At 37.0% G+C, this 72,089-nt stretch overlaps 3 protein-coding genes across 3 annotated transcripts; 2 read left to right on the top strand and 1 right to left on the bottom strand.

The window, feature by feature from the left end:
• Positions 1-11,040: 11,040 nt before the first annotated feature.
• On the bottom strand, positions 11,041-13,498 carry LOC136234675 (pentatricopeptide repeat-containing protein At5g40410, mitochondrial). The gene has a single exon (XM_066024141.1). It carries the CDS (start codon positions 13,416-13,418, stop codon positions 11,568-11,570), a length of 1,851 nt encoding a protein of 616 aa, XP_065880213.1. The 5' UTR covers positions 13,419-13,498; the 3' UTR covers positions 11,041-11,567.
• Positions 13,499-27,161: 13,663 nt separating this feature from the next.
• On the top strand, positions 27,162-30,114 carry LOC136200833 (high mobility group B protein 9-like). The gene is made up of 6 exons (XM_065991308.1): positions 27,162-27,415; positions 27,491-27,569; positions 27,647-27,809; positions 28,869-28,961; positions 29,359-29,717; positions 29,898-30,114. The coding sequence occupies exons 1-6, from the start codon at positions 27,273-27,275 to the stop codon at positions 29,994-29,996; spliced, it is 936 nt and encodes a 311-aa protein (XP_065847380.1). The 5' UTR covers positions 27,162-27,272; the 3' UTR covers positions 29,997-30,114.
• An 11,778-nt stretch (positions 30,115-41,892) lies between these two features.
• LOC136200448 (high mobility group B protein 9-like) lies at positions 41,893-43,766 on the top strand. Its single transcript, XM_065990825.1, has 4 exons — positions 41,893-42,053; positions 42,387-42,465; positions 42,536-42,696; positions 43,553-43,766. Exons 1-4 carry the CDS (start codon positions 41,893-41,895, stop codon positions 43,764-43,766), a joined length of 615 nt encoding a protein of 204 aa, XP_065846897.1.
• Positions 43,767-72,089: the final 28,323 nt, after the last annotated feature.

Below are 72,089 nucleotides of genomic sequence, written 5' to 3'. Positions count from 1 at the left end.
CTTCTCTGTTTGTGCAGATGGCGAAGCCCGATATTGGAGGATACTGGTCCGCCAAATTGGGGGCCCAAGGTTCTTTTGAGAATGAATCCCTTCTGAATGATCTGGATGAGGCCTTGGGTCAGGTGGGAGAGGTACAAAGGAACTATAACCAAATCCCTGGGCCAACTCATGTCCAGAAGGGGAAATCAGAGCTTCTTTCGGTGAGTTCAAAAAGAATGTAGATAATGATAATTCCTTCACCTCTTTTTCGCCCTTGGACTAAATCATTTTGTCTTTTATAGCTGTATGCCCGTCTGCGTACTTTGGAAAATGGACTCCTTCAGAACGTGGCGGACAGGGCAACCATTGAAAGGTTAGAAAAAGAGATAGCGAATGCCAATTCCACCATTGCCTCTGCAAACGCGGATCTTGCTTCCGCCACAGCGGCTTTAGTTCTTCAGGATGAAGAGATTAAAAGTTTAAGGGCAACGATGGCTTCTGATGCCAAAAGCCATGAGGATGCTCTCGGAGAAGCTGAATACACGGCGGGTGTACAGGCGTTTTACTATGGCGAGATGCTTATGGCGTACTTCTCCCTGGCCTATCCCGAAGTTGACTTCACAGATCCTCTGCTCGCCGTCCCCGAACCAGAAGATGTGGCGAGGTTCAACAAAATGCCAGATGTCAGGGAATACCTTCGCAATTATGTACGGAAATGGATGAAAGGACCCCCGCAGGAGACCAAACCTTCTACCACAGTTGTGGCGGACAATTCTGAAGAGATGCCGCCCAAGGTAGGTACAGAGCCCATTCTTGATTCTGTCCTTCCACCGGGTCCTACTTCTTCGAAGGATAAGGAGGTATCTCCTGGTGGCGGATCTGTGACTGTGGAGAACAAGGATCCTCAAGCAAGCATCATAGGCGAAGGAAGCAAAAAAGAGGATGCCCCTATTATTATTTTGTTTCTGTTTAAAGATCTTTTTGTAAAAAATCTTCTAAGTACAATCTGGTTAATCCTTTACGCTGTTATCTATTTATTTTACTCTTACATTTACGTAGAGAAGTACTTTGAACATAAGCATGTTTAAGATTTATGTTTGGAGTAGGTGGCCAGCCATATTCCATGGTATGAACCTTTGTGAAGGTTTGAAGCTGTTTTATTCCTTCTTGGAGGAAGTAAAGCTGCCCAGGGGTTCAATTTGCTACCTATCTTTGAGGTGAAATGATCCGCCCGTAGGACTTGTGAATCCCTCTCTGGGAGGGATAAGAGAGTGTAAAGACCTTGCGTCCAAGGATCGTTTTAACTCAATCGGTGATCAGGATCTGCCAAGTGGCGGATCTACATTGAATGTGGAGAGCGTTGGATGCCCCCCTTCTTTTTAAGACTGGAATATTGATATTGCAGCAGTAAACTATAAAAAGAACATAGATGATAAAACCAACAATGTTTATTAATGGGAGAAACACCTTATTACAGCAAATAGGTCTTTATAAATGAGCCTCGTTAAAACCTTTAACAAGAAAAACCACATGGGAAAAAGCTTGTTAAAGGAAAAAGAGTGCTCAAGACCATGAACATACTTCATTTTTTAACAAAGTATTTGCGGAGGTTTTGGAGATTCCACGTGCGTGGTAGTGTATTGCCCTCCATATCTTGTATTTTGAATGTGGCCGGTCCAACCTTGTCTACTATCTGGTATGGACCCGTCCAGTTGAGCCCCAACTTGCCCTTGCCTTCTCGAGATTGGACTTTATCAGTTTTGCGAAGCACGAGATCTCCTATCTTTAGATCTATAAGCTTGGCATTTTTATCATGGTAAGCCGCGATCCGCTGTTTGTATGCTGCCATGCGTACATAGGATTGGTTCCTGCGATCCTCAACCTGATCCAAACGCTCCCTTAGTCATTTGTTGTTGTCCTCTTCACAATAAAAGGCTACCCGATCACTGGGGACTTGTATCTCAACTGGGATCACGGCCTCCACTCCATGAGAAAGGGCGAATGGTGTTTCCCCAGTAGCTGTTCTTGGGGTGGTACGATAAGCCCATAAAACACTTGTAAGCTGATCCGCCCACTTCTTGTCATGCTCTCCCAACCTCTTCTTTATCCCCTTAACAATTGTCCGATTGGTAACTTCGGTCATTCCATTGGACTGAGGATAATAAACGGAGGCGAATCTGTTCAGGATGCCCAACCCCTCACAAAAAGCCTTGAATTTGTCACAGTTAAACTGTGTTCCGTTGTCAGTGATGATGGTATGTGGAATGCCATATCTTCCCACGATGTTGTCCTTGACAAACTCCACCATCTGTTCTGCTGTAATAGAGGAAACAGCCTCGGCTTCTACCCATTTGGTGAAATGGTCTACTGCCACTATTACGTACCTCTTTTGCCGGCGAGTTGGGGGAAATGGGCCAACGATGTCTATTCCCAAGAGGGCGAATGGACGTCCCTCAATGATTGGCTTTTGGATATGTTTGATAGTATGTGACTCATTTGCGTGAATCTGACAATTGTGACAAGATTCTACCAAACTCTGGGCATCTAATTCAGCTGTGGGCCAGTAGAAACCTGCTAACCTGGATTTCTTCAAGATCGTGGCGAAAGCTTCATGTGACCCACAGGATCCCTCGTGTAGCTCCTTGAGGATCTGCTGCCCTTCTTCTGGTAGAATGCATTTCAGCCAAGGATGACTAAAGGATTTTCTGTAAAGACCATCATTGATCAAGGAGAAATAGGCTGATCTCCTAACTATCCTTCGTGCCTCTTCCTTGTCTTCAGGTAATGATCCATTCAGCAGATATTGGCGGATGACCGATCTCCAATCACCCTCCACCGTTGTGAGTAGGGACACTTCTTCAGAGGCAAATGCTGGAGCCATTTTTACTTCAAAGGGACAATCCGGGTCCGCCCATTTTTCCTCACAGGAAGCCATTTTGGCCAATTGATCAGCCTCTGTATTGGATTCCCTTGGTATGTGAATCAATTCCCACTTCGTTTCTTTAACTTCAAGGTGATCCAGCAACTTTTTGACTTCTGCTACATATTTGGCCAGAACCTCGTCTTTCACCTCGTAATTCTTGATTACTTGGTTGACCATCAGTTTTGAATCGCTATATATCACGATCCGCTCTGGGGTGATTTCTTGAAGTAGACGTAATCCCAGTATCAGAGCTTCGTACTCAGCAGCATTATTAGTGGCATGGAAATTTAATTTTGCTGCGTATCGCAATCTTATGTAGTGGGGACCTTTGATCACAACTCCCACATCTGCTCCATCCGCCGAGGAAGCTCCATCAGTGTACATCGACCATTCTTCTAACGGAGGCTTAGGATGAGATATCCCTTCGTCAGTGAATTCATTCACGAAGTCCGCCAGGACCTGACTTTTCAAAGATGATCTGCTTTCATATCTTACATCAAATTCGCCCAGGCAAATCGCCCATTCCATCAACCTTCCTGAAGTGTCCGGCTTCTGCAATACCTTTCTCATTGGTATATTGGTTCGAACTATTACAGTATGCGCCTGAAAATATGGCCTAAGGCGAACTGCCGTGGTTACAACAGCCAGTGCCATTTTATCCAGCTTTGAATATCCGGTTTCAGCGTCTTTCAAAACTTTACTCACGTAATAAATTGGGAATTGTTGGCCATCTTCTTCTCGTATCATGACTGTGCATACGGCTTTATCCGTGACCGATACGTACATGTAAAGATCCTCCCCTTTCAAAGGTCGGCTCATCATGGGTGGCTCTGTGAGGAACCGTTTGATTCCTTCAAAGGCATTTTGACAATCCTCATTCCAGTCGAATGCTTTTTGTTTCTTGATGACTTCGAAAAAAGGCTGACATCTACGAGCTGAGCAAGAGATAAACCTGCCCAAGGATATGATACGTCCGTTGAGGCGTTGTACTTCTCTGATATTCTGGGGCGCTTGCATTTTTAGGACTGCTTTGACCTTGTCAGGATTTGGGCTGACTCCTTTTTCGCTGATCATGAATCCTAAAAACTTCCCATATGTTGCCCCGAAAGTGCATTTCTCTGGATTCAACTTGATGTTGTGGTGCCGAAGTATGCCCAATACCTCCTTTATATCTTCTGCATGCCTTTCTACAGTTGTGCTTTTAATGATCATATCGTCTACATAGACAGAATAATTACCGCTCTTATTGTCCGCAAATATCTTGTTCATCATCCTCTGATAGGTAGCACCTGCGTTCTTAAGCCCAAAGGGCATGACTTTAAAACAATAAGTAGCTTGATGTGTCACGAACGAGGTCTTAATTCTATCTGAGGGCTCCATGGGGATTTGATGATAGCTTGACTTCACGTCAGTAAAGGAGTACATTGCGTGACCGGCAGTTCCATCTACAAGCATGTCTATGCATGGCAAAGGATAATTATCCTTGGGGCAAGCTTTATTGAGATCTGTAAAGTCAATACACATGCGGTAAGATCCGCCAGCTTTCTTGACTAGCACGACGTTCGCCAACCACTGTGTGTAGAGTACCTCCTCAATGGCATCCGCCTTCTGAAGCTTGGCGATCTCTTCCTCTATCACCTTTTGCCTTTCCGGACCATGGTTTCTCCGCTTCTGAGCCACAGGAACTGCATCTTTATCGATGTTGAGCTTATGGGTGATCACATCTGGGCTAATTCCTGGGAGAACTTCGTCCTTCCATGCAAAGACATCTTCAGCTTCACAAAGTACTTTGGTGATTGCATCTCTGATCTTGCCCCGTAGCCCCTTAGCTATTCGTACCTGCTTCTCCTCTGCCATAAAGTACATTTCGGTTTCGCCTAAGGCCATTGTGACACGCTCCTCTTCATCTTCTTCCTTAGATTGAGGGCGAATCATTAAGGATGCCGAATATGTTTCTTGGGCCACCTTTTGACAACCTTTGACCATCACACCTCCCTTGACCGTGGGAATGTAAAGTGTCAAATGGCGAATAGAGATAAGAGCTGCAACTTCAGAGATAAAAGGTCGTCCGAGGATAATGTTATAAGCTAATTGTCCATCCAAGATCGAGAACTCCAAATCTCCTCTCCAAACTTGATCATTATCAACAAGCTCGCAATCCAAAGTAACTTGGCCTTTCGTCTGAATGGTATGACCTGTCACTCCCAAAATTTCAACCACCGTCAGCTCCACCTGGACGGGATCAATCCGGAGTCTGGCGAATGCTCCTCGGGTAATGACATTACATGAACTTCCCGTATCAATCATTACCCTCTTCATTTCCCAACCTTCGACCATCATGGTGACGACCAGTGCATCCGCATGGGGTGGAATCTCAGGACCTGCGTCTGAGAAAGGGCGATTTAATGATGTCCTATCAAGGGCGGTCGTCTTCGCCTTTTTCGATGATGGCTGATAACCAGGTCCTCCTGCTATGACATTGATGGTACCCTTTCCTTTCTTCTTTGGGTCCTCCTTGGATCTATCCTCTTCTTTTCCTTCAGCTTGGATGAACCGATCCAATTTACCTCTTTCAATGAGTCGTTCAATTTCTCGAGCTAACTCCCAGCAAGCATCCGTATCATGGCCATTTTTCCTATGATACTTACAATAATTTTTAGGATTTTTACCTTTATTGGTGTACTCCCCCCCTTTTGGCTCGGGGTATGAAATGCTCCGCTTGTGCTGGCTGTTCTCAATCCACATAAGAACTTCACTTTTAGAGGCATTGAGAGGTGTGAAGGAGGTGACAAACGTTGATTTATTCCGAGAATCCCTTCGTTTGTTCCGAGAAGAAGAATCCTGACGTTTGTCCTTGTCCCGGTCCCGAGGACGAGATTCGCCTCTGTCCTTTTTTGGTGATGATGGCGAACCTCGGCGAATGTCATCCACTTCTATAAAGTCTTTACAACGCTCCATTAACTCTGCCATGCTGGTGGGCTTTTTACGAATGAGATCCTCTTGCAAACTTTTACAAGTAGTGTTTCTCACAAAACACTCCACAGCTACGGAGATATCTACATCAACGATTTGTATACACAATTGGTTGAAAGTGTCCACATAGTCTCGGAGGGGTTCATTCGCCTTCTACTTTAATTCAAAAAGCTTTCCAGATTTCACCACTGCAGGAATACAACCAGCAAATTTAGCACAAAATTCCCTGCTTAATTGATCAAAGCTGTTTATTGATCCTGGAGGTAGAGATTGAAACCACAAATAAGCTGGACCTCCCAGCGTGGTGATAAACATTTTGCAGAGCACGGGTTCGGTGGCTCGATTGAGCCTGGCCAAGATTCGATACTTTCGAACATGAGCTTCCGGATTATCTTTGCCTGTGTATATTGCAAGGTTAGGAATCTTGAAAGCTCTGTCGGTTTCCTCTGCCTCGATTCAGGCTGCAAAAGGCGAATCCCTATTGGCGAATGGATTGTGCCTAGCATTTTCTTCGTTCATTTGGAGTACTAGGGCCCTCACTCTATCATCAAAATTCTCTGGATCCGCCCTGGGGCGACCCCTTCGTGGCGATCTACTTGGAGAAGAAGAAGAAGAAGAAGAATTTGAATCAGACGATGGATCCGATGGCGAATGTCTTCCTGCATTACCACGTCCGCTCCCTCCTCTTCCTCCACCATCTCCTCCACCACTTCCTCTGCCTGGGGGAGTTGGACCATTTCCTCCTTGCTGGCCTCCATACGAGGTGCGTCCAACAGTTCCTGAAGATGGATGTGGCGGTGGTCCACCTATATGAGATGTTTTTTCTGGCCTTTTACTTCTTCTACGACCAGTAGATGGAGGTGATGTGCCACGGCGTGGGGATCCTGCTTGCTTATTTTTATCCTTTTTATGCTTTTTATGAGTGGGCTCCTTAAATCCGCCAAGAGACGAATTTGTCTGCGGACGCCTAGGTACATTTGGTCCATCAAGATTAAACCTTGGAATCTCCGATCCGCCATGAGGGACCGTATCATTCCTTCGACTTCCCTCGCCAGAAAATAACTCCCTGATAACCGGTCGTCCGCCACCCGATGCCGTAGTAGTTATCATGGAATCAATGTTGTGAGCTTGAAGGAATGAAGAGCTATGGGCACCTGGTCCCAAACCAAAGTTTAATGGAGGTAAAGATGAGACAGCTGACGTAGATACCGTACTCCAACGAGGAGGAAGAGTCATGAACGCCCGGAGGCGGTTCCCAATTTCAAGCCCATATCGTGCCTCGATATCCCGAGCACACATATCGATGAAAGAAGCAGTGTGCATGTTTCCATCGATATTTGTTACAGGAGCAGTTGTGTTAGTGCGATCAGCACTAGATGGTGTAATTATCGGTGATTCAATCCCAGAGGAGGGATTTTGTCCTCCATCGGTCATGATGTTTCAGTGTGAACGAAAAACCCTTTATTTGATCAAGGATTCCACCTTCACCGCACCAATTGATAACAAGGGAGAAACTTCTGATCGGAGCTCGTCCCTGTGGGGGGCGTCGTTGGGTTCGACGGGGGAAACTCCGATGCCAAAGTCAGTAGAGAATATGAAGAATAAACTGTATTGACAAAGCTTAGAGAATATAGAAAAGTCTGAGTACCTTGATAGCCTAGAATGGTAGGCTATATATAGTTGAGAAGTTCGTAACCTCTAGGTAACTAGAAAGTCCCCATTAATGCTCATTTAATGGCGGTTACAAGTTACTCTTAACCTGGCGGGTAAGACAGTTAATGATCCTTTATGGCCGAGTCGGCGGCCAGCCGTTACCAAGGTGAATGGAGAGATTCGCCTTAGAGATCCGCCAGCGGATCTCTTAGAGCTAGTCCAGGGAGATCCGCCAGGTGACTTCCTTTGCTACGTGGCATACTTAAAGGCAGATATCTCTTTTGGTCCTCATGATAATATCTCGATGTTATCAAATAGCATGAACAGTCGCAGACAGTTCAGCAAGGAAGGCAAACGAGCTGGTGATTGGAAAATAAAATGCTCCCAGACACAATCCAGTACTGGAGCGAAAAATTCCTCCGCACTCGGCCCGTCCAGGAGAACCCGAGATAGAAGCATCTGTATTAATCTTTGTCCAATCCCTCGGAGGAGGCTGCCAAACAACCGGGATGATTCGCGGCCCTTTAGCAAGCCTTTTAGGAATTCCGAGCTCTCCCAAAATTTGTGTTTCTACAGTCGAATTCCAAGTAGTACCCCGACCCGTGTGAGAAGACTCTTTCAAGGTAGTCCAAATGCGTCTTAAAACCATTACTGTTTCCGATTTTTCATCTTCAAAAATGCATCTATTCCGAGTAATCCATAACGCCTAAACAGAATTTGCAATTGCAGCGGCCCATAAGTCAGAAATTTGAGAGCTAAAACTCTGAACAATGGCATCACTTATGAGAGTTTTAAATGTTGACACAACAGAGGCAGAAAACCTCACTAACCCACTTAATGCATTGATATTCTGAACTAGTGCATAAAGTAAGCGTCGACACCAAAGTCTTATGTGGCTGCGCAGAATATAATAGTTTTTAAATATAAAAATAGATTTTAGGTATCAAAATGTAAATATGATAAAGTTCAGATATAAAAAATGTAGTATACTTTCAGGACTGATTTGATCACGGGTCAATTTGACCATTCACATCAATTTTAAAATCTGAGTTAATACCCAAAGATTGATTTTGTCTAATGCCAACTTTAAAATAAAGTTGGCCATTAAGGAAAAAAAAATAAATAAAAGAAATAAATAAAAATGAAGTAGAAGAGCCTAGATTCAAAATGAACAAATTCAAACTTGAAAAAAAATCTTTCTGATTCTCGAAGAATAATGAGGCCCGATTCATTCCTAAGCTTGCTTTCTTGCAGCAATATGATCAGTCCGAGAGTTCCGGAGAGAAGATAATTCCTATAAAAATCAAACTATCTGCAAACATAATCTCATTATTAGATATGTACCATACTACAAGTCAAGGTTTTTTTTCAAATAATTTAAAATTCAAATATATTTTTTATTTTTAGTGCCGTTTATTTGTTGAAAAATATTGTATAGAAAATTCGATATTTTGTGTTTAAGAACGTAAATCAACTGAAAATTTAGATTGGTCGACATAAAAATATATGAAAAAAAGTTCTTTTCTTAAATTTTTGGAAATCATATTCCACCATTTTTTAAACACGAGCAACCCACAACTTTTTTTTCATTTTCACATTGTAACTAAACAGCAAAAAAATATATTTTATGTTCCAACAAAAAAAATTCTCTTACTCAATATCTTTCAAAACAAACAATATTTTGAGATATAATCCAAAATTATTTGACACGATAATGACAAGATTTTATACATGCTTATCTTTCTTTTAGGGCTTGATTGGATGAATGGTAGGGAATGGTTAATAAAGGAATGGTAGAGAATGGTAGGGAAGGGGAAAGAAGGGGAAGGAAGGGTAATTTCTAACCCTTCCAAACCCACCAAATTGGAGGGTTCAAAATTTGATGAAATTTCTTAAAAACAAACCTTCAAAACCCCTCCAAACTCTTACCCTTCTAATTTTTTTGTGTTCCAAATATGGGTTTGTAGAAACCCTTACTAACCTTTCCCCCTCCCAAACAAGGGTTTCTATTAACCCTTGCTAACCCTTCCCTTACTAACCTCTCTAAACCCTCCATCCAATCAAGCCCTTAATGTGAACCGATAAGGCACTGGAAAATGCATGTTTTAACTTATTTGATGAGGAAGATGGGCCGTAGGCCTGCGAAACCTGAAAAGCCCACCCCATCACCATCTAGGGAATAAGGCCAATAGCATTCAGACCCATTTGACCAAGTCACAAGGACATGGGGGCACATCGGTCATTGTCCAATTCCTATAAATACTCACTATTATTGGGGTTTGTTCCTTATGTTTTGTCTTGCCTATGAGACAGGGTTGAGGAAGGTGGTTATTGAATTGGATTCCCAATTTGTGTTTAATTATATTTTGGGGGATATTAGAGCATCTCAAATAGAGAGTGTCCAAAAGAGTGCCAGCTGATGTAGCATTAAGTTTGGCAACTTTTAAAGGGTGCCCACTATTGGAGTGATTGTGGGTGCAAAGGAAAGTTGCCAATTTTTGGCAACCTCTTGGCAACCTTGTTTAATTATTTTTTAATATACTCTCCTAGAAATAATAAAATCTAGAACATTTTATTTATAATAAAATAATAATTTGTAGAATTATAGTGGCAACTTTTCAAGCAACCTCTATTGGAGTATTTTTTAAGTAAAAGTTGCCAAAAATGATGTGGATGAAAGAGACAATAAAATACTATATTTTAATAAGTTTTGACACTCTTTTAGGCACCTCTATTGGAGATGCTCTTAGTGTCCATCACTCCTATGCTTGGATTACTGTCCACATGCTTCGAAAAGGAATAGACAATTGATTGAATGACGAATTGAGCATAATCTTTCTTTTTTAAGACTTTCATAAGTGTCGTACCTCTTAAAAATCTCTCATAATCCCAAGTATTCATAATGAGAATATGTGTGATACTTGCCTGTCGAGATAGTTTTTTTTTTCTTTTGTTTTTCTTTTCCATTTTGTGTTTTCCCTTGAAACTAGAAATAAAATGCATAGACCAATTTGAAAATTTTAGTTAGTACGCGGAAGAAATATTGATTTTTCTTAAATAAAATTAATTATTCTTAGTAATTAATTTAAACAACAATATCATAGTGAAAATAGTGAAAAATTGATTGCATAATCGAGTAAGAAATTTTGAATAAGTGATCCAATAATGTGCATAATAGCTTTTTTTTTTACAAAAAGAATAACACAAAAATATGAGGATTCGTTGAAAACAATTATAGAAATTGTATACAGAACTTTGAAAATGAGATGTCTTTTTTCCTATTATTTTTATAATCATATTAATTATTTTGATGATTTAATTTATAAATTTCTATATAGTAATAGGAATTTATTTCTATTTGTGTGACAAACAATTGATACAGATATTAATCTGACTGATCAAAATAACCATAATGTAATGTATTTGTTAGGAATTGGATCAGTAGTTGTTTGATAATAACAAGTTTGATATGCGGAACAAAAAAAGTTAGACAAACAATCACAATAACAAGAGATTTACAACATAATTTGATTAATTTAGACTACATCTACAGGCGAGTAGAAGTACATAATTCATTAATAATCGGCAAGTTGGGATAACAGTAGCGAAATCCCATTCTTTACAAGTTTCTAACTCTCAAATCTCATAAGACCCAAAAGCTCACGAGTATGCTTGTACCAATAGGACAAGCTCCTAAACTCTTAACGCAAATAATTAAGTAAACAATTATTGCTAGAAAAATATTAAGTTTTCAATTCCTATGCTAATTAGGAAAGCTAAACTTAATAGCATCAGTTATTTATGTTCAAATGTTTTGCTTTAAGGAACTTCAAATTAGTCTATGCATATCTGAAAAAACTTAATATCAGAGTTTAAGCATACCAGCAATGTTACTCAGAAACTCTTCTTCAGTAGCGTTTTCGTCTTTCGTGTCCGTGTCCGTGTCCGTTTCCGTTTCCTAACTATATTTTCGTAGAAATAACGTTTCCCAGTATACATTTCCCTTTCAGTGTATATTTCCACTTCCTTTCAACATAGATTACCAGTAATCTCCACAAGAACACAATCCGTTTGCAAAATGGTGAAACCGCTTTGTATCTCGAATTATTATTGTCCGCTTCTCAATCAGTGATATAAGTTTAGCAGTGCTGTGACAATCACCACATATCCTAAGGTTCTTGGTAATAATTAATGGTTCATTAGCATTACTCACCAGAAGTCCATATGCAATGGCTAACTTCTCACTATGCTTATTGATCATATCCTCCTTCGCATCCTCATCGACATCATGCAGAACCAATTCGGTTTTCGCTGTATATCCGGTTTTCTCAATCTTCCCAATAAGTTCTTCCAACTTTTCATATATTCTCTTCGACTCGGGGTGAGATTCATCACCCATCACAAAGCAATGAATTCTGTTTCCGTGTTCAATAAAACTTCGTCCCGGATTTCTTATCAGATTCCTTTCCTTCATTAATGCCCTCACCTTTGAAGCATCCTCCCATTGACCAGCTGCAGAATACATATTAGATAACATGATATAGTTTCTGGAATCTGATGGGTCTAAAGCAAACAACTTCTCCGAAACTTCCTTTCCGAGTTCAACATTACCATAGACCCTGCAAGCGCCGATAAGAGCTCCCCACACACCCGAATTTGGCTCCATAGGCATGGTTTTTATAAGCTTATAAGCATCATCAAGAAGCCCGGAACGACCCAAAAGATCAACCATACATGAATAGTGATCCACCCTTGGCTCAACACCATAAACTTTCGACATATTCTCGAAATAAAATTTCCCCTCCTTCACTTGTCCGGAATGGCTACAAGCACTCAACAAGTGAGTGAATGTGACATTATCAGGCACCACACCTTCTCCAACCATGACTTCAAAAAGTTCTATTGCTTCTTTACCGCAACCATGCGCAGCGTAGCAGGCTATCATTGCAGTCCATGCCACTGCATCTGGATCAATTATCTCTCTAAAGATCTTCAGTGAAGCACTTAATAGACCCAAATCAGAATACAACCTTAACAACGCGGTCGCGACTGCTAAGTTCTCAATAAGACCAGAATTGTTAATATAACCATGAAAAGCCTCTAATAGTTTCCTTACCCCAACAATTTCACATGCTTGTAGCAAGGTAACTAATGTAGCTTGGTCAGAAACAATTCCAAATCTTCTCATCTTTATAAAATATCTCATACCTTCCTCAGCCAGACCTAGTTGAACATGAACTGCAATAATTGAATTCCATGACACTAAATTTTGCTGGGGCATTTCATCAAATATACCTCGAGCTGCATCTAAAGAACCAGACTTTCCATACATATTGATAAGAGCATTAACAACTTTCACCTGTGAAAGGATCCCCAATTTTAGTCCAAATCCATGGATGTACTTCCCCAAATCAAGAGCTCCTGTATCAGTACAAGCTGAAATTACAGGTAAAAATGTAACTTCATTGGGTATCATATCCGTTTCAAATTTCATTCTGGAAAAAGCATTCAGGCATTTCCCCAAATCCCTTGTGCGTGAAAATCCCGAAATCAGAGAATTCCAGGAGACCAAGTCTCTGTTAGGCAATTCGTCGAACAGGTTCTCTGCGTCATCTGTGCAACCAATTCGCGTATAAGCAGACACCAGCTGATCACCAATGAAGCCATGATTATAACTAATAGATTTGATTACTAAACAATGGATCATCCTGCAATAAGTGAATGAAGTGCAAGAGCTTATAGAAATTATTAGAGATGACACAAGGGAGTCTAAATTTGACCATTTGCGTAACTGTGGGGAGGAATGAGGAGTGAAGGCTTTGCAAAAAGTTCTTGTATGCTGAAACTTCCATAAAAGTAAACGCATTGAAGTTTTCTGAGAAATCGCCATTGTTGTCCTCCATTGTTCTATACTTTGAGATCCATACAGAGGGTTAACAGGGCGCGTAACTGCGCAAGTCTCTGCTTTTCAAATCGAGAAACGAAACTAATACAAAATGGGCCCCGAAACTGTGTTTATTTCACAATCTCAATGGGCTGCCCGAGTTCACAGCTTTACCGGGCCTATAACTACTACTGCTAAGTAGTCCTGTTGATGGGCCGGTTGAGGTGGGTTCGGACCGGACCCAGTGGACTTTTATCTAAAAAAACCAGCCCAAGTCCATTCTGCTGTTAATTTAGCGGACTCTGACCGGGCTGGATTCGTGCTCGAAAATAAAATCTCAAACCCAACTCGTATAAGCACGCATAATAATAAAAACTTAAATTTATACTTAAAATAAATATTAATATATAAATTTATTAATTAATATTAATAGGTGGACCGGACTTGGCCGGTCCGTGCTACTTTTTTAAATCCCAAACCCACCCATAAAGGATGAGGCTTTAGCGGGCCTGGATCATACTAGACGTAAAGATAAATTTCCATATCCAAACCCGATCCAGAGAACACGGATCTGAGCGGGTACCCGAGCCCGTAAAGAGGTCTACTGCTATGATTGCTGTCATTAGCCATGACTTCACAACACTCTCTTGGGGTAAAATACATTTATGACTCACTCAATCAAATATAAAATAATACTACAAATATAAATCAAAATTAGGAGGGTTGCCAAAGCCGAAACTACCGTTACTTCAAGTTGGAGACGGCGGTCGGAGACACTCCAAGCTCTAAGCTATGCAATTCAAGATGATGACTTTTGGAAACCAATATGCATATCAATTAGTTCACGTGTCCAGGTATTTAGCTTTTCATCCTTATCTTTAGTTGGAATATGTGATTGGTCACGTAGCCAGGGGCGGTCCTTATATTTTATAGGCACTAGGCGAAATAAAGAATACGAAATACTTAATAATAATAAAATTATATTTAAAAATTTAAAATAGAAATTTTAACTCATTTTAAACCTAAAATATTATATTATTTGGACCCATATAACTATATTTATAATATAAAAAAATTATATATATATAGTAAGGAAAAAGACCCCTCTAACTTTTGGATCTTGAACGGTGCCACTTCTAATCTATACTTAGAACGGATTAAACCTTTGTTTGGGATAATATAAAAAATTGTACTATTAGATCTGGTTAGGAAATATTTTTTTAAAAGGGGTTATTTCCCAACCAAAGTTAAAAATTGGATTTTTTTTGAAATTTTGTAACTCATTACGGCGCCATAGCCTATAGTGCCGTAATGAGCTAGTGCACAGAAATCCCAAGGATTTCTGTCCACTAGTGGGACAGTGGCTTCACGCCACTGCCCCAACAAATATAAAAAAAAATCAATTATTTTTATATAAATAAAAATATAATTTATAAAAGAAATTATTTTTTTATAAAAATAAAATTATATATTACAATATCATTGATTGAATTTTTGTTTTATAAAATTTTAATTTGATTTTGCTTGCACAATTTTATATGTTAGGACTAAATTTGTACTTCGATTAATTTAGTACATTAATAATATAGTAAAATATTTTAGACATTTTCAAAGAAATTGTGATTAATTTATATGTAACAGGTTTAGTTTTTTGAAACTGTCTAAAATATTTTACTATATTATTAATATAGTTACGAAAAAAATGTATGAAACTGCTTCAATTTATCGACAAACTGGTTTAGAACGTCCGATGTGATTAAATAACAGTCAAACAAATCTTTTCAAATTTTCGGTAGCGTATGGTTAAAATTGATCTTCCTTGGAAACGTTAGTGTTAAATTTGCACAATTTCATACGTTAGGGCTAAATTTGCACTTCATTTGAAACGTTAAAATTAAATATTTAGTGCATTAATAACACAATAAAATATTTTAGATAATTTTTTAAAAAAACTGTAATTAATTTATATGTAGCAGATTTAGTTTTTTTGAAATTGTCTAAAATATTTTACTACGTTATTAATATAATTACAAAAAATATATATGAAACTGATTCAATTTATTGACAAACTGGTTTAGAATGTCTGTCGTGGCTAAATAACAGTCAAACAAATCTTTTCAAATTTTCGGTAGTGTATGGTTAAAATTGATATTGCTTGGAAATATTAGTGTCAAATTTGCACAATTTCGTACGTTGGGACTAAATCTGCATTTCGCTTGAAACGTATAGGTTAAATATTTAGTACATTACTAACAAAAAAAAAATTAGTGCATTAATAACACAGTAAAATATTTTAGACAATTTCAAAAAAAAATTGTGATTAATTTATATGTAACAAGTTTATTTTTTTTTTAAACTGTCTAAAATATTTTAAGGTGTTATTAATATAGTTACAATAAAAAAAATATATGAAACTGTTTCAATTTATCAACCGGCTGGTTGAGAAGGTTCGATATAGTTAAATAATAGTTAAACAAATATTTTTAAATTTTCGATAATATATGATTAAAATTGATCTTGACCGAAAATTATACCAATTCAATAATATCATTATTTTTTTTTTGGTAGAAAAGAAAAGGAAAGCAAAGCAAAACAAGCAACTACACCGGGATTAGCCTAGGAAAGCTAACCCCAATCATATCCTCTAAAAGAAGAGGAGAAAGAGCGATAGGGGGAACGGTAAGGGTAGAAACACCTAACACCCTTTCATGGCCTGCCGCCGTCAAGTGATCTGCAACACGGTTCTGCTCTCGGAAAATAATAAATAATAAATAATAAATTTATAATTTATAATTTATATAATTTATATATAATTTTATTTTTATTTTTATAAAATAATAAATTAATTTGTTTTATAAATTTTATTTTTATTTTTTATAAAATAATAAATCAATTTTTTATATATATATTTCTTTGGGGGCAGTGATGTGAAACCACTGCCCCGCTAATTGCCAGGAATCCCTTCGGTTTCCTGGCTACTAGCCCATTACGGCGCCCGTAATGGGTAAAAACTATTAAAAGAAAATTAAAATTGTAATATAGGTTCTTTTAGGGGAATATTTTCCAACCAGATTTAATTGGGTAATTTTTTTTTTTTTTTTTTGTAAAAATTACCTAAATGAAGGATTAATCCGCTTAGAACCGGGAGTGTTCAGTTATTAGGCTATTATTGACATGTATCTCCATTAGATATTGAAATGTATAAGAAATTCATCAGTTATAAGTATTTTTTAAAGTACTATCTAAACTTGATAATTAAAAAAAATCTATAATTAATTATTGTAAGGAAAGAATAAGTATATGAGTAGTCTGAGTTGTTATGCCAAAAGAAAAAAATAAGGACTTGTCTGAGTCTGTTGCTATTTAGTGAATGATGACAAAACGTTACTGGGAGCGGACCAGTCAGTGAAGCTTATATTTGGAAGGCCAAAACAAGTTTCATAAACGGATAAGAGAGACCCACCTATACACACTCAACTCAATTGACCAGCTTTCAAATATTTTTTTATTTTATTTTTTTTATAACCATGACTTCTCAACTGTTGGTTTTATTCTTCTTAAAACAATTCACCATCATCATGAGATTTTGCACCACATGACTTAAATTCAATGGGGGTTTTGGTCTTGGATGACCCCATCCTCCCTAAAAAAAATTCAATTCAAAAGCTTAGGATAGTAAAAGGTTTTATGTTATTGTGCTTAAATTTTTTAAACATAAATACATTTGTTGCTTTTTAACTTGTTAAAAAAAAAAAACTCGATGAACTTACGTGATGTTCATTAGCCCTCTAAACTTGCTAAAAGTGTCATTATTAAGTTCATAAATCCATAAAAACGTCATAAAAATGTATAAGACATAAAATTAATTTCTTTTAAACACTTATAATCACGAATTAGACAATTATTTTTGAAGTTTTGAATTGTTTTTAAAGATTTAGACAAGTTGCAATATATATTATTTTAAACAAGTTTAAGAGACAAATGGATCAATGTAAGCAAGTTCAGGGGCCAATCAAGTTTTTTGGATAAATTTAACGGGCTTTTGATGTATTAACCCTTTGTTTAAATACCTGTATTTTTTGTATTTTTAGTAATGATGCTCCTTATGAGAGCAATACTCCATTGTAGCCATAGAGGACCAATTCCGTGATATGTCAGTAGTGGATGATAAATTTGAATTCCCTCATTAGCGATTTCCGATCACACCAAATTTTGAGAATTGTTTAGTGGGAACATTATTGACGAACCGAAAGTACAACTTTATGGTGATGAAACACAGGCTCGTGGAGATTTGTTAATCGGGGCAAGGGATGACTATTGCGGATTTAGGACAAAAACTACTTCTATTTTGATTTTATCATAGTCACAACCTTCGGTGGGCATTATATGGGGGGTTGTGGATGTTCAATAATCACCTTCTTGTTCTTCACAAGCTCCGAGCAAGAGATATTCCAACGAAAGCACCATTGTGTTGTGCAACGTTCTAAATACAAGTCTATAATTTGCCATTATGATTTTTCACAAAGATAGTAGGTAAGGCCCTAGGGAATTATATTGGTACATCCTTATCGTATGATACTAAGAATACATGGTCTACTGACAGAGCGATTATATGAGGCCTTGATGTGCGTGAGTCGTTAAAGAAGGAACAAAAGGTTCGTCGGCCAGAGGATGATTGGGTTACTTGCACCTTCAAGTATGAGAAGCCGCCATCCTTTTGTTTTATATGCAGACGGATTTGTCATGTTGACTGTAATTGTGTTCATTACTATCAAATGAATGTTACAGAAGTAGTGAGAGGATGGAACTTAAGGGTTCCAACTCGTCGTACCCTTAACCTATATAAGGGGAATATTGATTGAAGGAAGACGACATGGTCTTATTGGATCCACAGACGAGCAAGGCAGGTTGAACGAGCTTGGGAATGCGGAGTCTGTATTGACTTATAATCTGTCAAATAATGTGTCTAACTTAATTTATAATCTTGGAGCCAGCTTACTGGATTTTGGGAAACCCCTAATGCAAGTAACTTCAGGGACCGATAATGTGGCATTTGAGGTTATTGAGGATCGGAAAAGGAGCAGTGGGGAAGATACTATATCTGGTACATATAAGTTAATCACAATATTTTTTTTCAAAGTTGCTCATGTGCTTGCAAGGATGACTTGCTCTTTGTCTGATCGTGGAGAATGGGTAAATGTCCCTCCTCCTTTTATTTGTAACTTGTTATTTGGAGACAATTGATTGAATGAAAGAATTTTCTTTAAATAAATATCAATTATGTCTGCTACATATAAGTTAATCAAAATGCTTAAAATCAGACTTTCTAAATATCAATTATTAACCGTGACTTTAAAATGCTAAAAACTAAATCTGTTATATAAGTTAATCACAATTTTTTTCAAACTGTCTAATATACTTCACTGTGTTATTCATATAGTTATAAAAAATGTATGAAGCTGTTTCAATTTATCGACAAACTTGTTTAGAATGTTCAATGTGACTAAATAATAGTTAAATAAGTCTTTTCAAATTTTCGGTAGCGTGTGGCTAAATGGTATGACTTTAGACACCCCACATGGAAGACAAGGTGGATCTTCCGCTTGGAAATTCAGTTTCATTTGACTTGCTTGGAAACGTCACAATTAAATATTTAGTGCATTACTAACAAAAAAAAAATATTAAAATGCTAAAAACTAAATCTGCTACATATAAGTTTATCACAATTTTTTTATCAGACTGTCTTAAATATTTAGTGTATTATTAATATAATTAAAAAAAACTAACAAAAAATGTAAGAAACTACTTCAATTTATCGATAAATTTGTTTGAAATGTCCGATGCGATAGTTAATAGTCAAACCAATCTTTTCAAATTATCATAGCGCATGACTAAAATTGATCTTACTTGGAAACATTAGGATTGGATTTGTACAATTTCATATGTTATGACTAACAATGACAAAAGATAGAGACCTTATAATATACTTTTCAAAATAAAGTGGCTAAATAATATGTTAACGTAATTTAAAAAAACTGGGTGAAGAGAAAAGTGGAAGAAGAGCGATGGCGAAGGCGATCTAGGGTTTTTGCTTCTCACCACCGCCGCCGCCGCCACCGCTATTTCTCACCACCGTCGCCGCCTTTTCTCACCACCGTCGTTGTCCTCCATATGTGTTAGAAGAGGCGATGCCGATCTGCTAGGTTTCTTTCTTCTCACCACCTCCGTCGGGCTTCTTCTCACCACCGCCGCTGTCCGATGAAGATTTTCCTCTCGTCGTCGCCGATGTTTCGGATCTATTACTGATTTCATGCTCCTGTTGAGAGCCTACTCCTTTTGAGAGTTTTTTCGGCCTTTGGTTAGGTTTCTTCCTCTCGCCGCCGCCGCCGCCGGTGTCGTCTGCTTTGTGTCTAGTCGAGATCGCCGCCGGTGCTGCTGTCTGTTCATGACCGACTATCGGATCTGTAATATTCCGTTCTGTTTTGTTTGGGTATTGAGACTGTTTGTTTGGTGTTTCCGTGATTTGGTGCGTCCATCGTCGTCTTTTAGTTCGTGTATTGGGTGTGGTGATTGCTGTTTATGATATATAATAGACAAGGAAAATAATATTGGATTTTGCAGCAATAATAATTGGGCAAGGAAGAAGGAAGAATAGTATGGAGGGATGCATTTTACAAATGAGATTGAATACAGACCAGAGATTCCATAACTAATAAAATAAAAAATCTTTTATTAACCTAATTGACAATTGAATAAGCTAGTACGTTGGGGATCTTGTTGTGTTTGGTTTTCTTTTCTTTGTTTGATCAGAAAATTCAATTTGCTAAAAGACAATGGAAGATCAGTTTCAGCAATTAAAGATTGTTGAGGATGGGTTCGAGTTTGAAGCGACAGACAACGAAGGAGAAAAGAATGATTATAAGTGGTGCTTGGTTGGATCACTTGTGACGAACAAAAACTTTAATTTTGAAATTTTCAAACATCGAATGGCTAGTATATGGAGGCCCGGGAAGGGTTTAACGATATCTGAGATTGGAGGAAATTTGATTTTGTTTAGGTTTTACCACCCGTATGATCTGAAATGGGTTAGTGAAAATGGTCCATGGACTTTTGATAATCAATTGTTGATGCTGTATACTTTGAAAGAGGGGGAAGATCCATCTGCGAGTCAATTCACACATACAAACTTCTGGATACAGATTCACGGTCTTACACAGAATTTGTTTACTGAGACAGTGGCACGGGCATTGGGAAATTTCATTGGGTCTTATGTATCTATAGACTCAAAAGCAAAATGGATAAATGAATATAGCTATCTTCGTGTGCGAGTTAGCGTGGATATCAGACAACCATTACAAAGGGGAAAAAAGGTAAGAAGGGCAGGAGGTGATTGGTTGAACTGTGTTTTTAAATATGAAAAATTGCCAACTATATGTTTTATATGTGGTCTAATTGGACATTTGGATAGACATTGTGAGATCTTTTTTCGGAGTAAGGAAGAGGACTTAGTAAGGGCTTGGGATGCTTCTATAAAGGCTCCCTTACGCCGTGTTAGTGTGATGGGAGGAGAAATATGGCTGAAGGAAGAAGCTAGGCCCGAAGGAATTAGGGTATATGGCTCAAACAGAGATGCTGGTAGTAGTACAGCGGGACAGCTGAAGGAACCAACTCCTAGACATAATATCCGGCATCTATTAAGGAACTTTGGTGTAAGCTTTTATGATCAGGAGGATATGGAAGTCCCTCTAGTTAATCTCCTGCATTCAGAAATCGGATTAGAAGTAGGAGAGGAAAGGAAAAGACGAAGGGGAGAACTTGTGGCATTTCAACCAAAACCAATTGAGACTATACAAGAGGTAACTATTCAAACCATGGAAGTTGATGATTTATCCCCAAACCAGGGAAACAATAATGATAATAAAGCTTGTGAGCAAGAACAGAGAAACCTGAAAGTACAAGATAAAGCTAAACAGCAAACAGGAAAGGCAGGCCAAATGGTCTGCCCAGAGCAATGAAAATCTTTAGTTGGAACTGCCAAGGTCTGGGCAACACTAGGGCAGTTCCCATTCTGTGTGAGCTCATTAAAGCTCATAGGCCTGATGTTATTTTCTTGTATGAAACTCTGGTTTGTCAATCTCGCATTGAAGTTATCAGGGTACGCATTGGTTTTGAAGGATGTTTTGTTGTTGATAGGATTGGGAGAAGTGGAGGAATATATGCTTTTTGGAGGAAGGCCAGTATGTGCTCCTTAAGGTCATTTTCACCAAATTACATTGATTTGACTGTAAATGACCCTAGGGATGGAGACTAGCGGCTTACTGGTTTTTATGGGTACCCAGAGAGAGCTAGACGAAGGACTTCTTGGGATTTACTAAGGAGCCTTGCTGCCGCCTCTTCTCTCCCATGGTCTATTTTGGGAGATTTTAATGATCTACTTGTTCATAGTGATAAAAAAAGGGATAAATGAGCATCCAGAGTGGTGTTATAAAGGATTTAGAGATACTCTGACTGATTGTGGCCTTACTAATATTCCGTTACAAGGTTATCCGTATACATGGGTACGGCACAGAGGTAAACCAAATGAAGTTCAAGAGAAGTTAGATCGAAGCCTCTGTACAGAAGCGTGGGGAAGACGTTTTCCTGGTAATTTTTGTGTTAATTCTATTGCTCCCACTTCAGATCACTCCCCAATAATTTTGCATACGTCAACCAACTTAGCTATTCCGAGGCGAAAACAGTTCAGATTCGAGCAACGATGGCTAAGGGATGAGGAGATTTGGAATGTGATTAAGGAGGCATGGGGATCAGATAGGCGAACAATACTGAGTTCGCGTTTAACGCATGTGGCAGAAGTGCTTATGAGATGGAGCAGAAGTAGTGATGCCAATTTTCGTCAGAAAATTGAACAATTAAAAGCAAAGTTAATACAACTACGTGATGGGGAGAGGTCCAAGTAATAATGATGAGTATGAGTCAACCCGAGCTGAGTATGTGAGAATTATGGTTCAAGAGGAAGACCACTGGAAACAGAGAGAAAAAGTCTTATGGCTTCAGGAGGGAGATTTGAATACTCGTTTTTACCACTCTTTCGCTAATGGAAGGCGGAAGCAGAACAGTTTAACTGGGCTCAGGAATAATGCAGGAGAATGGGTTGATGATAAAGATGGGATGGGCCAGATTGCAATACAGTATTTTGAATCGGTTTTTTCTGATAGTAACAGTGAATGGAGTGAAGTGGTAGATTTAATGTAGCCACGCATCACTGATCGTGATAATGAGCAATTACTGCGATCACTGACAAAACATGAATTCAAGAAAGCTTTATTTGATATGCATCCTGATAAGTCTCCAAGACCTGATGGATTTAATCCAGGTTTTTATCAAAAATTCTGGGACATAATTGGAGATGATATCTTCATTGCTGGATCAACATGGTTTGATCAAGGTATGTTCCCCTCTGAGCTTAATAATACTATCATTACTCTCATTCCAAAATGTGAGAATCCTGTTATTATGACTGAACTTCGTCCAATAGCACTGTGTAATGTTATACTCAGAATTTTCTCCAAAGTCTTAGCAAATAGATTGAAAATGCTTTTGCCTGGAATTATCTCTGAAAATCAATCTGCTTTTATTAAAGGGAGGTTTATTCATGATAACGTTTTGATTGCTTTTGAACTTATTCATAGCATTAACAATAATGTTGCTAAGAAAGCAGGTAGTGTGGCATTAAAAGTTGATATGAGTAAAGCATATGACAGAGTGGATTGGAATTATCTAAGAGAATTGATGCTAAAGTTGGGTTTTGCAGATAAATGGGTTAATTTGATAATGCATTGTGTATCTTCTGTGCAATATATGGTTAGAATAAATGATAAATTGGTTGGTCCTGTTTGCCCAAAAAGAGGACTCCGCCAAGGTGATCTACTGTCACCGTATTTATTTCTGCTTTGTGTTGAAGGGTTGACGTCATTATTGAAGGCAGCTGAGAATAGGGGGTTACTGCATGGTTGCCGAGTTAAGAGAGGGGCGCCTGCGATTTCACATTTGCTCTTTGCGGATGATGCATTCTTATTTTGTCAAGCTACCATATCTGAAAGTAGAGTCTTAAAAAAATTACTTAGATAATATAAATTAGCTTCGGGGCAAGCTATAAATTTTGAAAAATCTGGAATCATGTTCAGTAGAAATGTGGCAAATGACCTGGCTATGGGAATTTCTAGCATTTTGGGTATTACTAGTCCGTTGAATACAGGAAGATATCTGGGTCTTCCATCGTTGGTGGGTAGAACGAAATGAGCAATCTTTGCACACTTCAGAGACAGGTTATGGCAGCGGCTACAACGCTGGAGAGGAAAAGGAATATTAAAAGCTGGTAAGGCTACACTTATTCGAGCAGTAGGGCAAGCCATCCCAATCTATTTCATGAGTGTATTCCTGCTCCCTATATCGACGGCAGAGGAATTACAGCGAATGCTGAATTCGTTTTGGTGGGGTAATAAAAAGTCAGGTGAGAGAGGACTGAATTGGATGGCATGGGACAAATTGTGTGCTCCAAAATTGTTGGGAGGACTGAGTTTTCAAAATTTTACGGCCTTTAATCTTGCTATGTTGGGAAAACAGGGATGGCGGTTATTTACCAATCCATCTTCGCTTGTTAGTAGAGTTTTCAAAGCTAAATATTATCCAAGAGGGGATTTTATGGGGGCCTCATTGGGGCATTCACCAAGCTTTATATGGCGAAGTATCTGGAGTTCCCAACTAATCATTAAAGAAGGAATCAGATGGAAAATTGGAAACGGTCAATCAATAAATGTATGGACTAAGAGATGGTTGCGTGATGAGGAGGATGGCTATATACGAACCCCTATGGTGGAAGGGTTGGAGTATTTGAAAGTCAATGATTTGTTTATCCATAATTCCAGGGATTGGGATTAAGAGCTGTTGGAGGAAATTTTCGAGCATAGAGATATTACAGAAATTCATAAACTGTCTGTTGATACTTTGACTAGTGAGGATCGGTTAATATGGAAATCCCATTCTTCAGGACGTTACACAGTGAAAAGTGCTTACCGACTGGCTACAACGCTGGAAGCAGGAGAGAGATTTCATGTTCAGGGTGCTTGGAAAAAATTGTGGTATGCTGAAATTTCACACAAGGTCCGACATTTTGGCTGGCAACTAGCACGCAATTGTCTCCCAACACGTGTGAATCTCCAAATACGCGGGTTATAGGTATGTAGTACTTGTGTGATATGTAACGAACCTTGGGAGGATGGATGGCATCTTTTTATTGAATGTACAGGAGCAATAAGAGTGTGGCAGAAGGCGGGACTTCTGGATCGAATTAATGCGGAGGCGGCAGTGGCTGAGAACTTGACAGCATGGTTTCATAATATGATTAGAGCAGCACCGGAACAAATTGTGAAAACATTTTTGATGCACCTCTGGAGCTTATGGCAGGCTAGAAATACCCGTCTTTGGCAGTATGAGATTCGTACAACAGATCAAATAGTGGCTCAAGCTTGCACAGTACTTAATGATTGGTCAGAAGCAAATGCCTTGAGAAATCGGACTGGTACGGGAGAACAGCAGATCGGAAGTACAGTAGCAGGAAATATTTCATCTGCTGGTTGCACGACTTGGCACCCACCATCGAAAGGATTTCTCTCGTGTTGTGTTGATGCTGCATGTTTTAACACTGATGGTCGTGCAGTAATAGGAGCAGCAGTACGAGATGCACATGGGCAGTTTGTAATAGGGAGATGTGCGAGTCTGTTATGTTGTCCGACAACACGAGAATGTGAGGCCGAAGCTCTATTACAAGCTATGCAATGGCTACAAGTTGATGGAATAAGAAATGTGGTTTTCGAATCTGATGCTAAACAAGTAATTGATGCAATAAATTCTACTTCTGTTGATGATTCTGAATTTGGGGATAGAATTATTCAAATACGATCGATTCTAATATCAAATGACTCTTACTCAGTCAAATGGATACGGCGGCAAGCGAATGAGATGACACATGTGTTAGCACAGTCTTCTCGTTTATCTACTTGCCCTTCTGTTTTTAATTTATTACCGAGTTCTGTTTCTGTTTCATTGTTACAATTTTGCCATGATCTGGCTCATTAATGCATTATTTTTTTGGTTCAAAAAAAAATATGTTAACGTAAAAAGGCGGGTACTGAATGAAAGTTTTAATGAATACTTATAATAAAAATAATACATACATAAATATTTTTAATTTATTTAATATATTAATTTTTTTTTATATAAAAAATTATATCTTTTGTGGAATTATTTTTAACCTGAGTTAAAAACAACCTTTAGTGGGAAATAATTTTTAACCCTTCTTAAATGGTCATTTACCGTTAGATCTAAGACCTAATTAAATTTATGTTTTAGGATCCTTTGAATCCCCACGCTAAGATTTTAACCAATTTATATTTAACGGTGAATGATCAAATTCATGTGGTCATGAAAGTGCATGTGAACACTACTAGAGATATTTAACCCCCTTATTATAAAATAGGCCTAATACATTATCAGCTCCCCGAACTTGTTCAAAATAGTAGATTGATTCCCTGAACTTTGCAATTATCTCACTAGCTCCCTAAACTTGCTTATTTCGTATCATCAGCTCTCTAAACTTTGCAAGTGTCTCACCAACTCTCTAAACTTGTTTTTTTTTTGTAACAATTAAATATAAAAACCTATTAAACCTAGATTCTAAAAATACTTCTTCATTTATTCGAGATGTATTTTTTCGCTTCTTCTACCTTTCAACCTATTATAAGAGTTAGTGTTGCAGGTTTGAGAGATTTGAATGGATGAAGGATCAAGATTTAGCATTATGATTTTTGTATTTAGTTGTTATAGAATAAGCAAGTTTGGGGAGTTGGTGAGACACTTGCAGAGTTTAGGAAGCTAATGTACTTTTATGGATAAGTTTAGGGAGCTTGTAATATGAAATAAGCAAGTTTAGGGAGCTGGTGAGACACTTACAAAGTTTAGATAGCTAATCTACTATTTTGGACAATTTCAGGGAGCTGGTGATGTATTAGGCCTATAAAATACTATATATATATATTTATTAAATTATTTTTTTATTTAATAAAATAATCAATAAAATTATTATTATTAATGAAATAAAATTTATTGATTAGTTATTAGTTTTATAAAGAAAAAGTACCTATTATTAGAACACTGGTAAAAATGGTCATCCAATATTTCTATTGGTACCACACTGCAAAATTCACAAATTTTAATAACCCAATTTTGAAGTTAAGACAAACAGAAAATAAAAAGTATCCAGATTTAATTAACTTTATTCAATCTCTCTTTTTTAACCTTCATTCATTGCTGTAAAAAAAAAAACTTTCATTTATTAATTTATATAATATAATATAAGCTACCAATGAATGAGAATCTGATAGTTTCCATAGATAGATAGCTGAATGAACTGGATACCAATACTTATTAAATTAAAACCCCTTCCTCCCTATATCTTCCTACAGATGTACTCTAAAGATACGCTCAGACACATTACCAACTGCATGTCAACCCCCTTCTTCCCCCCTGTCAGCCTTCGAATGACACCACACCCCTCTCCCTCACTTAAAATTAAAGTAGAGTGTAATAATAAACAACCCCTGCCACTGTAAAAAAATAATTAATTACCCTTAAGACTTTTGCTCAGTAACAAATAACTCTGGTTGGCCATTCCACAAAACTCCAAATTTACGTAACCGTTACTCTCCAACCCTCTTTCTTTAATTCTGGCTTTGTTCTTAATTATACCCATCTTAAGCTTTGGAATTATCATTTTCCTCCCCCTCCCTTCATTTTCCGGCCAAAATGTCACCGGCGACGAAGGTTTCTGATGGAGGAGGAGGACAGTACCCTCCTCCTCTTGCTTCTCATGAAAAAGTTGTCTCAGACCCTACTACTTTCTGGGATACTCTTAGGAGATTTCATTCATCCATGGGGACTAAGTTTATGTAAGTAAGAATTTTTCTTCAATTTCTTGGTTTGGGTTTTTTTAAAAATGTTAACTTTGGATGTGGGTTTTGAAGGATTCCGGTGATCGGAGGGCAGGAGCTTGATTTACATGTGTTGTATGTGGAGGCTACAAGGAGGGGTGGTTATGAAAAGGTGAGGTTTTGATGGTGGGATATAGTGAAAAATAAGATTAAGTTTGTGGAGGTAAATGGGAATTTTTTGATGTGCAGGTTGTTGCAGAGAAGAAATGGAGGGAAGTGGGTTCGGTTTTTAATTTTTCTCCGACGACAACAAGTGCTTCTTTTGTGTTGAGAAAACATTACTTTGGGCTTCTTTATCATTATGAACAAGTTCATTTTTTTAATGCCCAAGGTGTTGTTTCTTCTCCATCAGGTATATAAATGTGTTTTTCTTGGTTTCTTTCTTGCATGAGACTTGGCAACTTTTTCTTTTTCTTGGCCTGCTTTCTTCAAATGGGTGATGTTAGATAGATGTCTTGGGTAAATTACATTTCTGCCCCTTAACTTAGTTCTTATTTTTTTTTTGCTTCACTTTGTGTAACAAAAGACCAATTGTGTTATGGAACTTACAGAAGTTCTTTTGGCTCATTGAATTTGCTTAAAATCATCGTCTAATTCCAAGTGGTGGAGCAACAGAATATTTAGATAAATTGAAATACATCGCTTTAAACAAGTTTAGAGAAGCATACCCTAAGTAAATTTAGGAGACCAATAAAGAACTTTAAACAAATTCAAATGACCAATAGCTTAATTTAAGCAAGTTAAGGGACTAGTTAGACATTCTCTAAGTTCAAGGTTAGAGCATCGCAACAGTAAGTAACTTTAAACAAATTTAAATGACCAATAGCTTAATTTAAACAAGTTAAAGGACTAGTTAGACGTTATGTAAGTTCAGGGAACCAATCGTTTTTATTTACTGAGTCGTTTAAGAAATAAAGTTGTTTAGAGTTAAACTTTTTGTTAAACCACCCTTTTCTATTTTACAAACGAAACGACCATTTTTTTCTTAACTAATAACAAAACAATACTTAAACGATCTTGAAATCCAAAGTTCAAAAATTAAAATTACTTACAATATCAGTATCATTAGCTTTGCAACAAAGGGTTATATGCTATTATAGTTATCGTCTTTGATCAACTATAAAATGAGTTGAGGACATAGGATATAAAGCGTAATGTTAGTAAAATGCAGTATTTAGGGGCCATACTGTCGTATTTTGAAGTTCACGAGCTATAATGAAATTAAAAGCAAAACAGAGTCTCTGATGATGTAATTTACCGTACATAAAATTAGAAGGTAAGTTAGGATTTTATTTATATGATATCATAACATTGTATTCAACGTTGGATATATTTGCTTCTCGTTTAATAGAAAGTTAAGCTATATGAATCTTTATATACGTGACATTTTCAAGCGTCTTATAAATTGCAGCTGCATTTTACGGAAGCAAACCCGAGTTAGCGATCGTGGAATATTCTCCCAAAACGATACCGGATTCTCCACATCCTCATGTTGATGTTGAAGGTGAGTTTAAGTTAGATTTCAAAAACTCCCAATTAAGTGGATAAAATGAGTTTCAGTTTCACACCACAAATGTTTTATCTAATTTCATCCCCATAAATCTTAATTCATTTCCTACGTTGTTGTATATATGCTTGCAATTACGATTATACCCAACACATCTGTCAAATTCCCATTATCTTGGGGCATTTTCGTAATTTTAACTTGCTAGTCGACCTCTCCTTATGGTCCCACAGACAGAAAAACACACAATATGTATAATGTTTACTATGTTGTCTCTACATTTTATACTCCATAGTTTACATATCCGACCCTTGTGTCACTATCAAATTGGTATTTTTTTTTATTATAACACGATAACCTGTTTTGAAACCCGAAATTCATATTACAACCTGTGCAGGATCAAAAACATTTAGTGCAGTTGGAACAATTGATGGGAAATTCGACTGCGGTTATTTAGTGTCTGTGCAAGTGGGCTCGGAGGTTTTAAGTGGAGTGCTGTACCATCCGCAGCAGCAAGACTCGGCAGCCCAACATAACAAGGCGATTGTGCCGTATGCCAGGCGTAGAAATCGTCATGGTAGGCGAAGAAGCAGAAGAGCGGGCGATCCTAGCTACCCAAAGCCGAATAGAAGTGGCTATAATTTTTTCTTTGCTGAAAAACATTATAAGCTCAAATCTCTTTACCCTAATAGAGAGAGGGAGTTTACCAAAATTATTGGTCAGTCTTGGAGCAGTTTAAGTGCAGAGGAAAGACTGGTAAATAACATTTTAGTAATTCGCAACTTCGTTCTAACGGATCCGAGATTTACAGATAGAGGCGCTTCAATAGATATCTATAGACATTGAAATACTCGTTATCTGTAAATCTTGGATCCGTCACTATCCATACTTGAATTGAAATTTTAATTTTGATGATGTTTGTTTGTGGATTTGCAGGTTTACCAGAATATTGGATTAAAGGACAAAGAAAGATATAAAAGAGAATTGAAAGAATACAAAGAGAGATTGAAGCTGAAGGAAGTTAGTGATAGGTAGATGTTTTGAAATTTAACCAAAAATCTATTGCAACATGTGTAGATATGGTTTATTTCTAGTGCTATTTATGTTTCATTTTAATTCATTATTATAGGAATAGCAACATTTTAAAATAGTCTTTACTATTCTCATATTAGTTTAGCAAATTCAATATTTATTGATCAGTAATTTTCTTAACACATTAGGTTCTATTGGACAAGTCAGTTATGTGAGTAATTCGTGATTTAACATACAAAACTGTTAACATATTACTATTCATTTAAAGTAAAAGAGTTAAAAAATTATTTGGAATGACAATTTATTATTTGAAGTTTGAATCATATGCATAATTTGACTGTTCATGAAAGGTTTAACGTGTTAAAAATAAATATCAAGAGTTTAATGTTTCAATTTAAAAGATTGTGAAGTAATTTTCGTTTGTGTCCCACAAGTGATGTAAGTGTTCAAAAATATTTGACCAAAGATTTAATGTATTCATTTAAAAACCAAACGTTTAATTAAAAAAAAAATTAAAATAATCAACAACTTAAATGTGCAATTTTCCAAAATTACCAAAAGAGCACAAATAAATAAAAGCTGAAAATTATAAAAAAATAATTAAAAATAAATTTCATTGAAGAAATATAAATTAAATTTAATAACATAATTGATGAGGGATATGGGTTAAGCCTATCACACACAGCTCCATGCCCAATATACACGGTTAAAGGGAGCAATGGGCCATGATCCAGTGGCCCACTACATCACAACTTAGGACTGGCCCGGGGTGCGCTGGCCTAGGACCTAAGGGTGGAGGGAGCTAAATTTGTTTTTTAGTGTTATATGTATATATGAAAGTTAATTTTTTTTTTTTATATAGATAGTGATAAAATCATTCAAGAGGGTTTAATCATTTCTAAAATCTCATTGATAACAGAAAAATTAAAAAGCCTGTCCAACCTTTACACTTTAGTTAGTAAATTTTATATTAAATGGACTTTTATTGCTTATTTTGCATAGGTCCCCCAAATTGTTAGTATCGACCATGACTACACTTTATAAAAGAGACGACCAATGCTTAATAGAAAGGTCTGCTGTATTCTTTTTCTACATTAATAGATATTCTCTCTCTCACTACTTTGACTAACTTGAGCGTTAGAATATTCCTAAGGACTGTTCCCGACGCAGGTACTGCACGAACTCCGAAGATCACCTGGCATTCCCACATCTTCATTATTTGGTGCGGTGAGCGTGGAGAGCAACTGATCCTCAACCCAATTCGAATACCCCACCTATGATGAGCGACCCGCAGACATTGACCCTCGTCAAGGAGAGCCCCATAGTAGCACCACTAAACCTGTCCCCTATGTTCGTAGAGGTAAAGCCCAAAGTAGAAGAAGCCAACACCACCGGTCAACTGGTTAATGTTATCTGTAGCTTCCAAACCATATAAACTGTGCAAACTGTGCAAACTGCAACACATATAATAATCGAGTAGCAGCGGAGCTTGTAGGAGGAGAACGTGAAGATCTGACAGTTCCTCAAAAGTCAAACCGGCACGAGGGAACGAATCCCTCTCACAATCTATATAGGTGTGGCAAAGTCCGTCTTCGCACAAACGCTAGCCCCGCTCCAGACCACAACCAACCCACATATTTCACGAATAACTACCACCGGCAGTCCGACGACCCTGACCATAACACCCCAAAAGGTGGAAGACTTGCTAGAATCCAAAATCTAGCGATTCCTCGAGAAGCACACATTGAACGGGATAATAGAAGGAAACATCACCTCCAACAAAATTCCCCTTGTTCATTGAATCATCGACACCTGCTTCTTGAGAGACTGGAAGGCCCTCTATTTAGCCTTTTACTCAAGGAGTAAAGACCCCAACGATCACATGGCTTCTTTCATGAGAACCATTAACCTCTACTTGAAAGATGAGAATATCATGTGCAAGGTTCTCCCCACAACCCTCTCAGGAAGCGCTCAAGGATGGTACCGCGGGCTTGCGCCCGAGTCAATATCGACTCTTTTGACCTATTGAAGGATCTCTTCCTGTCTAGGTTTATGGCAGCAGCCAAGGTTAGAAATATCAGCTCGGGCCTGAACGACCTCCAACAGCGGCCCATAGATCCACTTAGGAACTTACTTTCGAGATTTTACCATCTGGCCTTTTAAGTCAAAGGCCTCAAACTGGAAGTTATGCACGACGCGTCAACAAAGGGTACATCCTGCGAGCCCCTCAAGCAGAAATGTTTCAAAAAGATGCCAAGGTCTTTCGAAGAACTCATGGCTATGCCGCAGACATTCGTTCGATATGACAACTGTGACCGACCACCGGGATACGAGGAATCAAAGAAGGACAAGGCCAAAGGTGACTCTAAACGCGAGGAAAGGGTAAACTACCCACAAACCTAGAGACGGAGCACCAATGCCCTATCAACCTTGTAGAGAGCCCAATAATACGGAAGTGAGGTCCACAATCAAACTAGACACAACCTCTAGAAGAGAAGTGCATTACGCAGAACGCACTGCTCCTCAATCATCGTGCAAGAGCAGCCACTGTTGGAGAGGGGATCTAGGCCCCGAGGAGATAATGAGCAATACTAAAAATACAAGTCATCGGAACACTCAGCAGAGAATTGCAACTAGCTGCAAAAAGAGATCGATAAACTCCTAGAATATGCCCCCTAGAGAAACTCGACAGGAAGATCCGACTCATAGGCCATGTGACCCAGCCTCTAGGCTAGAAGACAATAAAAAATCTAGATATTAGGGCGAAATCTAGGTGATTAGAGAGGGAGCCCCTGCCCACGGCGGAGCCTCCAAGGCTTCTGACGAAACATTGACAATAAATTCCAGCAACTCTAAAGTGATATTGAAATATCTTTGTGGAAAGTCTATCATCGGCAAGATGTATAAAAAGAAGTCAAGCCCAATCTATTAAAAAATCAGAAAGAATTGACAGACATAATATGGAGAGAACACTCTAATGGCCTTTACAAATAACCAACGTCATTAAGAGTCTTCTAAAAAATCCAAAACCGTAGAACAAAAGCCAAAAAACATGCTAATATTTAAACTCATATCTTAAAATGCCACAACCACCACGCCATCCACGATGCTCACAATGCCAAATCGATAATGCAATCAAATAATAATTGAACCTAATAGCAAATAATATAAAGATGTAACAAAGTACAAAATGAGTCAATGGTGATTACTAACCTTAAATATCAAGAGAAATCTTCGACTATTGTCATCAAAAGAATTTCTGTTTCAATGATCAAAATACCATTAATAATATATCCAAAATCGCTTAAAGAACCGGATAACTGTACATTAGCTGCATATATCAGGCAATTTAAAGTAAAAAATTATAAAAAAGGTCCTACTTTGTTTGTAATCTAAAACGTGTTTACATATTGACACCTTTGTCGTCAATTAAGACCCCAACTCACAAAAATAAAGTAAATTAAAATAAAAATGATCTAAAAAACGCAATCTTTCACTAAGAAAAATATTACCATGATGAAAATGAGAAAAAGTTATGGCCAAAAAAAAAATTGCGAAAGGGGAAGCCAAATGATATATACAAAAAGAAAGAACAAAAAACATACAAGGAAAGCTAAAAATTGCTGAAGAATAAAACATACAGGAAAGAAAAAGAAAAGAAATCGTAAAAGAAAATGGAGAATCCAAAGAATTTCAATTGAATACCATAAGAGAGATTTTAGGTGGGAATTAGAGAGATTTTAGGAGAGATATTTTAAGGATTAAACCGTGTAGAACTCTTAGATATAATACAATTATATATTATTATATTTTGTTTATCACTAAAAAATGAAAAAGTGACACTTCAATTCAATCGTTACTATTTTATAATATATATAGATTAGAAATTTAATAGTGCATGTAACAAACACCACATAAAATATATATTATATAAAAGATATATTAAAATTAAAATACTAATTTTTTATAAATTTGATTATAGATTTTTAACTAAAATCACAAAATAATAATATAATTTGATTAGTAATATTACTTTTAATTCTAATATAATAAATAAAATTATGTAAAATTTAATTAAACATATGTGAAAATTAATTAGTGGTAGAAGGGTAAAATTGTCATTTTATATAAAATTTACGGATGAAAAAACTAAATTGTTAGTTTTGTCAAAACTCACAGATGTTATATGGTGTCTAAAAAGAGAGGGCTAACTAGTGATTATACACAAACTCACATACTTTTTTTTTTTGGTAAGAAGGGAAGAAAAAAAAAAACAAACAAAAACCTAACCCGGGATCAGTCTAGGAAGACTGACCCCAATCCTATCCTCAAGAAGAGAAGGTAACAGAAAAGAAGGAGGAACGGAAAGGGTAGAAACACCTAACATCCCCCCATGCCCAGCAGTTGCCAAGCGATCCGCCACGCGGTTTTGCTCCCTATAAATATGGGAGAAGGTAAGAGAATCGAAGGCAGGACGAAGCCTCAAGATGGCTTTAATGAGATTCTGACTCTTAAGACAAACAGCCTATCTATCCGAAACCCTGTTGATAGCCTCCAAATTGTCAGACTCCACCGAAAGTCTTTTAACACCCATGCGAATGGCGAGTTTAATGCCAGACAAGATCCCCCAGAGCTCTGCAGTAAAGGAGGAGCCCGTACCTAAGTTATGGGTAAACCCAGCCAGCCAGGCGCCACCAGCATCCCGAAGAACTCCACCAGCAGCAATTCTACCATTACTAAGGCAGGAGCCATCCGTATTCAACTTGACAACCCCTTCCCTGGGCTTCCTCCAACCAACTAACTGGACCTCTTTAACCGGGGAGGGGTGAACCAGGGGCTCTCCTTCAAAACTCTTTGTAATAACAGAGAGTTTTTTCGAGAAGTAAAACCGGAGGTCAGGAATAAAGACAGTCTTCTCAGCAAATAACTCTTCATTCCTCCATTTCCACATTTGGTGACAAATAATAGCGAAGAGAATAGCCCCGTGCTCCATACTGGCCAACAAATTCCCATTAACGCCTTCAGAGAACCAGTCAATATCAGAGAACCCCATAAAGGAAGGAAGGATGTGGTGAGGAAGGACCCCTTCCCAAACCTTTCTACTATTCGGGCAATCCCTCAAAGCATGGCACAAGGTTTCCACATGGCCGCTGCATCTGCTACAGGCACCAGATACAACGAAGTGCCTTCTGTGTCTATCTGCATTCGTGAGGAGCCTGTCTTTGACTCCCAGCCATAGGAAACTCCTAATGCGGTAGGGGACTTTGAGGGCCCAAATGGACTTCCAAATTTCCAAAGGAGGATCAGCCCTATTAGGGGTAAAAGCTTCATAGGACGATTTGCAAGAATAAGAACCATTATTAGTCAAGGCCCAGCAGTGTCTGTCCTTATCCTCCTCCTGATTACTAATCTTCACACCTCTAATATTAAGGAGGGTCTCCAGGCTAAGAAAGGAGTCGAACTTAGACCAGATCCAGTCTCCCTCCGAGTCCACCACATCAGCAATTCTCCAGGAGAGGAGATCATTCGGCGGAGGGGCGATGCACACCTCAATCAACGGTTTGTCACCAATCCAGGTGTCATACCAGAAACTAATGGATCTCCCATTACCCACCTCCAAGCCAATCCCCGTACAGAACTCAGCAAAAACAGCACTAAGCCCTTTCCAGAGGAAGGAACAGCTGACAACCCTCTCCTTCGGGCCACCAAAGATTCTATCTTTCCTATACTTGCCGCACAGAAGACGAACCCAAAGGGAGGAGGGGGATTGCCACATTCTCCAAAGAAGCTTCATTAACAGGACTTTATTATTGTCCTTAGCTTGCCTTATACCAAGACCCCCCCTGCTCTTAGGCTGGCAGGCTTCCTTCCAAGGGACCAGGTGAATCTTCCTCCCATCCCCAGACTCTCCCCACAGAAAACGCCGATTAATTTTATCAAGGTCGTTGAGGACCGGCTCAGGGAGATTACAGGCTTGCATGATGTGATTTGGAGCAGCGCAGTTGATAGACTGGATTAAAGTAAGGCGACCTGCAAGGGAAAGAGAATTAGCTTTCCAGCTAGCACACAAACCGTTAGATTTGTCCAAAATGTCTTTAAAAGAGGCTTTGGACACCCTGTCACTATGAAGAGGGACCCCAAGGTATTTCCCAAACGATTGAGTCAGGGGAATGCCAGACATCTCACTCAGTCTTCTACACAAGCTATTATCCATATTCTTGGAACAAAGCATACGGGATTTATGGATGTTAATCTTCTGGCCAGAAGCCTCACAAAAGCAGTCGAGGATATCCATCACAGCCTTAATTTGTTCCTCATTACCCTCCACAAAAAGCATGACATCATCAGCAAAGAGTAAATGGGTAACAGGGGGGCAATGTCTGTTGATGGAAACAGGGTGGAGAGTCCCTTTGCTCACCGCCTCTTGGATCAGGTGAGACAATATTTCCATGGCAATAACAAAAAGGAAGGGGCTCATAGGATCCCCTTGACGAATACCCCTGGATGGAGAGAACTCATCCGACATATCCCCATTGATCATAACCTGGAAAACAGGAGAGGAGATACACTTTCCAATCAAATTCCTCCAGTTCTCCGGGATACCAGCTTTGGCTAAACTATCCAGAAGAAAGCTCCAGTTCAACCTATCATAGGCTTTCTCCAGATCCAGCTTGAGAGCCACGATCCCTTTCTTGCCTTTCTTAATCTTCATAGAATGGACAACCTCCTGGGCAATAACAACGTTATCCATCAATTGTCTTCCAGGAACAAAGCTCCCTTGATTTTGGCTGATAATATCCGGAAGGATCTTCTGGATTCTATTAGCCACAATCTTAGTAATAGCTTTATACAAGACATTACAAAGACTGATGGGTCTCATCTGGAGAAAGGAAGAAGGCTTGGCAACCTTAGGAATCAAGACAAGGAGGGTTTTATTAACCAAACTGATATCGTTCGAACCACCAAAGACACCTAACACAAAGCTGTATATACCCTCTTTAACAGTGTCCCAGTGTTTATGATAGAAACTAGCAAGGATACCATCAATACCAGGAGCCTTAGTGGAACCGATGCTGGAGAAGGCCAGATCAATCTCTTTAAGCTCAATGGGATGGAAAGCATTATTAATAGCATCCTCCCCCAAACGAGGAAAGGAAATGCCAGAGTGGGCACTCTCTAGGTCCACAGCTTCCTCTCTGAACATGTCCTTGTAGAAATCAAGGGCAAGGCGCCGAATGTCCTCCTCCTCAAAAATCCACTCACCACTGGCGTCTTTAATAGCCTCGATCCTATTTCGCTGTCTCCTAATGATCGTTGAGAGGTGGAAAAACCTGGTATTCCGGTCCCCATCTTGAATCCAAGCCTTCCTAGATTTCTGGAACCACAGAAGCTCTTCCTGTCTAAGCACAGCTTCCAACTCGTTCTGAAGAGCTCTTAGGTGACCATTCAGGCTATGATCAAAACGAACCTCCAAGCAACGATGAACACCTTCCATTCTCCTCAAGAGTTTGTTCTTCCTCCTGATAATATGACCAAAAGTATTTTTATTCCAAACAGCCACATTCCTCCTGAATTCCTCAGTAGCGAGGAGAACATCAGAGTGGGGATGCCAATTTCTTTTAACGAAATCCTTAAACTCGGGGTGAGACTCCCAAGCCACCAGATACCTAAAAGGTCTATTACCTTTCAGCCGATTTCCTTTGACCAAATTAATGAGGATAGGGCAATGGTCTGAGTGACGGAAAGGGAGATTAAGTACCTTGACCTCAGGAAACCTATAAATCGCTGCAACATTAGCGTACACCTTATCCAACCTAACAAACACACTATTCCTTTTCCAGGTAAATTTGTGGCCAGCAGCACCCAGGTCCGAAAGCCCGCACATATCTATACTTTGCTTATGATTAAGACACCGGTTCACATAATGATTACCCCCTCCTCTCTGATCACTCAAGAGGGCAATGTCATTAAAATCCCCGGCAACCAACCACGCCTCCACCATGTTAGAGCTAAAAGAATGAAGGATCTCCCACAGCCTTCTTCGGTTAGTCAAAACAGGATCAGCATAGACGAAGGTAATAAAGAAGGGTTTATTACCCGGGTAACACACCTTACTATGGATGAATTGACTGTCCATAGTAACAATATCAATATTGACTTGACCTGGCTTCCAAAAGAGCCAAATCCCCCCTGCCCGGCCAGTAGCCTCCGACCTGACGCAATTCCAATTCTTAAACTTTCTAACCACCTCATCTGCTTTGGCTCCACTAACCTTGGTCTCAAGAAGGACAAAGCAGGAAGGGTTAAACTGTTTAATGAGATCATTGACATGAATGCGGATAGCCTTGCTCGCCGCACCTCTAACATTCCAAACGAAGAAGTCCATCAGAGGGGGAGACTACAGACGCAGGCCCAAACCCTAGATCAGGTATTTGTTTGGGGCTCCGGAGAGCCTAGAGGCGGTCCCAGAAGGACCCCTTTTATCCAAAGAATTCAAACCATGAAGGTTCTTTTTAGGTTTCCCTTTGGGATTCTTCATGTTTAACTTACTCACTCCTATAGTCTTACCAATAGGAGCATCAACAGGAGGATGTAGAGTACTCGCCTCCCTACTCAAACCCTTCCCAGCTGACAGGATAGACTGGGGAATCTCTTTGCCTTTAGCAGAAGCATTAGAGACAAAGAGAGGATTAATAGAATTACCCAGACTAGAGGCATGCTCTACCGACTCCAGACCAGGCATGCTTAAATCAATCTGCTTATCAGAAGGATCCGAGTCTTGATCTTCCTCCATAGACAAAACACCGAACCTTGACCCGGAACCCGAAGCTGAGTCCACTCCAGTCTCAATCCCCTTCTTAATATCCGGGGGTCTGACCTTGATCTCAGGAGCAATCTGGAGAGTAGTCATCTTCGTACTGATATCTGGTGAATGATTAGCATTAACATTAGCCCGTGGCTTCCTTCTCACTGGCCTCTTGGCAAGCATCCATGGGCCAAAGCTCCTTACTTCCCCTTGACTCTTCTCAGCTTCGCCTATGATAGGTTGCACCAACTCCTCCACGTCCTTCCTCCTCTTAGGACAACCCTCAAGGGTATGGCCAAACATACCACATTCATAGCAGATGTTGTGTATACCTTCATATTCAATATGATAGACCTTGTTTTGAGTACAGAACTGAGAAAGAAGAGGCTTAGCGAGATCAATATCGATACAGACCCTGGCAAACTTGCCTCTCACTGCCCCAATGGCAGTCTTATCAACATGGTGGACTTTCCCAACAAGGCTACCAATCTTGTTCAGGAACCTATCACTGTAGTATTCAAGAGGTAAGCCCGGGAACCTAACCCAAGTAAGGATCCTGTTAACAGAGCAATCATGGGGATCAAAATTTGGGACCCAAGGTCTCAGAGCCAACACATGATTGGAGATAATATACGGACCACCATTCACAACAGCATTGAAATCCTCAGCCCTTGTGAATTTAATGACATAATAGTCATTTTCAAGGTCTGTGATAGTAACCTTTCCTTTCTTTGCCCATTGAGCCTGGATCCTCTGGGCAAAATAATTGAAACTGATCCTTTTCCCCAACACAGTGACGATTAACGCCAATTTCCACTTCGATCTCATGACCCGCTTGTCATCTGAGGACAGCCGGATCCTAGGACACAGCGGGTTATCAAGCTCTCCATCCTCAGAATCGGAATCAGAGAGAAAATCCCCGAAATCATTCTCAAAAGCATCCACCTCCATCATGGGATCCTCCTCTGAATACACAAACTCACATACTAATAAACTATTTACCCAAATATAAAAATATATATGTTTTTCTATCTTAAATATTTTATATTATAATTTTACACAGTATATTTTATATTTTCATTTTTTATATATTAATTAATTTATTAAAAAATTTAAAAATATAAAATTACAAATCAGATTAATCTTCAATTAATCACTGGTGATCCTATCCGCCCAACTAGCATATGTTAGTTCGGTCGAAATTGATAAATTATAATATTTACTTAATAATTTTTTTATAATTCAAAAGACATCGTTGTTGCGTCAATTAACTGTGACGCAATGTAAGCCCTAAAACATTTTAGTTAAAAAAAAGCCACAAAAATTCAAATTTGGCAAATTTAGGTAACCGTTACACTCCTTTCTGTCACTCTTTTTTCTTTTAATTGACTTTCTTCACTCTTAATTTAGTTAGCTTTGGAATTATCATTTGGGAACTGGACAGCTCAAGTCACTTTACTGTGAAAAGGTACTATGAAAAGCTTTGCAACTCCCATGGGCATGTTCCCTGGAATCGATTTATTTGGATGAGCTTTATTCCCCCTTCTCGATCTACCACTAACTAGAAGATCATTTACGGCTGCATCACCACTCTTGATCGTCTTTAGCTCCACGGGTTTTAGTTAGCATCTCGCTACGAAATATGCCAAACTGAGTCTGAAACAATGGAACACTTGTTCCTTGATTGCTGTTTTGCCACATGTCTTTGGAAAGAGTTGGAGTTCATCTTTGGGGTTACTGTAGACTTGAATGGCTCGTTTAATCAATTTTATGATCGGCTATTAACTTTCAATTTGGAAATTTTGTGTCTGGTCTATGGAAGTTGGCAGTAACTTATTGTTGCTGGCTTATCTGGTCCTCCCGCAATGCGGTGGGGTTAATCCAAACCACTGCTCGGAAGCTCCGCTTTTGTATTCGAGAGTCGAGTTTTTGCATTACTGATTCGTATGGTCACGAGCCTGCTGATAGGCGGTCTCTCAGTTTATTAACAATCCCGCTATGGTCGCCTCCTGCTCCAAACATCTCTATGGTCCGATGGGTCCCTCCGCCCCGTGGCTGGACTAAGGTAAATACTGACGGGTCAGCTTTCGGTGTCCCTGGTGTTGCGGGTGCTGGTGGGATTTTTCCGAATTCAAGGGGATTCACAAAAGGGAGCTTTGCCTTTCCAATTCCTGACACTTACACATATTTAGCAGAATTAAAAGCAGTGATGTTTGCTGTTGATATCGCCTAGGAATGAGAATGGTCGACTTTTTAGATTGAATCAGACTCGTCATACGTAGTCGACTTAATTCGTTGCAAATCACGGGTAGTTCCATTGACTGTTAGACAAGACTGGATGAGATGCCTATCTCAATGCGCCTCGATGGAAGTTATTGCTACCCACATCTACAGGGAAGGCAACCGCATTGCAGACGCTCTGGCTAACTTTGGAACAACCTGTGCTGCGATCCGTTGGTGGAGTTCAGCTCATGCGTTCTGTGACTCTTACATTTTTGATGACTTATATAATCTTGCACATTTACATTTTACATAACTCTCACTCTAGTTTGTAATTCTATTTTTTATTCTTTAATATATTCGGGTAGTTGCCTTGTCCGATGTCGGGAGTGCCAACCTCACTAGGATGTCTAAATTCGGCCTGAGGTAGCTAATCTACTTTCATTCAATTTTTTTTTTTACTTTCTTCACTCTTAATTTAATTAGCTTTAGAATTACCATTTACTTCCTTTTTTGATTTTCGAGCGAAAATGAAGAAAATATCATCGGTGACAAAGATTAGTGATAAAGGAGGAGTTGAAAAAAGTTTACAAAACTAAACTGACAAATTATAATATTCACTTAATAATTTTATATTTTTTAAATTCAAAAGACATAATTATTACGTCAATTAACTATGACGTAACATAAGCCCTACAATATTGTAGTTTTAAAAAAATTCCATTAAAATTCCAAATATGGTAAATTTAATTAGGTAACGATTGTACTCCTTCCTGTCATTCTTTTTCCTTTATAATTTCGGCTTTATTCACTCGTAAACCTATCACTATCTATCGTAGGTTTTGGACTCCCTTCCTCCATTTTTCGACGAATATGAGCAAACTCTCATCGGCGCCAAAGGTTACCAATGGAGGAATAGTTGCAAATGAGCGTTATCCTCCACCTCTTTCTTCTCACGAACAAATCGTTAACGACCCTACTTCTTTCTGGGATACCCTGAGAACATTTCATTCAACGATGGGGACCAAGTTTAGGCAATGTCTTCTTCCCTTTTTCAATTTCAATTTCAATTTCCGATATTTTATTTTATTTTATTTATCTTATTACTCGTTCCTATATGTTTTAGAAGTTAGTGAGTTTCCATTTTTTTTATTTGATTACATGTTTCGATGCATGAATGGGTAAAATAATAATCGAATTCGATTCGTAGATTAGGTCTTCCTTTCGGGTATTAATTTTTTTTATACGATAACTCAATTTTATACGTAATACTCGAAATCGAGCTTAAAACGTAAAAGTAAGTCTAATTGGTTTGTCGGTTTTGTTTGATTGTATAAAAATATTAACTTTGAACATGTGTTTTTAAGGATTCCGGTGATGGGGCATCAGAAGCTTGATTTGCATGTATTGTATGTAGAGGCTACAAAGAGGGGTGGTTATCAAAAGGTGAGATTTTAATGATGGAATCCTAAAAAATATATTTGATTTGTGGACCTAAATAGATATTGATTTGCAGGTTGTAGCCGAAAAGAAATGGAAGGAAATTGGTTGTGTTGTTAATTTCTCTCCAACTATAACAAAGGTTTCATTTGCATTAAGAAAACACTACTTTAGTCTTCTTTATCATTATGAACAAGTTTATTACCTTAAGACACAAGGTATATTACACTTTGTTTGGTTTTGGGTCAAATGAGTGGTGTTAGATGACATCTTGGATGAATTATAATCATTTACTCTTAATTTTATTATTATTATTTTTATCATGATCCGTACACTTGAAAAATGAGAAATTATAAATTTTGAATTATATACTTATGATTTTACTTTAATGTTGATCAAATTAAAATAGCCAATGAAAACTTGAAAATAGAAAAATTCAAGAATTGATATGTATTAAATTTGTCATATTTTTTCATTTGGCATTCCAAATTTATACTTGAACCTATTGCATATATAGTTAAATTTGTCAATTTTGTACCTTATTGATGATTTTTGACATGATACCAACAAGCTTGTTATGGTTAGTGTAGGCATTAAAACCGGGGGACATGTCTTCTTATGGTTACCAACCATTTGTACCGTTAATGACAAATTTCCATTTAGTATTTAAAATGATTTTCTTGGACTTAAGTCAAACTTAGAGAGGTTAGAGAGGCCATGAATGCATGTTGAAGGTTGATTTTATAGAGTTAAATTTCACATGACAAATGTTTGATCTAATTTGATTTGATCCCTATAATCTTGATTTGCTAGGTTGTTAAATAACATGTTGGTAGTTTGTTTGTTTGCAATTAGGTTGATAGTCAAGATATTTGCATTATCTTATTATCTTAAGGCATTTTCCATAGATCATTTTATGTTATATTTTTTGTTTTTTATTGAGTGTCTCACTTCTTCTATATCCTCTCTCTTTAACTGAAATCTGCTAATTGTTTTTTGGACTTGGCACAACATCTAAGAGACCAATATTTTTTAGTTTCCTAAAGTTGCTAATTTTTGTTCTTACAACGTTTACAGGACCAATAACATTTAGTGCAGTTGGAACAATTGATGGGAAATTTGACTTCGGTTATCTGGTATCTGTGCAAGTGGGCTCCGAGGTACTAAGTGGAGTGCTTTATCATCAGCCAGAGAATGATGAAAACGGGGAAGAAGATGCTACGTGTGGGGCGTGCGCAGGGGCGGAGCCAGCCCAGGACGTGGGGTGGGGGGAGCGGAGCCCTCCCGGCCACCAGCTCCGCCCTTGAGTACGGGTTATTTTGTCCCCCTGTAGCCCTCCTAAAATTAATATATATTGACTATATGTAGTATTATTTAAATGTTCAAAGGTAGATGAGATGGTTAAGGATGAGCTCTTCTATTTTAGAGGTCCTAGGTTCAACACTCCATAACCTCATTTTATTTTAGAATTTGTTTTAACGCGTTGGAGGCTAAAAAATTAAATTCCTGGCTCTGCCACTGGACGTGCGGTGAAAGCCATACCCATGAATTCTGGATTTACTGTGACATATGTAAGAGATGGTACCATGGAAAATGTGTGAAGATAACTCCTTCAAAGGCTGAGCATATCAAGCAGTACAAATGTCCTGATTGCAACAGAAAGAGAGCACTTGAGTTTTAACTTAGATGCAGACATCAATTCAACAGCCAAGTGTTGAGAGAAAGCTTGCTTATTCCTTCGGTTTCTCTAGCTGCTCCAAAGTGATGCATTGCCCTTAGAGCATCTTCTTTGGCCATAAATTGCATCATGACATCAAGGTAAATGTACCTGATGTGGACATGAAGATCAATTAGAGCTTAATCATACTATTAGACCAATTTAAGCCCGCACATAAAATAGGCCGGACTTGAGATTGGTCACAAATAATTGAGTCCGACCAGGTCTGTTCTTAAATTATACATATTTTTCTTACCGAGTGTTGATTTCAGTTTCTTTGAGAAATTCACAGGTTTAGCAGAAGAATTAGCAGTGTCAATGTTGAGAATAACTTGTTCTTGTTGGCTTTCTTCTTTTTGGTGATATGTTTTCGGGGACTTTCTTAATGACTCCATAACTGGAAAGTTGAAACAATATGTAATGCTTCATTTGGGGAAAAACCAGTTCACCGCATCCGGTGATGAATTCGCTTGGATGCGATAAGGTTTGATGTTAAGTTTATTCTCTGTGTCGCATCCAGTGATGAATGCGCTTGGATGCGACAAGGTTTGATTTTAAGTTTATTCATTTGGTTAGCACAAATACAAGTACATAAATGAATTTCAGAAAACATAATGTACTAGTACAAGTACATAAATTAATTTCAGCAAACATAAGTTTTACATACTCAAATGAAATTAAAAAAACATAAGTTTTTACATAGTACAAATATATAATCATCAGCAATTCACAAATGCTTTGAGTTAGTAATATTAGAACAACTTGTAGAACTTGAGATTACACTAGGAAGACGTGTGGTATTTGGTAGCATGTTGGGACAATTCAAGCAATTATGACCGGTTCTTGCATCTGCTACACCTTCTGCGAATTACATCTTCACCTACTGATGACCTTCTTTTTACCTTTCGGTCGACTAGCAGACTGCTCGTCCTTGTTAGGGGGTAGCACTTTCATAACAGTCTTGCATACCTTCCATTCTGACTGGTGACCAAGTGGATATATCAACTCAACTCATGCCAACTTAAGTGATTCGTTGGTGTAGTAATGGTGTACCCAACAATATGCATTGTCCATTCAAGATTTAGAAGCAACTTTACATACGTGTTTACATGGAAACTGTGTTAGTTACCATTTCCTACACGTACATGTTTCTGTATTTAAATCAACAAATCCCCCCTTTTAATGATCGCTGATTTGAAATTTGTGATTATCAACAGGAAAATACGAACAACGAATTGCTTTATGTACATGCCTTTTCATCTTTTCTTCGACCCACATGGTCAAATGCCCTTCACGTTCTTCTGCAATAAAAAACATATTGCTTATGTATATATAACATACAAACCGATCAAATTTTATTATGAATAAACTCAAGGTTATAACCTGCTAGGGTACGTTTATCGTAAAACCATTTTTGGAGATTGGCTCGTATGAACTCGACCAACATTGTGATTGGTAAACACCTAGACTCCACTATAACCGAGTTGAATGATTCGACTATATTGCGATGATAATGTTATACCAACGACCATAAAATTATGCACGTGACCATTTCTCTTTTCCAGCTTGCTCTAAATAGTCCGCAGCACCAAGATATAGTGCACGAAGTCTCACAAACCTTTCCTTAAAATCAGAGGGCCGATAAGCTTTTGCACATCGCCAAAACACCTTATTTATCTTCCTAATTTTTTGAAATCTCGCCTTCACATTATTTTGCAGATGATGAGCGCAAGCCCTATATACGACATTTGGAAATACCAAATTAACTGCATATATAATGCTCTGATTTCAGTTTGATATGATGACTAGATCTTCAACATCACAAATACACCTTCTCAATTTGGTCATAAACCAATGCCATGATTCATGACTTTCCTTCGATCCAATTCCGAACGCGATGGGATAAATCTGATTATTTCCATCAAGGGCAACTACAATGTACAATGTGCCAGGATATTTACCTTTTAGAAAAGTTCCATCAACGGCTAAAACATGTCGAATATGTTGTTTAAAACCTCTTAATGAAGCACCAATATCCATAAAGAAGAATTTTAAGTGATTATCATCATCAGTTTCAATACAGGTCATGCGTTCCTAGGTTAGTACTCTTTAATGTCTCACAGTAGTCCGATAACAACATAAACGGCTCCTCATATGAACCACCTTGAGCATCCAATGTTTAACTTTCCTACTCTCCAAGCTTTCATGTTAGAGAGATTAACTGAGAAATCTCATTCAAAATAAAAAACGATGTCCTTTAGTAGATACATTCGATTCTCCAAATCAAACCTATTTCGAAGTAGTATCCTTACAACTCGTTTTCCCTTTTACCTATGATGCAGACATATTTGATCTCTCCCACAAGTGTGTAGGTCCATACTATCCATTCTTGCAAGCTTGAACATATCGGAACCTGGAATGACAATATCTTTAGCCCGTTAGTTACATTTTTCAACATCTTTACATTTCACTTCAAACAAAAACTTTTTTGATTTGCACATCTTCCATTCGACGGAATTTTCGATTGCATATTTCCTAAATGAATCTTGCAATTCTACTTTGTTTGAGAATATATCATTCAGCCTCAAAGTAGACTCTTCACTTGATTGCTTTGATGCAGAAGTGAATAGATGGTGAAACCCACTGTAGAATCAATGAGCATGCCTATGCATGACAATGGATACGAGTTCTTAGGAAACACCTTATTTTGATATGTGAAATCAATGCACATACGCCATTTACCATTGGCTTTCTTCACCAAGACCACGTTGGCTACCCACTTCGCATAAATCACATCCTTAATATGATGAAAATTCCAATAACTTTTTTTTAAACTTCGGCCTTAATAACCTTCTGCTTCTCCAAGCCATGATTTCTTAACTTTTGTAAGATAGGAGGAGCATCTTTATTAAGGTTCAAATAATGCATCATAAGGTTAGGAGATACCCAAGCATATCCATAGGAGACCAAGTGAGATCATGTACGTTTGTCTTCAAAGTTAAAATAATATCAGCCTTCGGTTGTTCTGGGATTTCTGTAGTAACTTGAATAGATTTTCCCTCACCTAACCAAATAGTCTCTAAGGCCCCAACTAGTTCTGTTCTCTCACTTTCTTCCTCCACAAGATCATGCAGGCTTCATATTCAAAGACGCAAGATAAGTTTCTTGAGCAATGACCTGATTTCCTTGAGCTAATGATATGCCTTCCTTCATCAGTATCTGTCATACCAAGTGGTGTGTAGACAAGGCACCTGCATATTCGGCTAAAAGTGGACACCCAATGATGACATTATATGGCAACACTGAATCAATCACTAAAAATTCAGCTTTAGAATGGCACTTGACTGGATCATCACCAATAGAAATATTCATCTGTGTGATACCAATAAGGGGTACCGAATGTCTCGATATTCCCACTAATGGTGATAGAGTTGGAATCAGCCTTTCATGATCCAGGCGCAATGCTTCGTACGCCTAGCGAGTAATAATGTTCATAGAGCTACCAATTTCAATAAACACTATGTGAACCTTGTACTCCTCTAGCAAAATCTCAATAACTAAAGCATCGTTATGTGCTTTTCGAGTAAAGTTGCCAAAAGAGAACTCCAATCTTGATTCAACTATTCTTTCATGGTGCGTATGTACCATTCGTTTTTTCGTTGAATGAAAAATGCCACACAAAAAATCCAAATTTAGCAAATTTTGGTAGCCATTGCACTCATTAGCACTCATTTTTCTTTTAATTTTATCTTTGTTCACTCTTGAACTTAATTACTATCTATCTTAGCTTTGTATCATTTACTTCCTTTCTTCATTTTTTGGTGAATATCAACAAGATGTCATCGGCGACAAAGGTTATCGATGGAGTAGTAGTTGAAAACAAGCATTACCCTCCTCCTCTTGCTTCCCATGAACAAATTGTTAAAGAGCATACTTCTTTTTGGGATACCCTTAGAAGATTTCATTCACCAACGAGGACCAAGTTTAGGTAATCTTTTCTTTTTTTTCAATTTCCTATGTTTTCATGTTTTTATCTTATTACTTGTTTCAATGTTTTGAAGTTATTGATGTTTCATTTTTTTATATGATTACTCGTTTCGACGCATTACTGTTTAAACTATTAATCGAACTCAATTTGTAGATTAAGTTTTTCTTTCTTTAATTTATTGGATTTTCATTTTTTTTTTCATCTAATAACTCATTTTGATGCATTACTACATAACACTAATACTCAGAATCGAGATTCATAGATTAAACGACTTGAAGAGCTTAAAATGTAAGCGTAACTTTAATTGGTTTGTGGGTTTTGTTTGATTGTATAAAAATGTTAACTTTGAATATGTGTTTTGAAGGATTCCAATGATTAGATGTCAGAAGCTTGATTTGCATGTATTGTATGTACAAGCTACAAAAAGGGTGGCTATGAAAATGTGAGATTTTGATGATGGAATCCTAAAAATTATATTTAATTTATGGATCTAAATGGATATTTGATAACATCCTGATTTACATATGATGTCATCAGCCATTAGTTGATTGACAAATACATGGAAGATGAGAAGTAAGAAGAACCTACGGATATGAACCTAGGATTCATCTCCATGAACCTTATCATACTAGATATGCCATCTTGAAAACGCGCCAAAAGTTATGCATGTCTTGATTCGTAGGAAGGTTTGTCTAAAGGATCCACCATGAAATATGAATAAGAAGGAACAAATGTCCATTATTGTCACATCCGTGTCCAAAATTTCTAGTCCTTAGACCTAATATTAGATTAGATTATATCTTTTAGGTGGGTGAATAATTAGTTAAATAATATAGATATAGTTTAGAGACCAATTTTATGTCTTTATGTGAAAAATTAAAAATTTAGGCTAAACTTTAAAAGAAATTACAATTATGAGGACTTAATTGATATTTTCCTAATTAATAATATATAATTATGTTTTGTTAGGGCTATTATGTTTTTGTAAAAAAATATAAAATAAAAGAAGTTAATTTTACACTCCATCATTCAATGATGGGAACAAAGTAAGCATAGTCTTTACTATATATATATATGTATAAATTAGGTTATGTTTATCAAATAATAATAAACATAAGTCCAAGTTTCATAAATATCTAATATTTTAGAATGATTTTATGTGTTTAATATTGAGTAGGACATGTGTTCATCAAAATTATGTATACATGACAAATATATAGAATAATGCTTAAAAATTTACATATGTAATATTAAGTAAAATATCTGTCCTATATTAAAAATGCATGTATCATATGGTGTCATGTTTTCATGCTAAAAACTTTTAATTTATATTCATATATCTGGATATTAAAAAAAAAAATCGTTTTTGCTTGGAAATGGAAAAAAGAAAAGGGGAGGAAGTGAGTTTGAGATACTTAGAGCATCTCTAGTGGTGGGATGGAAAAACCAATCTGTAATTAATTAGACACTTCCAACCACTAGAGATGCAAAAATTGGTATCGTTAGAATTAGGTGAGACGCTCAATCCAGTGAGACTCCAATAAAAATATGGCTACAAGAAGACAGGACGCGCAGGAAAGAATTCGCACAGCGTCGTCCATGCTTTTGTCCATTGGCCAAGCAATGTCCCACTCACACAATCCTTTTAGCACGTCCATCTCTGCCCAATTTGACATTTTGGGACTGAGAGGTGGGTCCCTGAACTATTTCTTTGTCTCCAACGTTGCTACAGGTCATTATTTTCTTTTTATAAAATAAAATTTAACAAAAACTTTGAACTTCAAATATTCTGCTAAAAAAAGAAATAAAAAAAATATTTACATAAAATACGATACAATCCTTCAAAAAAAAATTGTTATACAATATTAAAAAAATCTTATTTTTTCAAATAAATCTCTATGATAAATAAAATCAATATTTTTTGTAAACATTATTAATTATATTATTATACAAAATTGATTAATTGATTAAATGAAAAGGAAATAAAATATTATATAACGTGTGAGATCCATTGAATAGTGTGATTGTGACTAACCACTAGAGATGATTTTTTGTGGAGTTGTTTGTTGGACAGAATTGTTAGAAATTGGTGAGGTGGAATGGTTAAAGGGTGTGCAACCCTCCAACCATTAGAGTTGCTCTTAGATGTTCATAAAAAAGAATGAGTGAATTTCACTTTCTTTTTTTTAAAAAGTTAATCCGAATAAAATAATATAGAATCTTGGTTAGAGTAAATGGTCTCGTGTGGATGGATTAGAATTCTTAACATTTAATTCTATAAAAAGTAATATTATTTTATATTTATTTGAGTTCCAGTTAGACATTTAGCAGTTACATATTAAAATAGACGATCATTTAGAGGTTTCAGTCACTGGAATAATTTACGCTATTAAATTGTCACCGTTTGAATTTTTATAATAATAATACAAAGAATTTGAATAAAAATTAGTAATGATAAACGTTTTGTTCGCATAGGGGTAACAGAATGGAATCAAGAAAGAGAAACAAAAAGAAAGGAATGGAATGACCTTGAATTCCCTTATGTGTTTGTTTCAGTTCCACAAAGAGAATGATATACCCATGATTCCTTTTGTGGCTGTTTCGTTCAAATGAGGTAATAAACTAGAGTTGTGTTTTTAACAATATTTTTTGAATGAAAGTTGAGACGCGAAGGAAGGTCGGACATACCAGCTAGGCTGGCACCTCCGACACAACCAACAACCCGAATATTATTAATAAAAAATAGAAAATACAGAGGGGAAGGAACAGAATGCAAAAAAGGAAAAAAAAACAAAGCTCTACAAGAAATGAATGTGTGCTACATTACATAAATCATCAAACGCAAAAGCCTGACAGAAGTGTGGTGCAGAGTTCCACCAGCAGGTATCCGTTGCTGATTGACCATGATTTGCTAGCCGATCCGCAACCTAATTTCCTTCTCTGAAGATGTGTGTAGCATCCCATGACATTTTAGATAGAGTGAGTAAACAGGATTGCCATTCTCTTCGAATTCTCCACGGCACATCAGTCCGGTTGTTCTTGAGCAGGTGAACTGCATAGGCCGAGTCTGATTCTATCCAAATTGACCTCCAATTTCTCTCCCACGCCTCTTTGACAGCAAAAGTAATTGCCTTCATTTCAGCTATATAAGGAGGTGAACAACGGATAGGGAAAGCAAAACAATCGACTACGAAGCCCCTTGAGTCGCGAAAGATCCCTCCTGCACCGGCATTACCTGTGGAACTTGCTGCCCCATCAGTATTAACTTTTATCCATTGCTCTGGGGGAGCCAGCCATCGAATAGTTATAAAATCCGGGTACACAGGCAGACGAGCAGAAGTGGCGTCATTCTTACCTCCTTCTCTAATCAGTAACATGAGTCTGTGCTTGAGGATTTGGATTGAAGGGAGATTTGTTTCAAAGGCAGCGCGGTTTCTGACCGACCAGATGAACCAAATACAAGTTATAACCGCAAAATTCCATTTACTTCGTCGGCTTCGGGTGATGCGCATGTTCTTTAACCATAAAATGAAGTCTGCAGCGTTAGAATGATAACAGTACAAAATACCAAACAGATTAAAGATCAAAAGCTAAAGCTCCCTAGCAGTCGTGCAGTTAACGAACAGATGGATAGCTGTTTCATCACTAGAGTTGCAGAGCTCACAGTGTTGCGCAAGCTGCAGACCACGGTTTTGCAGCAGCGATTGCAACGGTAATTTCCCTTGCAGCAATTTCAAGCACATTGTAGCCCTTCTAGGAGGAATGTGCGAATTCCACAAGAACTTGCTCCAGCAAACATGAGTCCCTACACTGTGACTATCGTAGAACGCCTTAGCCGTTAGCTGTCCTGATTCCGACGGCTCCCAAATGCACTCATTAGACTCGTGTAAAATATCAATCTGCTGAATTCTGTCTTGAACAATTTCAGGTAGCGCATTCAAGTTAGTCCAGCCCCCATTTTGCCTGTATGAGTGAACAGGCTCATAGAGATTGGATTGCTCTTTCTCAGGAATACACAGTTGATCAGCAACCATAGGCACACACCACCTATCAACCCAAAATTTCCGCACAGACCCCTCTCCAATCCACCAAACAGAGTCAGTTATAATACCTTCATAGTTCCTTCTTAGAGAAGACCAGACAGAGGAGTTTGGTAAGCACTTTTTAGCCAAGCCAGAAGCTTCAAGGAACCAAAGATGAAGCAGATTAATGATAAAACCATTACCTTGAATCAGCTCCCAGTTAAATTTTGCAAGAAGTGCCGAATTAAACAACTTATAGTTTTTTATTCCCAGGCCACCGTTTTCAGCTTTTTGACAACAAATTTTCCAGGGAACCGTTATTAGTTTTCTACGATCTCTGTCACCTGTCCAAAGGAAATTGCACACAGCTCTATTTATCTTGGCAATAAGCGCAGCAGGCCAGCGGTACAGGAGAAAAGAGTGCACAAGAGCTCTAGTAAGAGCCGATTTAATGAGAGTGAGCCTACCAGCAAATGAAAGTGTGTGTCCTCGCCAAAGACTTAACTTACTGAGGAATCTGTCGAGCAAAGGATTTAAGTAGCGAGCTCTAGGAGCCCCCTGAAACAGCGGAACACCCAGGTAAATAAAGGGAAGTGTGGCTTGCCTGATGTTCAAAATTGCAGCAAGGCTGTTTCTGCACAAATTTGTAATGAAGTTGCCGAATAGAGCCCGAGATTTGTTCCAATTGACAGCTTGACCAGAAAAGGCTTCATACATATTGAAAAGGTCACGGATGCATTTCATGTTTTTTATCGACGCGCGGGCAAAGATCATCATATCATCAGCATACAGAAGGTGAGAAGGAAAAACTGATTGTCCAGTGTACCACATATGATCTAATCTGCCATCAAGAACCAATCTTAAAATCCATCGACTTAGAAAGTCCTCAGCTAACCCGAACAGCGTAGAAGATAGCGGATCTCCCTGCCTGACTCCACAGGAGCATCCAAAGTAACCTCTAATTCCTCCTCCAAGAGTAATAGATATCCTGGCCGACCTTAGAATTTCTAAAATCCAGTCCCTAAACTTCAGAGAGAAACCAAAGGATTCAAGAACAGCTAGTAGGAAGTTCCAGTCAAGGGTGTCAAAGGCCTTTCTGATATCAATTTTTAGAGCCATATTACCTCCGAAACACTTCTTTTCAGGAAATTTACTCCCTCTGAAGCCGTAACAATGCAGTGATGAATGCTTCTTCCGGCTATGAAACCAAATTGGTTGTCAGAAATAATTCGCGAGGCAATCGGAGCAAGCCTGTCAGAGATAATCTTTGATATAATTTTGTAATTAAAATTTCCCATCGCCACTGGACGAAAGTGCTGAATCTCGTTAGCTCCCTCAACTTTGGGTATTAGCGCTATTATGCTTGCATTCATCACAGGCAACATGTAGCCAGTATCAAAAAAACTGAAGACCATCTGACAGACATCATGCTTAACAATGTCCTAAAAATGTTGATAGAACATACCTCCAAATCCATCAGGACCAGGCGAGCTGTCCTTGTTCATATTGAAAACAGCTTTCCGGACTTCCTCACACGTAGGGCGAGAGAGGAGACATTCATTATCCAAGTCAGACACACTATGAGGGATTACAGAGCTGATGTTTTCATAATTTGCATGCCTTATTGATCCTGTGAATAGAGATTCATAGTAATTGACCACGTGTTTCGCAATGGCCTGTTCATCATTGACTAAAGTGTTATCAATCAAAAGGGTATCTAATGAAGACTGTAGCTTTCTAATTTTTGCAAAACGGTGGAAGAAATTAGTGTTTCTATCCCCAGCACTAAGCCATTTTTCTCTGCTTTTGTCTTTGAATAGCAGTTCTTATCTGTGTAACTGTAAATCCAGATTCTGCCGAGCTTCAAGTTCCTGAGAGAACCTATCATCATTGATTCCCTCTCTAGAAATTAAACCCTGTATATCTTCAAGTTTTGCAAGAGCATCAGAAATATTGCTATCCACATAGCCAAATACCTCTTTGTTCCAAGTTCTCAGCTTGGGTCTAAGTGTCTTTAGTTTATGACAAAGCAGCTGGGCAGGAGGAAGAGATACGTTGCATGACTCCCAGTGATCAGAAACAAGCTTGTGTAAAGAGTTGTGCGTAGTCCAAATTGAGAGAAATTTAAATCTGCTCTTTCTGATGATGCCAGAAGCACAGGAGAGGAGAATTGGGCTGTGATCTGACTTATTACGAGGGAGAACTGAGCAATTCAACCTGTCCCAGCTGTCAATGAAATCGGTATTGACCAAGGCCCTGTCTAATTTGCACTCTACATGCTCATCACCCCTTCTGCCATTTGACCAGGTGAATTGTAAACCCACGCTTTCAACTTCTATTAAATCTCCATTTCGGATGAAGTCCCTAAAATCCCTGCAGCTGCTTTCAGAGGGACTTCTGCCAGATTTCTCGTGCGCTCCAGTTACCGCATTAAAGTCGCCCAGTATCACTCTTTTCTGACCATCTACTACTGATAGTAAAGAGTCCCAGAGAAGTCTTCGCCTGCTAGCGCTATTTTTACCATAGACAAAGGAAATATAATAGTCCGAGTTGTTCAGATTGTACCTCAAAGAGACATGTTGTTCATGGTTGATGATTGTGGAACAGCGGTTTTGCCCAATTTTATAGAAGACCCAGATCGAATTGGGATCATTATAAACAACGAATTGCAGTCCAATGGATCTCCAGAAATGTTCAGGGATTCTATCACAGTCCACCATGGGCTCAGCTAAGCAAAGTAGATCAAGGTGGTTAGTTCTACAAAGTAGTTTAAGAGTCCTTTGAGTTCATGAATTTAGGATACCCCTGCAATTCCAAAACAATATATTCATAGATACGTTACTGGGAGTGAGCTCTCCCTGTCAGGCGAGAGCCTCTGGTTTTTCCTTTAACCTTTTTGCGGGTTGTTATCCAGTCTCTGCTTTCAGCCGCATAATCTTTCTCAATGGAGGAATATCTGTTCTCTGTTCTGATCATATGTTGAACCCATTCAGGAGATTCAGCCAAAAAATTTGCCTCATTTTGAGTTTGAGCCTCAACTTTCTCTTCATCAGTCTCAGCTGTCTTGTCGTCCTCACTGTCATCCCCCAAGCGTCACCCTTCTCAGTTCTAATCGCCTCCGATCTGTGCAGCACGAGCTATAAATCTGATACCTCTTTACTGTTCTCTAGTACCGATGCATCTTCCCTGTTCACTTCTACTGATTCTAGTATATTTTTCCTGTTCACTTCTACTGTTTCTCGCTCTCTAATCGCAGCATCAGCCACCTCCTGCTTGTCATTACTGGTGAGGGTAGCTGTTTGTGTTCGCCTCCAGGTTCGTTTTGTTGGATTAGAGGTCTTGTTCGCTTGGACATGTGCAGGAACCTTGACATTCTTCCGGCAATTGGCAGAAGAGTGCCCAATAGCAGAACAAGTGCCACACAGCGCGGGAAGGTTTTCATATTCTAAAAAAACCCACTTCTTTTGGTCATTTGTGTCAATCCTGAGTCTGTCTTGAAATTCTTCAGTAAGCTCAACATCAATTAAAACTCTGGCATAATGCCCAAATTCACCATTAATAGTGTTATTGTCGAATTTAATCGGAACACCAACAGCCCTAGCAATGCTAGCAATGATTCTAGTATCCCAGAATTCCCAAGGGAGGTTATAAAATCTTACCCAGACTTGTGCAGAGGTGGATTTGTGAAGCTCTGGGTTGAAACCAGGAGTCCAAGGCGAGAACCTGATTATTCCCGACTTAAGAGAGATTGATCCATGTCCCCAAATACATTGAAGAGCATTCTCATTTGGCATGACAATTTGATAAAATCCCTTTCCAAGTGATATCAATTTCCAGTCAAGGTTTCATTTCCAAACCTGATTCAACTTCTGTTTAAGCTCAGCATGTTTCCATGGCTTTTCCCCTTTGTTCAGCGACACTCGTCCAATAATTGAGTGATGAACCGCTTTAACCCGCTCTTCATAGATCCGCTGAGGAATCCAGATTGCTTTGAAACCTCCCTCTTCCGAGACCAAAGGCGGAGATAGGATCGCCGATGGCATAGAAGAAGGGGGTATCGCAGTGGATGTGATAGAGTGCTTAAGAGCATCGACAAAGGTTTTCGGGGATTGATTGGTACCTGTGTTAGAGAGTTTCGCAAAGGAGGATCTGTCGAACAGATGCGCAATAGCATATGAAGCAAGCTCGCCGGCCGGCGAAGATGGAGTCATGTCGAGGAGGCGAGGAGGCTAGGTCATCACCTTCGCAATGCCTGTTATTTTTCTAGTTGTGTTTTTAACAATAATTTCTATACATACATGTATCTATAGACTCTATATTAATAAATTCATCACATGTAGAATGAAAATCAATTTATTCAACCATTAAAATCAAAATACGATGAAACTGAAGAAACTGAAATAAAATAAATCAAAGAAAATGTACCAATATTCCATTTTAAAAAGAAAATAATTATTTTAAAATAAATACCAAAACTGAATAATATGATAAAAGAAAAATATTTGTCAAAATTATTTTTCGGGATAAAAAAGTAAAAACAAATAGGTATAAGGATAGAGGTAAATTTCATCGATGGTGTACAACATTTACCCTATTTCACACTTTGGTGTATAACCTTCAATTTGTCTCACTAATATGTACGAACTTATAGATAACCTCCCACTTTAGTGTATAGTAGGTAAACATGACCGGTCAACGCAAAGTCAACACGCCATGTCATCATTTTGACTGGTCAAAAAGTCAAAATTTAACTTCCTAATATAAAATTACCTCTATACCCTCTTTTTCTCTCCTCCCTCCTTCCCCCTCTCCCTTTCCCTCTAACTCCTCTCTCTCTCCTTCTCCATTTTTTATTTGAAGATTGAAACTAGATATGCATATCATTCTTCAAATTTTCACATTTACTTACCAATTTCTAGCATTTAATTCCTTGATTGATCTTTCTTCCTCCTTAAAGTTGAAAACTATGCCAATCATTACTTTTTACGGTTTTTATTATAGCATTTTCAATGGTAGAGATAAGGATACTCCCTAATTAATATTTGGTTTTCTTTTTTAGGTTTCATATTCACATTCAGATTGTGAAGTTTATGTAATAAACGAATGATCTTTTTGGTTTATCGTATCTGCTGTCATTTATTGTGAATTTCTGAATTTGTGGTGATGGGTTGGAGCTTTCTTGTGTAATTGAGAATGGGGAATTTAATGGCTTGGAATGGTGAAATTTGCACAATGAGCTAAGTGTTTTCATGAATGAATGATGATGGATACAAAGGAAGATGCTGAATCACAGGAAAATAGGGAAGAACTGAGCAGCAGCCACAATCACCATATATGGTGTTACAACATGTTACAGATGAGGTATTTAAATTTGCTGGAGGAGATAGTGGTCATAATGACTATATAGGTGACCAACCTCTTCATATGTGGTCCTCCCATGCATCGACGTTGTTAGAGTGAAACTTTGACCCCTGTACAAAACTGTAACAGTAGTTTTCAGAAACTGAAATCTCAGAAGCAAATGGCTTGGCCTTGGGGCTGATTCTAAAAATTATGATCCTTTCTTTATGGTTTGTTTCGGGCTGTGGTTGAGGGAGAAAGAGAAAACCGTTTGTCTTTTTTTTTTTTTCTATTGGTGAGAAAATCGTTTCGTAAAAGTATAACTTAATAAATTCATTATCTATTTGATTGACAAATATTATTTTTGTTTTTGGTAGAGACAAATAAGGTAGATAGAGAGAGGAGTTAGAGAGGAAAAGAGGAAGGGGCAGGAGGAAGAAGAGGGTATAGAGGTAATTTTATATTAAATAGTCAAAATTTGACTTTTTGACTGATCAAAATGCTGACGTGGCGCGTTGACTTCGCGTTGACCGGTCATTTTTACATGCTATACACCAAAGTGGGAGGTCACCTATAAGTTCGTACATATTAGTGAGACAAATTGAAGGTTGTACACCAAAGTGTGAAATGAGACAAACATTGTACACCATTGATGAAATTTACCCATAAGGATAGTCTAGGGATAAAAAAATATAAATAAATAAATATAAAGATCAAAATAAAAATTAGTTAAAAATATTTTTTGAGAATAAATAAATAAATAACATATAAGTATAAGGATCAAAAGTGAAATTAATGGACCAAATTAAAAATTAAAAACAAAATAGAGATTAAAATGAAATTTTATAAGGAGAGTAGATGTTCAAATTAATGAGAGAGGGGGAAAAAGGAATGGAAAACCTTAGGAGGCTTGGGGGAATGAGATTAGAGGGGTTTGAGGTAAACCCAAAACTAAAAGAGGGTAAAGGGAATGATTGAATTGATAGAACAGACACTAACAAAAAGAATGAAACCTTCTTTTTCCCTTACCCTTTCCTGAAACCTCCAAAACAAACGGCTCCTTAGTAGTGTCACGAGTCTAACAGTATCTTCGGTTTGAATAACTATAGTTTGATAAAAGTGTTGAGTTTCAAATTTAGTTTAAAATTATTTATATAATATTTAAGCGACTTTGGATACTTTTAATTTTAATTGTTTAAAATATTTATATAATTTTGATTTTAATTGTAGAATAATTATTTAAAGAATAATTATTTATGATTGTGGTACTTTAAAAATTGGGTCGAGAAAATGAATTTGAGAATATTATGTGAATTGTTTTTGGAATGAGAAAACTGATGTAGTTATTGTTGTTATTGTTTATGTGATGTAATATCTTGAAAGATAGATAAAATGGTTTTGTTCATCTAGAGTTGTCCGAGTAGTAGTTGAAAGACCATACCTATGGATGGTATGGCTAGAGTGCATGACTAGTAGTCCTAATGTTAGGCAAGAAACGAGATATGAATGAGATATCTCGATTATTGGTATTGTTGATATTACGATAAACTACACGGGTGAAGTTCGAGGATGGACATGAGTTCTGTATTACGTTTTGGCAATATGTGATGATTTAGAAAATAATATTTAATAGCAACCTTATAATATTTTCTTTGCATATTTTATTAAAATGTTTATTTGATTATGAGTCGTTTTGATAAATATTTATTTAATTATGGTTTATTTTGGTAAAAATGCTAGTACAAAGATTTCGATATTTATTTGTGATTTGATTTGATAAAACATTCATATATATTTTAAATATATTATCTTAAATGAATCATTAAATATATAAATAAATTTTTATATGGATAAAATGAAATATATAATTAAATCGTCAGCGTGTCAATCAGAGTCTCAATGGCTTAAGAGAAATATAGATATACTAACGTATGTAGAACTACGTGGCTTTGATTCCCGATTTAAAGAGTAAAAGATGATTCAGAATACGTAAGAAGCTTGATAGAGTTATCAAGTCCGAGCCAAATAAATAAAAAAAATTAGATTGTTCGAATCAATTTTTATCTATTAGAGAATTTAATTAAGAATGTAACAAGTTAAAAATTAATGAGTCGAATTCGTAGATTATTACCTTGTCTTAGTGTCGTACCAGATGCCATTAGGGCCAGGTGTAACAATTGTCGTATGTCATATAGGCAGTTACAAGGAATTCCAAAGGAAGCGGTTCTTCCGTATAAAGAAGAATAATAACACTTAATAGGGAATAAATAGCTATTAATAAGGAAGCGTATAATCCTTGTAGAGAAGAATAATGACATTTAATAAGGAATAAATAGCTATTAATGGGAGTAATGATGCAACGGTCCAATTAAGCCCAATTAAGGTAAGTATGTTACAAAAGGGTGTATATATACCCCAATAAGGCATATGTTCAAGTAAGTTTAACCATCACTTCTTAAAGTACTTTTGAATATCCATTTATTCTCCAATAATATACTAACTTTATCATCGGAGTGTATCCGGTCGAACCAAATGGTGTCTCCTAGAAAAGAAATAATCATCAACGAAGGAAGGGTAATTACCAATATTGATGTGCAGGTTGTAGCCGAAAAGAAGTGGAAGGAAATAGGTTATGTTTTTAATTTCTCTCCAACCAAAACAAATGTTTCATAAGAAAATACTACTTTTAATTTTCTTTATCGTTGTGAACAAGTTTATCACCAGGGGCGGAGCCCAGAGGGGGTGGGGATGGTCAACCGACCTTCCGACCTCGCCAGAAAATCCCAAAGAGATGGGGTTTCAACTCTGGCTCCGCCAAGAGCCGCCATGGACGGAGCCCCTTTCAAGCTTCAGCCATGACAACTGATACTGAAGAAGAAGATCTTCTTCTTAATTTAGGTTAAAGTTTTTGATGGAAAGAGCAATATAGCCCTTTCCATCTCTTTATTTTTTTTAACCAGAGCAACACATTCGTTTTGTGCTGCTCTGGTTAAAAAAAATAAAGATATGGAAATGGCTATATTGTCCTTTCCATCTAAAGCCTAAGTAAATGAGAGCGTTCTCTCTTTTACTTTCTCGCTAGAAACATAGAAATTTAGGGAAAATTCTCTAAATTTTTCAATTCTTTCTTGAAATTTCATTCACCCAGTTATTTTTTATTCCCACTTAATTTCCAGCATGTAAGTTTTTTTTATTTTGCATTATGTATTTTATTTTTAGGTTTAATTTTTTGATTTCTAAATTAGGGATTGTTAAATTGGGGTTTTTTTTTGTAATTTCTAATTTACAGTTTTATTTGAGGATTATTAATATGTTTGTTTAAAGATTCTTTAGTAATTCTAATTAATTTAGAGTTTAATTTTAAAATTTCTAATTTAAAGTATAATTTAGGTATTTCTAATTTACTTTAATTTAAATTATGATTAATTTACTTGATATAATTTGCATTTCATATTGTTTATTTTATTTTTATAAGTATGTTGAAGTAGCATTTAATTTTTTTTTACACGGTCTAGCCTCCGACCTAAGTTCTAGCCCCTCCAACTTTTAGGTCCTGGCTCCGCCATTGTTTATCACTTTAAGACATAAGATATAGTCTCTCCTCTATGATGTAAAAAGTAAATATTTTTCTTGGTTTATTACACTTTCTTTGGTTTTGGTCAAATAGGGTGGTGTTAGATGATATATTGGATAAATTATACTCATTGTCCTTAAATTCATTTTTACTTTTATTATGATCTGTAAACTTCAAACATCGACATTATAAACTTTGAAATTTTGTACTTTTATTGATCAAGTTAAAATAATCGATGAGACCTTCAAAATTCAAAAAATTCAAAAATTGATATAGCTTAATACATAATTACACCTCTAAATTTGTCAAATTTTTCATTTGGCACTCCAAATTTGTGCTTGAACCTATTGCATACTTAAATTTGTCAATTTTGCATCTTATTGCTGATTTTTGACATGATACCAACAAGTCAAATTTTCAAGTCAACACATGCCATCAAATCAAGGCGCCCGAGGTCTGAAATTGGAAAATTCAAATACATAATAGACCGAGTATAAATTCCATTAGATCAAATAAATAAACATCCAAAGGTATAGAGGAAGAGTATAATTGCTAGAAGAAAATTCTATTTTCCTTACTACTTGTATTGATAGGTATTTATAAATTATAAACATGACTATTGGTAAGAAACATGACTCTCAATAAATACAAATGAACCTTGTTGAAATAATACAACTCTTAATAAATACAGACATGACTCTTGGACAATACAATGAACCAAATTAAAGACTATTAATTATAAGTTTATTATTTCAACACACCCCTTTAAAATTATAGTTTTTTTATCCCTTAGTAACACCAAGAACAAACCTTAATCTGCTTAACTCTTCAAACTTCATCGTCATTGACCTCTTCACTTTAGCTGTCATCATCCCCATTATTATCTCCATCGTTTTCTTCGAATTTCAACTTTATTGACCTATTCACGGTGGCTTCTATCATCCCCATTAGTATCTCCATCATTTTCTTCTTCCTTGTCATCATCGTCATCTTCCTCATGGTCATTGTCGGTACCATCATCATCACTATTATCATTGTCAACTAGTATTTTGGGTTTTGGATGAGGCACATAACTCATAGTGCACCTTCTACATGAACTTGACATAATATTACTCATGTCAATGTCATCGAGTTCTTTCACTCTTTCCTTTCTCTTTTTAACTTCCTTGATTTCTTTTTCAGATGCGTTTGATGATAATCCTTCTTTGGAAAATATCTCCTCCAGATCCTTGATTAGCTCGACCTCACGTTAGTTCTCAGGCACATGCTTGATTTTCTAATAAATTACTAGAGGTACACTCATCCCGTGTGATATGATTACAGTTTTCAGATGCTCAACGTCTTTACCATACGTTGGTGTTGAAACTTCCTTTTTCTTGACATGTTTTTTAGCATATGATTGAGAAAGACTATCATCAGAGGAATTCTCAATGCCTTCTGCACTTCTGTTGTCTTTTGCTTCTTCTTCCACATGCTTGCTTTGCTTCTTGCTTGATGCTTTGATTTCTTTTTCAACCCTCTTCCTCTTTTTAGATACTTCCGAATTTTGTACCTTTTGCTTTGCACTAATTTTCTTCTTTGGTTTTACTTCATCTTCGTCATCCTCATCACTGTCTCTGTCTGAAGACTCTGAATTCTCATCAGCCCATAGTAATACATCATCTAACTGATTGCTTATATATTTCTTGTATGGATCAAGTGCAAATTTATCAAGTCCAATATCTTCCTCTAAAAGTCAACGATGATTGAATATTGTAACTTCCTCGCAATTGGCTTTAATATAAGAAGCTCTCTTCAACATGGCCTTGTTAATGCTACTCTTACTTGGAACTTCTTTCTTCTTAATGACTGGATCAGTTTCTGGCAAAAGGCCCATTATAAGAGAATCTTCCATTTTCTCCTCTTCATCGGATACATGTTCTTTTACGTACGTTAGTTTTTTATTCATCTTCTTTTGGTAATTTTTCTTCTTCTTGTTTGGTTAAATGAGCATGTCGTTCACCAATTTCTCCTGAATCCTTAGAAGTGTCATCATCATCATCACTTTCTAAGGACTCCACCAGACATTGCATGAAAATTTTCTTATGTACATCCAAAGCATATTTCTGCAATCCCAAATCCTTCTCCAACAACCTCTTGACCCCCTCAAAGGTCAAAGAACCGGCTTGTTCTTTGATGTGATTGATGCAGGAGCACATAACTTTCCTAATTAGCGACTTGATGTCCCACGAATTAATCACGGTTTCTATTTTCATCATGATTCTGAATTTTTGTCTGGCTTTATTGATTAAATAAATAAACTTTCAGAGGTACAGAGGAAGAGTATAATTGCTGGATGAAAATTCTCTTTTCCTTACTGCTTGTATTGATAGGTATTTGTAAATTACAAATATGACTATTATTAAGAAACATAACTTTCAGTAAATACAAATGACCCTTGTTGAAACAATACAACTCCTAATAAATACAGACATGACTCTTGGATTAATACAATGAACCAAATTAAAGACTATATTAATTATAAGTTTATTATTTCAACAAACGTTCCAAATGGAAAAACATAATAAGTTCAGAGGGCACAGATGGAAATACTAATGGAAATACTTTAGCAAAATTGAGAGGGCACAGATGTAATTTATCACATCCACATGTTGATTTTATAGAGTTTAAATTTCACGTCACAAATGTTTGATGTAATTTGATCCCTATAATCTTCATTTGCTACGTTGTTAAATAACATGTTGTAGTTTGTTTGTTTACAATTGGGTTGATAGTCAAGATATTTGCATGTCCGTTCTTATGGCATTTTCCATAGATTATTTTGCATTAACTAAAGTTGCTAATTTTTGTTCATACAACAACATTTGCAGTACCTAAAACATTTAGTGCAGTTGGAACAATTGATGGGAAATTTGACTGCGGTTATCTGGTATCTGTGCAAGTGGGCTCTGAGGTACTAAGTGGAGTGCTTTATCATCAACCAGAAGAAGAAGAAGAAGAAGAAGAAGAAGAAGAAGAAGAAGAAGAAGAAGAAGGTGCTACTTGTGGGAAAGTAGACAATGTTTAGAACAGAACCAGTTGTCCATTCTAGTTGAATATGAATTTGGATTTTGGATTTTAAAGATTCTGGTTCTCAGTTATCTCTAATTTTATTATTGGGATTTGTGTTTATAATTAGTTGGTGTCAAACTCTGTCACACCCGACCCTAGACGACCTCAATCGGTATAAGGCGTGAAATAGAAAGATCATAATCAATACTTATGAGTCTCCAATTTATCCAAATATCATAATATCATATTTATTTATTTATTTTGGCCTTCCTCTCCAATATATATTTTAAAATAATTCATATTCCTACTACATTAGTCATTCGAGAACCTCAACATATATTTATCAACTCCATTATATTACAATTGAAATACCAAAGTTCTAACCATAATTCTAACAATAAACAGCCAACTTCCAAACCTCGCCTAATCGGTCGGTAACATTCTCTATATCCTGTACTTTCTCACCTAAAAACATTAAAGCATTTAAAAACGTGAGACAAAAATCTCAATAAGAAGCTATCAGCTATAAAAACCAACTTTATTTAACATAGCTACATATATACATTTATAAAGGGATTTAATTAAAACCTTATAAAATATACTCAAAACTTAAGTTCATAAAATAAAATTTGTATATGTGTATCCATCCTCGAATTCCACCCGTGTAGCTTATCATAACATCAATCATATCAATAATCGAGATATCTCATTCATATCTTGTTCCTTGCCTAACGTTAGGACTACCAGCCGTGCACTCTGGCCATACCGCCATTAGGTATGGTCTTACAACTTACAACTCCTACCCCAGGCAATCCTAGATGGACAAAACCATTTTATCTTTCAAAATATCACAACTCATAAAAATCATATTTAGACTTCAATCTAAAATAATAATAACAATAACCGTAACAGATTTTTCAATCCAAAAACAATTCGTAAAAAATCATCAAATTCATTCTATTCAATATATATAGATATATACATTGAAACCAAAAACATATATCAAGCTCACAATTTTTCAATTCTCCAAAACATCAATCCTTAATCAATAAAAATTCCAAAGTTAATCAACCAAATTAAACCTTAAATCAACATAATCAGGTAAAATCTGAAATTCACATATAAGTATAGTCAATAGCTTCATTTGAACTATAATTTCACAATAAAAAAGAAAATCGTGAAAAACCCCAATTTTACAAAATTCCTGCATAACCTTAAAATATCAATTTCCGAAAATTCTTTGATTATATATATATATATATATATATATATATATATATATATATATATATATATATATATATATATATACATAAAACTCAAAATATAGTTGATAGTTACTTACCTTGGTCACTAATTGAAGAAAACACACCCGTTCAATTCTCTTCTAAATTCTGTCTAAGACGTTTCTCCTCTAAACACTTCCGAAACTCAAAAACTCTTCGGTTAGGACTTAGATCTATGTATAAGGATGCTATGTTTTAAATTTCGAGTGATTCGGACGGTCGAATCTTCGTAAATCAAAGAAACGGTCGAGAAACGGTTCGGAGAAAACTGATGAATTTAAAAAGGAATAGAAAAAGAAAAGAAAAGAAATAGAAGATGACAATGATCTATTCTCTAAAGAATTTGGAAGATATATATCCAAATTTTTCAAATATCACGTTTGATCCTCCATCTTTCTATAATCTTTTAAAAATTACTCTAAACTTTTAATTTACATATAAAACCATCAAATTAACTCCAAACTTTTCCTATAGCACTGAATTAACTTCACACACCCAATAATTATAATATATACTAATATCAAAATATAAATTCTAGAAATTTAGACACAGACGTGACAAACTCTACCTATTATATTACATATGTTTATGCAGTTTTCAGTTCGGTTTCGATTTGAAGTCGTATTCTATTTCCTGCTTATCCTGGTCTAGGTATTAGAAATCATCACCGACTCACATGAAGTTAGTAGATGATTCTAGACCAAATTCCTAGATTATAAATTTCTTAATCTTTCTATTATCATTGAAAATTTTTGTGGGTTAAAGTTGATATGTCAACTGACCTGGCCTTATATAAATAGGTTTGGAGAAACCCTAGGAAACTAAGATAAATGATTCCATGGATGCCGAAACAAAAAAGAGATTGGTGTCTATGTTAAAAGAATACAAGGATGTATTTGTCCAGTCCTATAGAAACATGTCAGGTCTAAACACGGATATTGTGGTACATCAACTATATTATTTGATTTGAATAGTAGGTTTTAAGTGAACGAAAATGTAAACAAAATTATCTTTGTTGTCTAAGCTTTACAATGTAACTATATGTTGTCTTTCTTATTAAAAACAACAATTTCCAATCTTGTTTTGTTATTATGGGGGAGTTTGTTTCAGCTTTTTGGAGTAATGTTTACCCTTTCATTGTGAACCATAGGAAATATAGTTTTTGGTTAGGTTTATACAACAACAACGTTTAAGATTCTTTTTATAGAAACCGTAGAGTTTTGAAGTTTTTGGAAAAAAATTGTTTGTATATATTTGACATTGACAAAATTATCCTTCTAAATTTTAATAGTATTTCCTTTTTAATATTATTCTTATTTCTATAATATTATTGCCGAAAAAATAAGGTTTTTCCTTATTCAATAAAATTTTATTTTAATTTTTATTTAGTTTATTAGATTATTTTTTATTAATTTGGATTGTATTTTTTATTGAACAAATTCCAAATATAACCTTATGGTTTCATCGATTTACAAATAGTGCTTATGATTTTTTTGTTGCTAAAAGAGGACTAAGGTCTCGTCGTTAGCAAAACTAAAAACTTTTACGTTGACACCGTTAGTAAGCTCAAATTGAAAAAGGGAAAATTATAAAATTGGGTCAAATTGGAGACCCATTTATATATTTAACCTATTTACTCAACCTACTACATATCTAGACTGATTTTGTGTGATTTTTCCAAAATACCCTTAATATGTTTGTAATTTTACGCCCCGTCTGTCTTCCTCTCGTCTGACTTCGCAGATTTCGCAGTATGGAAGTCTGCGAAGATAAAAGACATGTGTTGGATTAAATAAAGAAGAAAGAAGTGCAGGCTCATAGAAGCAACTGTACACTCAAGTTTAGAAGATTATATCTTCCTCTCTTTTGTTATTTTCTATTTTTGTTTGTTAGAAGAAGAACATTCTAGAGGGAAAGTTAGTTACACAAATTAGATATCATGTATAAATATCTACCTCTTGTAATCATTGTTTCCCAACTTCAATAAACAAGATATTTTCAATTTCAATTTGTTCAAGATGGTATCAGAGCTTTTGGTTGAGAAAATTTCTTGTTGAAACTCCATTTTTCTCTTCTTAATTTTTCTTCCGATCATTTCTGTAAGTGTGAGTGATTTCTGATTCTGAGGAAGATGAGAGATCAAAGGAGTTTTGTTGAGGTTCTATAAACAGAGGAGGCACGACAGTCTAGTTCCGACAGTGGAGGAGGCGGTGGTGGCGGATCCCTAAATTCTGGAAATTTTGGATCCTCAGGCCAGAATGCATCTGGTAATGCTGATAATCCTGGATTAATCCTTGTTCATAATCCATTTAATGGCAAAAACTACATAACATAGAAAAGATCTATGATCATTGCTTTGAATGCTAAAATTAAATTCAATTTTGTTATAAAAGAAAGTGCTCCTGATGATATTGAATCTGTTGAATATGAGAAGTGGAAAGAAACTGATGCATTAGTATTTTCATGGCTGATAAATTCATTAACTAAAGATCTAGCTGGGAATCTTATGTTTGCTTCTACTGCTAAGCATCTGTGGGAAGAAATTGAACTAAGATATGGAGCTAGTAATGGACCGATTATATTCTATTTCAGGAGAGAGATTAGTCTTCTCAAACAAGGAAATCAAACATTAGTTGAGTTTTTTTAGCAAAGCTAAGAGGTTGTGGGATGAATTAGTTGTTTTAAAGCCTGGTCTTAGTTGCAAATGTTGTGAGGCCAGGAAAGAAGCACAGAAGAATAGTGATGAAGAACAATTAATGCAGTTTTTGAGTGGATTGAACCCTGAGTATGATCATATTAGATATCAAATCTTGATCTCAGAACCTTTACCTAATCTCAACAAAGCTTTTTCAATGTTGTTGAACATCGAAAGGCAAAGGGAAAACGCTGTGGATAACCAGTCCTCTTTTGTTCATAATGTTGTCACTACTTTTAAAGATTTTGCAGGCACTAGTGAAGGCAAGAAGAAATTTGGCAAGAATAAGGCCAAAAATGATAAGCATTGTAGCCATTGCAACAAAGATGGACATGAGAAGGAGACTTGTTTCAAATTGAAAGGCTATCCAGATTGGTTCAAGGGGAATAGATCTGGATCTAGTGGCTCAGGTGGTAAATCATCATCTAATGCTCATGCTTATACGACTAAGGAGACACATACTCATCTGGATGATTCTGATTCTGACTCAGAGAATGAGAAAGAAAGAATGATGTAGATGATGGTTCAAAAAGAAGTCCAGAAGTATCTCAAACGGAAGATGGTACATGAATAAGCTTTCAATGCTTTTGCAGGCAATGTTTTTGCTGGCACCTGTACAAGTAGTTCTCTCACTACATTTGGTCTTGATTTTTGTTGGATCATTGATACAGGTGCCTCTGCACACATGTGCCAATTTAAACAAATTATGCAAAATGTAAAACTGGTGGCAGATACCAGAAAAGTCTATTTACCTGATGGTTCATACCAAAAGGTAACTCATGTTGGAGATGTCATATTCAATGATAAGTTGTGCATAAAAAAAGGTTATGTACATGCCTCAATTTACCTACAATCTCTTGTCTGTTAGCAAATTGCTCTCAGATTCGACAGTGAAGATTTGGTTTCTTGCTAAGCACTGCTTATTGCAGGACCTGGTTTCTAAGAGATTAATAGCAGTAGCAGAGATGCAAAATGGCTTATACAGACTTATAACAGAGTCATTCAAGCATGATATCTTGAAGAATTTCAGTGCCAACACTCAAGTCAATAAAGATCATATAGCTTGTTCTGTAGTTATAAATAAACCATCTGATGTTGTCCTTTGGCATAATAGAATGGGTCATATGTCTCATATTAAACTCAAGCAAACTTTTCCTTTATGCGATTCTACATCGGTGAAAGATTGTTCAATTTGTTTACAAACGAAAATGTCAAGAAAGTCCTTCTGTAGTAGTTCAATTTCTTCAATGGAAAAGTTTGAATTACTTCATGTTGATTGTTAGGGTCCTTACAAGAAGAAGTCACTAAGTGGTGAAAGATATATGTTAACACTTGTGGATGATTTTACAAGAACTACTTGGACTGTCCTTTTTAAATCCAAGGATCAGGTTCATATGTTGGTAGATCAATTTATCAAGATGGTTCACACTCAATGTGGCATTAAAGTTAAAAAGATAAGAACTGATAATGGCCTAGAATTCACAAGAGCTAATACTCAAACAATGTTTGCATCTCATGGGATCATTCATCAGAAAACATGTGTGTATACACCTCAACAAAATGGAGTGGTTGAGAGGAGGCATAAAAGTTTAGTGTATGTGGCAAGAGCATTACTGCATTAGGCAGGCTTAAACACAAAATTTTGGGGAGAAGCTCTCAGTCATGCTACTACTTTGCTGAACATGACACCCACAAAGATCCTGCATTAGAAGTGTCCATATGAATTACTTCATGGTTTAAAACCAGATTATGGTCAATTGAGAATTTTTGGTTGTGCTTGCTATTTTACTAACAATGTTCCTCACAAGGACAAATTTACAGATAGAGCAATTACAGGTATCTACCTTGGAGGTTCTATGGGGCAAAAAGGCTTCAAGGTTTATGATCTACAGGATCACAAACTACATGTCACCAGAGATATTGTTTTTCAGGAGCATGTTTTCCCATATCAAAACCCACAACTGGCATCAACAAATATCTCCTCTAATGATTGCTGCATACCAGTCTTGCCCGTGTCTATCACACCAGAGAATATTTCATCGCTTTTGGATTAACAACCTCATCCAGATATGCAGCAGCATTCATCTCCTCAAAAGGATTTTGATGATTCAAATGCCTCAGGCAGTTCATCCTATTCACATCATGAAATGCTTGAATCAACTGAAGTTGACAGTTTCAAACCTCTATATGCCAACTACAACAGATATATCTCCACCATTATCTGGTTCTCCTCAGTTACCAATCACCACTACTATTGTTGTATCTCAATTGATTCCTAGCAGGGTGTCAAATAGAAGCAGCAGAAAACTAGTGTGGATGGATGACTTCATAGTCAACTCTACTCATGTCATGGATTCTGCAAATATAACCTTTGCCCTAGCATACACAGGTTTTCTAGCTAACATACAAAAGATTTATAAACCAGAAACCTATAAAGAAGCCAAACTCAATCCCCACTGGATTACAATTATGAAGCATGAAATTGAAGCTCTAGAATTGAATGATACTTAGCAATTGGTACCATTACCACCAGGAAAGTAGGCCATAACTTATAAATGGATTTGCAGGGTCAAATAAAAGCCAGATGGCAGTGTTGACAGGTATAAGGCTCGATTGGTTGCCAGAGGTTACAATCAGCAGTTTGGGATAGATTACTATGACAGTTTCTTGCCAGTTACCAAAGTGGTGACCATGAGAGTTTTTTGGCAATAGCTGCTGCTCAAGGATGGACAATCTACCAAATTGACATCAACAATGCCCACTTACATGGCACCATATATGAAGAACTCTATATGGAAGCACCAGAAGGGTATCAAGTACCAGTAGGAGCAATTTGCAAGCTTTCCAAGTCCCTTTATGGCCTGAAACAGGCAGGAAGGCAATGGAACAAAGATTTTACACACAAGTTGTTAAACATTGGTTTTGAGAAATCACTGCATGACTATTGTCTATTCACTAAGAAAACTCAAGGTGAATTCATCTGCTTAATTGTGTATGTAGATGATTTTTTGATCACTAGAACTTCAGTGTCTCTCATTACAGAAGTTAAAAAGGAGTTACACAATGCATTCACAATTAAGGATATGTGATTGGCTAAATACTTTCTTGGAGTCGAGTTTTGCCAGGTCCAAGGCAGGAATTTTCATATCTCAACAAAAGTACATCCATGATCTGTTATTAGAAGCTGGTTTAGCCAATGTTTCTGTAACATCCAGTCTTTTTCCTACTGGGTTGAAACTGTACACATAATCTCAGTTATATAGAGATGAGGCAAGGTACAAAAAGATCATTGGAAAGCTGTTGTACTTAGGCTTCACAAGACCAGATCTTTCCTATGTTACATAGCAATTGAGTCAATTCATGTCAAATCCAACTCAGTTGCATATGGATTCTACTATCCATGTTCTTAGATACTTGCAAGGTACTAAGGATAATGGGCTTTTCTATGGAGCAGCTAATGATTTTAACTTAATGGCATACTGTGATTCAGATTGGGCTAGGTGCAAAGATTCCAGGAAATCAGTAACATGTTATTTTGTGTTCTTGGGAGATGCATTAGTGTCCTGGAAATCTAAAAAGCAAGGAACAGTCATCAAATCATCTGCTGAAGCTGAATATCGAGCTATGGGAACTACTTCCTGTGAACTAAAATGGCTCACCTATGTTCTGAATGAATTCAAGGTTGTGCCATTAATGCATATACCCTTATTCTGTGACAACCAAGTTGCAATCCATATTGCTGCTAATCCTGTCTTTCATGAAAAGATAAAACATGTTGACATTGATTGTCACATTGTCAGGGATCATCTTTCATCACCTTATGTGGATTCAGCTCATCAATTAGCAGACCTGTTCACAAAGCCATTAACTGCCAATGAAATGGTATATGCTTTATCCAAGATGAAGTTAATTTCGATTCCTACTACTTTATCTTGAGGAGGGGATGTTGGATGAAAT

This window comes from Euphorbia lathyris, chromosome 7 (genome assembly GCF_963576675.1).
Source record: "Euphorbia lathyris chromosome 7, ddEupLath1.1, whole genome shotgun sequence".
NCBI lineage: Eukaryota > Viridiplantae > Streptophyta > Magnoliopsida > Malpighiales > Euphorbiaceae > Euphorbia > Euphorbia lathyris.
This window is presented reverse-complemented; position numbering and strand designations above follow the sequence as displayed.

Excerpts from the sequence above, each read along its gene's own strand:
- LOC136200833 (XM_065991308.1), top strand. The coding sequence starts at position 27,273 with ATGTCACCGGCGACGAAGGTTTCTGATGGAGGAGGAGGACAGTACCCT. Across the intron at positions 28,962-29,358 it reads TCCTCATGTTGATGTTGAAG|GATCAAAAACATTTAGTGCA; the intron begins GTGAGTTTAAGT and ends CAACCTGTGCAG. Across the intron at positions 29,718-29,897 it reads TAAGTGCAGAGGAAAGACTG|GTTTACCAGAATATTGGATT; the intron begins GTAAATAACATT and ends GTGGATTTGCAG.
- LOC136234675 (XM_066024141.1), bottom strand. The coding sequence starts at position 13,418 with ATGGCGATTTCTCAGAAAACTTCAATGCGTTTACTTTTATGGAAGTTT.
- LOC136200448 (XM_065990825.1), top strand. The coding sequence starts at position 41,893 with ATGAGCAAACTCTCATCGGCGCCAAAGGTTACCAATGGAGGAATAGTT. Across the intron at positions 42,054-42,386 it reads ACGATGGGGACCAAGTTTAG|GATTCCGGTGATGGGGCATC; the intron begins GCAATGTCTTCT and ends TGTGTTTTTAAG. Across the intron at positions 42,697-43,552 it reads GGTATATTACACTTTGTTTG|TGCAGTTGGAACAATTGATG; the intron begins GTTTTGGGTCAA and ends AATAACATTTAG.